This window comes from Argentina anserina, chromosome 7 (genome assembly GCF_933775445.1).
Source record: "Argentina anserina chromosome 7, drPotAnse1.1, whole genome shotgun sequence".
In the NCBI taxonomy this organism is placed as follows: domain Eukaryota; kingdom Viridiplantae; phylum Streptophyta; class Magnoliopsida; order Rosales; family Rosaceae; genus Argentina; species Argentina anserina.
The window spans coordinates 20,777,232-20,832,680 of record NC_065878.1 but is presented as its reverse complement, the minus strand read 5'-3'; the positions used below and the strand labels follow the sequence as shown (position 1 = coordinate 20,832,680).

The window sequence follows — 55,449 nt, the reverse complement described above, 5'->3', positions numbered from 1 at the left end:
ATTCATGAGGAAAATTGGCTACAAACAGAGTAATTCAGACCACACATTATTTCTCAGACATCAACAAGGGAATGTAACAACCCTAATTATATATGTTGATAATATGGTAGTTACTGAGAATGATATTGTTGAGGTGGATAGATTACAAAAACAGCTAGCCACATAGTTTGAGATGAAGGACCTAGGTACACTCAAGTACTTCTTGGGCATTGAGGTAGCCCAGGAAAATGATGGTATCTATCTGTGTCAGAGAAAGTACATCATTGATCTACTAACAGAGACATGTATGTTGGATTGCAGTCCCATTGATACTCCTATTGAGCAGAACCATCGGTTAGTAGAGTATCCAGATCAAGTGCCGACTGAAAAAACTCGTTATCAGAGACTAGTTGGACGTCTGATTTATTTATCACATACCAGACCAGATGTTGCATATGCAGTAAGTGTAGTGAGTCAGTTCATGCATAATCCCAATGTAGACCACATGGATGCTGTTGTAAGGATTTTGAGGTACTTGAAGTCAGCTCCAGGAAGAGGAGTAATGTTTTCTAATCACAAAAATATTTTTGAGGTTTGTGGCTTCACAGATGCAGACTGGGCTGGAAATATTACAGATCGGAGATCCACATCAGGGTATTTTACCTTTGTTGGGGGTAATCTTGTTACATGGAAGAGTAAGAAACAAAAAAGTGGTAGCTCGATTTAGTGCTGAAGCAGAGTACATAGGTATGGCTCAGGGAGTATGCGAATTGTTATGGCTTAGAAATTTGCTACAAGATTTGGGTATTAAGCATAAATGTGCTATGCAGTTGTATTGTGACAACAAGGCAGCTATTGTAATAACCTGATTTTTCGGAATGATGTTTGGTTTGTTTAATTTCTATAAGTTGTGAAATTCATTAAAATGAAATTTGGATTGCTTGCAACATTACGAAACTAGAACGGAAACGTTTGCGGAACGTTTATTTAGAAAAAACGTTACGTTACGCAACGTATATATTGACTTTGATTTCGCCGCTCTGTTGCGAAAACTTCCTTCAAGAAAGTTGTAGAACTCGTCGATACGAGTTTGTGGACATGTCACGCGTTCAAATCGGACATCGGATGTGAAAGTTATTAACGTCGGAAGTTAGTTTCCGATTTTGGAAACGAGTATATAAATGAATTTTATCAGTTTAGGGTTTCCAAAATTGAAAACCCCTCACCCTCTCTTCACCCCCCGCGCGCCTCCCTCTCTCTCTTTTCCTCTCTCCCTCCCCGATCTCACACCCTCACCTGCGATCTCCACCTCCAGCCCACCGTGTCACTCACCGCCGGCACCTAGAGCACCGCAAGGACCCCCGCAACAACCCTCCAGCTCGCCACCCTGCGCCTCGCCGCCGGGAAGTCGCAAGGACGTCGACAAGTTTCTGCAATTCCCTCTGCCGCACCCAAGCCATCTCCAGTGGTTTTCAAGCTCGATTGAGGTGAGGGTTAGCTTAGTTATGTTGTTGTGATGCTTGGTTGTTGATTTGTGGTTGTTTGGTGTCGAATTGGAGGAGATCGGAGGAAGAGGGATTTGGGGGAGATGTCGTCGCCTTAGACGGCGCGTGTGGTTGCGTGGAGGAGGTAGGAGACGGCGTGAGGCCTTGGAGAGGAAGAGGAGGAGGAGAGGAAGGTTTTTGGGGCGGCGGTGGCGTGTTACGTGTCGGCCTTAGGCTCGGCGCGTGAGCGCCACGCGCGGCCTGCCGGAGGTGGCGCGTGTACCCCACGCGCCGCCATATGCGGCAGCGCATGAACAGTAAATTCAAACAGTAAATTGTAAAATTTATTTTTATGACGCTAAATGTAAAAATGTGATTTACGTACGGTAAATGTAAATTTTATTTTACGTGCGGTAAATGTAAATGTAAATTACTTTCAGTAAATGTAAAAAGTAATTTTAGAAGGGTAATTCAGTAATTATTATTTACTGCGACATTCTTTACATTTGAATAGTATTTTTACGTACAGAAATACGTAAACAGTATGTACACTTATAGAGATACGAAATTGATGTGTATTTGTACAGAAATACGTGAATAGTAAATACGTGAACAGTAACCACCGTGAACGGTAATTTCGTAAAACCAAAAAATGCTGAACAGTAACTTATTATTACTGTTTCGGCATTTAAGGTTTACGAAACGTTTCTAAATTATTTTCTTATCTTTTCAAGGTGATCGATAAATCAAGAAAATGAATTATATTCGGAAATTGTGGAATTAGGCTCGAGTTGATAAGGTGAGTAAAATCTCACATATTTACGAATCTACCCTTGCGGAGATTCAAGATTTTGCAAGAGTTTTAAATATTGAAATACGACGTGTATATGATATAGTGGAATATATATATTTGTATAAATGGTAAATAGGTACATATATATATATAGTTTGCTATATTGTTTACTGTTATGAATTCATTGTGAATATGTCATTTTGATGACGAGAATTATATATTGAGCATGTCGAGTTAATTTGTACAATATGAGGTGATGATTATTGTATGTGGTTTTAACATGGTGTTTGTTAAAACGTTTGTCTTCGGACGTGTTTATGAAATATGATATGTATATGATATAGCGGATTATATATATATTGTATAAATGGTAAATATGTACATATAATATATTGTTATGACTTTATCGTGATTATGTCATTTTGATAACGAGAGTTATATATCGAGCTTGTGATTTGATTTGTACAATATGAGGTGATGATTATTGTACGTGGTTTTAACATGGAGTTTGTTAAAACGTGTTTATGTCTTCGGACGTGTTTGGCATGTCGGAACCTAGCCTTTGGCCGGGCGAAAGTTACGATACAGTTAGAGCTCTAGTCTGTCTGCCGGAGTACTGCATGTGAGGTAACATATGGGTTATCGGCTCATGAGTACTCATATTTTTGGATATTGGGTAGCAGGAGGTTGCCCAATATCGGTGGTGTACTACGTAAGGGGTAACAGATGTGTACCAGCGTTCATTAATACCCGTATTATAAATGTATTTGGGTAACCAGAAGGCTTGCCCAATTTCTCATGAGCACTTTCATTTCATATATTTTTGGGACAACCAGATGGGCCGTCCATTGACTCATGAGTGCATTTATATTTGTTGATTTGTGGATTTTCGTATATATTGATGTGCGAGTTATATTTTCATTTTACTCATACGAGCTGTAAAGTTTACCGGATTTGTGTTTACAATCCCGGTGCACCAATTCAATGGTGTATAGGATAATTCCGCAGGTGTTGATTAGTGGAAATCGAGGGACAACTCTGAAGACTCGAAGTTGTTTATTATCCTGCTTGTGATGAGGTTTCTATTGTGGATTTGTGTGAGAACTTGTGAGGATTTATTTGTGAGTTTTGTGAGAGATTGTGAGGATTATTACATTTCCATTTTTATGTAATATTGAATTATAAATTTGGTTTGTAATAATTGGTTCATCTGAGTTGTATTGAGAACTCAGTAATGATCTGCTGTGGCATTTAAAATGATTTCGATTCATTGTGATTGTTTTGGTGTTTCACGACTTTGAAATTTTGAGTTTTTATGCTCGAAATTTTGGGGTCGTTACATCTATTGATATTTCACAGAATCATGTGCAACATGATCGTAGAAAACATGTGGAGGTTGATCGTCACTTTATAAAAGAGAAACTAGACGCAAAGATTATTAGTTTTCCTTTTGTTCCCACAAAAGAGCAACTTGCCGATATGCTCACAAAAGGAGTATCTAAGAAAGTTTTTTATGACTCACTTGGCAAGTTGGGTATGGTTGATATGTATGCGCCAACTTGAGGGGGAGTGTGAGCGTAAATCATGGGTAGTGATTGAAGGAGGGAATTACGGAGGATCGGTGGAGAACACTTTATAGGTTTATTTATAGGATGATTGTTGTGTAATGATATCAATAAGCAAGATTAATTTCATCTCAGTGAAGATTAAATAACACCAAATTATCAATGTCACACGAATAGCATAAATGAATAGTGCCTTTTGACATCAGCATGCAACATGCATTGGATAAGCTTATCTAAATTTTAAGTAACCAAAAACAAATAATCATACAGGAACGGAAGCCTCGTGATACGAATCCACTCCCAAAAAAAGCATACTTGTGTGAATTTAGCATACTGTTGCTATGTAAATTTAGTTAGAACTTATGTGAAGAGTTGTAACAAAACATGGAGGATTTTTTCTTGTAGTTCACCCAATAAAGAAAAAAAACTACACCCAATAAAATTCTAGGTAAGGAAAAAACGAAATTGAAATCATACCAATCCATAAAGCATTGTTTTCCTTAGCCCGGTGGCGCTCCGCTTCTTCGGGACATGTTCATGGGTATTGTCAGATACAAATGTAAAATAATGCCATCACCAGAAACAAGAGCATTGTAATTTGATGATTTCAGATAGTAGCAGACGTAGAGCTTGTGTTGTAAGAAAGGCAAGAAAAGCTGGGGCTCGTCAACGGGTCCGGATCGGGTTGGGTCAGGTTTTAATAAATTTAAATAAGTAATGGATCAGGTATTTTCACAAATACGAAGATCTAAGCCTTCCCACCTAAAGCGGGTTTCTGCGGGCCGGGCTTGTATTAGAAAAAAAATATATTACTCTAATTTAAGAGTTTGAAACAATAAAAGAATTATTAGAAAATATTCTTAAAAAAGTCACAAATAAATTCTAGTTTCGAAATATTGTTGATCGACACCAATAGATGTGATCGATATAAATATTTAGGGACCCTGTAAAAATTTCATCAAATTCGTACCTCCTTTAACCGTCGGAATTTTGGGTCAACAAAAAAAATGCGTTTTCACATAATAAAACCTCATTGACCGGGGCTTTTCCAAATGCTTTTTCTCGTTGCGACCACACACGATCAGTGAGAAAAATTATGTGATTTCAAATATGTAAATAACTTTCCGCATTCGCATCTTGGTAATAGGTCCCCCCTTAGGGCATATTGGTGTTGTTTTTGGTTTACCGGAAATTTCGACGGTCAAACGAGGTCCGAATTGGATTAAATTTTAAAATGATCATTAAATATATATATACTGATCACATCGGATGGTGTCGATCGATTCCGAGAAGTTTCATTCATATAGTCACTTCATAATGTGATAGTTTTATTATAAACCTAATATAAATGTTATAATACATTAGTGGACACTTCGGCGATCGACAACTCCAATTCAAAATATGATCGATTGACACCAGTAGATGTGATTGACATACATATTTAGGGAACCCGTCAAAATTTCGTCCGTTTTGGACATGATTTGACCGTTCGTACCAATGTTCAACTAAAAAAGAGGCGTTTTGACATATTTAAACCCCATTGACCGGGGCTTTGCCAAATAGATTTCTTCAGTTCGACCGCGCATGATAGGTAACAAAATTAGGTGATTTCATATATGCAAACGGCTTTCGGCATTCGCATATTTGTAATAGGTTCTCCCTTAGGGCATATTAGTGGTGTTTTCGATTTACCGAAAATTTCCGACGGTCCAACGAAATCCGAATTGGATGAATTTTTTACAGGGTCACTAAATATATACACCAATCACATCGGTTGATGTCGATCGATTCTGATAAGTTTCCTTCATATAGTCACTTCATAATGTGATAGTTTTATTATAAACCTAATATAAAGGTTTTAATACATTAGTGGGCACTTCGGCGATCGACAACTCTAGTTCGAAATATGGTCGATCGACACAAGTAGATGTGATTGGTATATATATTTAGGGAACCCGTAAAAATTTCATTCGTTTTGGACATGGTTTGACAATTCGTACCAACGGTCAACTAAAAAAGAGGCGTTTTGACATATTAAAACCCCATTGACCAGGGGTTTGCCAAATAAATTCTTCAGTTCGACCGCGCACGATAGGTAACAAAAATTAGGTGATTTCACATATGCAAACAGATTTCGGCGTTCGCATATTTGTAATAGGTCCTCCCTTAGAGCATATTAGTGGTGTTTTCGATTTACCGAAAATTCCAACGGTCAAACGAAGTCCGAATTTGATGAAATTTTTACAGGGTCACTAAATATATATACCAATCACATCGGTTGGTGTCGATCGATACCGAAAAGTTTCTTTCATATAGTCGCTTCATAATGCAATAGTTTTAGTATAAACCTAATATAAAGGTTATGACACATTAGTGGACGTTTCGGCGATCAATAACTCCAGTTCGAAATATGGTCGATCGACACCAGTAGATGAGATCGGTATATATATTTAGGGAACCCGTAAAAATTTCGTCTGTTTTGGATATTGTTTGACCGTCCGTACCTACGGTAAAAAAAACGTTTTGACATATTAAAATCCTCATTAACCGGGGCTTTGCCAAATAAGTTTCTTTGGTGCAACTGCACACAATCGGTGATAAAATTAGGTGATTTCAAATATACAAACGACTTTCGGTGCTCGCATTTTGGTAATGAGTCTTTCCTTATGACATATTAGTGTTGTTTTCGGTTTACCGGAAATTTCGACAGTCAAACGAGTTTCGAATTGGATGAAATTTTTACATAGTCGCTAAATATATATGAAGTTTTTTTCATATAGTTGTTTCATAATGAAATAGTTTTATTCTAAACCTAATAAAATATGTATGTATAATATTTTATTATTTGGCGGGTTTTTACGGGCCGGGCCTTGCGGGCTTTTGGCGGGCGGGCCGGGTTTCACACCTCTAATTTAAGTCTGGCCCTTTACCCACGGAAGCGGGCTTTCTCGCGAGCCGGGCTGGGTAAAAGCTCATCGGGCTTGCGGGCCTCCGCGGAGTTTTCGGATATGTGGGCTAAATGATAAGGCCTCAGAAAAGACATGCAGGTATATATGTATGTAACTGCAAGTGCATTGAGAATAATGATCCTCTCAACAGAGAGTTATGATTAAAAACTAGAAAAACCAAATTCTTGTCATTATACTAGGGCATGATACAACCAATGGTCTAAATAGCGGTTATCGTCATCGTATCGGTTTTGTAAAATAAGTATATAATAGGGATATATCGAGATATATTAGATTATATTGGATTATCGTTTTTGCTAATTTTAATTAAATTTAATATATTTATAAACATATACATACAAATATACTAAATAAATTTGAGAAATTAATCTTATAGAAGTAAATGTACTAAATAAACTTCATAAAAAAATTATTTGATTCGTTTGACAATTAAAATACATAAATAACATTAATTAATAAAAATAGAGGTGATCATTCATCATAAACTCTCTCGTCATCGAATGTTATCGATGAAACTTTCATTTTTTTTAAATTATTTTTTCAAATGACGTGGTTTTAAAAAAATATATAAAAAAACACCGATATATCGTCATTCGACTTGATTTTTCGGGTTGACCGATATAATAGACTGATATAATAGACCGATAAATAACTTATCATATCGTTTTCTTAATATCATAGATATATCGGAGATTTATTGATGATATATCGGGATATTTAGAACATTTGATGCAACTACCAAAACAACCTGACTTGGGAAGGGGAAATGACGAAACAGAAGTTGGTCCTAAACTAGATTGCTCAGAAACCATAAAGAACAACTCAAAGCTTACCAACTGCTGAACTAAAATAAGGGGGGTTATCGGTGATATGTCTTCTTTGTACTTGTTGTCCTCCTGAGATGAGAACATTCAAGTCGAATTAGCCAAAGAAAAAATCGCTGATATCACAAGACATACCCTAAATTAAATAGCTCAGAAACCTTAAAAGAAAAACTTTTCAAAGCTTACCAGGTCTTAAGAACGGGACAACCTGGGGACCTGTAAGGAATTATAAGGAAGGGTAAGGAAAACGAAAAGTCGAAAACCCAAAATGAAGAGTTTTTGACAAAGCAGGCAATTGAAAATTTGAAATTGATCGATTAACACTATTTTCAAACATTCACAAACCCAATAACAGATACGATAAGCATACCAATAAGATTGTCATTGTCGCGGGGAGACATGCCTGAAACTGATATTGGGGAATTTTCTCAGTCTTTGACTACTCCCCTTAGCTTCTATATATCACCCTATAGGCCTATGGCCCTATACGTTTCTTTTTCTTTCTTTTTTTGGGTTTTCTTTTTCAAAATTTTATTACTATTAACACACCATCCTCAGCCTGCAGTTGCTGGATCATTGCCAACACATTTGCTCGGTCTAACGAAACAATTAAAAGGTAACAAGTGAAGAACCATCAAAATTCATAGAAAGTGATTTTAAGATTCTTAGTAACGAAAAATGCTCGAAAGTAATTCGTTCTGATATCAGGAGTAATTAGAGTGAAATAGATTTTTTTTATAGTGCCAAATGTACGAAATAGCCGTGTGCTTAAACCAAGAAGGCAAGTCTAAGATGTGAATTGCATGGAAGGCGAAGATTTAACTACTTTCAGATCGAGTTCTTTGAGCAGATTAAGTTAGATACAGTTCAGAACCATTGTTTGTGCTATGATCTCCTAGTTCTAACTACATAACAATTCCGGGCGTGGGAATGAGCCTCCCAGCTAGGTTGGGTTCCAAACCCCTTAAAAAAAAAAACTACAGAACAATTTGACGCATTGCTAGCTGTGGGGGGATTCCGATTTCATTGGAGGATTTATCAAATGACGCAACATGACAGGAACCAAACACGTACACCACACGCAACCAAATAAGAAGGGTCTTGATCAAAACTCCTATTTTCTTTCAATATTAGCATCCGTCAAAACAGAAGGAAATTTCAAGGTAGACAGAAGCTATTCTCCCGCAGGCCAATCCAACCTTCTTCATCACCAACACCTTCAAGGTACAGTTTCTCTCCTAAAGTTTGGATCTTTCTAGCTCATTCTTCAATTTCAAGCATTTGGGGCATCATGTTTGAATATGTGTTTATGAATTCCGGGTCTATTTTTGTTTTGCTAGGTGATTTGATTGGTTGGGGCCTTGGAGGAGGGAGGAAAATCTTATATGGGGAAGCGTTGACGATGTTGTGTTGGAGATGATGTTGATGGTGATCAATCTCCAGTTAACATAGGAGAAAGAAGTAGGCGTAATCGGAAAAGAGCATCATATTTCTGTTATTGTTCTGTAGTTTCTTCAATATTTAGAGGGATAGGAAGATGTGTGTTTGTGACTTGTTTCCCTGTCATACAATGTCTTGGATTAGATGAATGTAGGCACCACCACCACCATCAGCATAAACATTTTGCAGGGTTTACATGATTAATTAGCAAGCTCAATTTTAATTCTCTTAGTAATTAGTATTAGATTGTTTAATTAGGGATGGTGTAAAACCTTGAAACCTTTGATTTGGATCGTAAAAGGGACCTTTACACAAGTTTGGCAGTAGTTTTAGTGCAGCAGTTAGTGCATGTGGATCAGATGATCATGAATTCATGTTTTTCATTTGTTTGTAAATAGACATCTACGATTTATGAAATACATGTCATATTTCATTTTCGAATTCCCTCAGAACCGGGTTTGCAATGATAACCAACTGAAGAACGAGGCCAACTAGAACCATGCATTAGCAAACACCTGACAATTTGGTTAATCAAACACAACAACAAAGCAAGAAGACCAGAAATAAATCCATGTTTGATAATATTTACTTCTCAATATATATGGTGTATTCGGTATGGTTCTGTATAACTTAATGACCCCATGAGTGATCATTTCTATCTCAAAACCTTAAAGGGGTATGAACTATGAAGTCATGAACTGATGTTGAACTTATATATACCAGAGTACAAACAGAGGCACCTACTTCATATAGCATAAATTAACATAAAGCAAACAAGGTGCAAACAGATTGTTCTGTGGCTGACCAAGAGTAATCTTGGTTACCTTTTCAAGAGAAACTACTCGGCAGAATTTCAATTTGGCTCTTGTTTCTCCCTCATCTACCTTGCTCGTCAAACTTTAAAATTGTGTACTTACAACCACTCAAAATGACAAGATAGCAATAGTTCTTCAAATAATCAGCCTGGGCGGCGATCAAGGCCACTACCATTATGCGGCAGCTGATGTGACTGCCAAGAGGAACCTTCACTTGTGTGCCGTGTATATGATAAACGCTTGCAAGCTGTTTCTTGTGTTTTAAGAATTAAAAATTGTGTTCAACGTTAACTGAGTAACTCTCATGTACTTTCTTGTGAATCTTTCTACCGATCTTAGATGACAGTAAGCACGAGTCACAATAACAGATGATAGATATGTTCGCAGTTCTCAACTTTTCATACTTGTTAGGCCATTTTGATTCTCATTCAAAATTTGAACATTTCTAGGTCTGAGGACACAAAAAAAAAAAACTAAATGTAAATATAGTTCATATTCTCATTCATAATATGATCTCATTCCATGTGTTTCAGGCTTTCAGCTCCTGCATGTTTCATAAGATGACACCTGATTCGCCTCATATTGCAATGTTTATCAGTTTTATTTATAGTTTAAAAAAAACATCACAATTTGACCAAAAGAAATCACTTTATTTGAATAACATCACTTTTAAAAACCATTCAGTATGTCTACAAATGACACTATGGCAACCGGAGTCTTCTTCAGGCTGAATGTATTAGTTAGAGCTCAAATGTGCCAACACCATGATTTTCTTAAGGAGGCCATAGATTGTCATCCCTGGCATACAATAGTCTATTGACCAGATTTACCTTCGAGGCCTGCAAATAGGTAGAATGCCCCTAAGAACTTACAAGTGATTACTATTAGGGCTTATAGATAGAAATTCAAATCTCATTGCCCTTTTTTCTTCTGTACTGCACCTTGGTACAGATTCATACTAATCTTTTAAAGCTGTATTTTACCAGATGAAGTTTGATATATGCAGTATTCTTTCTGTATATCGCAATGACTTACCGTAACCATAGTCGACATACATTATTTCCCAAATATGTGCAGAAAAGTTCTACACTGAAACAGTAACAAAGCAACAGTATCTTGCTGATCTGCAGGCAGAGAATGATGTTTTGTTACATAGATTTCTTAGAAGATTTTGCAATTACATATAAATGTCATCAAGTTTGGTAAATGTCTAGCTTGAGTATAAAGTCTTCCTTGTCTTAGTTTGCAAGGATAATATGAAGGTTTAGGTTTCCGAATTTGATCATTCCTTGTTCCTATTTAAACTGGGAATAGTGCTTACTTAAATGGTGCAATGAATTCAAGGATAATTAGAGGAGATATCTCTTGTTCTTGACGTTGGTTGTGATCAACTGCATGACAACCTAACCTTCATCATCACCAAGAGCTTTAAAGGTAGGATTCTTCTCTCAACGATTTTGAGCCTAGAACAAGTTTGTTTTTGAGTCTTTCTAGCTCATAACTTCAAGCACTTGTTTGTATATCATTCATGAATTCAGGTTATTCTTGTTTTGTAGGGCATATATGGGAAAGCATAGAGAATGTCGTTGTGGAGGTGATGGTGATCGAGATCCTAATAACACTGGAGGTGAAAAGAGTAACTCTTCAACAAACATTGTTGGAGGAGAAGAGAGTCGATCACCTAATAACAATGGAGGTGATAAGAGTAACTCTTCAAACAACAATGGAGGAGAAGAGAGTCGATCACCTAATAACAATAGAGGAAAAAAGAGCTTACCAAGACGGAATCGGAAAAAGGTATCAATATTCAGAGGGATGGGAAGATGCATGTTTGTGAGTTGTTTCCCTGTCATACAGTGTTTAGGAGTAGATGAGTGCAGGCACCACCACCATGAAGAGCCTAAACGTTTTTCGGGATTTTGATGATTTTCATCTCAGTACTTCTGCATGGTGCTAGTATTTGCGCTCATGGGATTATTAGCCAATAAGAAGATTTTCACTTTGTTTGTCCATGGTTGCACTACTGTTAGAGTTACCTATAAAGTATTTTTGAAGGCACCACATGTTTCTTTAGCATTTTGCAAACAATACTGAAGCTATTGAAAGATATACAGGAAATTGAACTTTAACACAACTATGCCTATGACCAACTATCAAATATTGATATTTTGTGTTCTAGGCTATCATTATCAACAGTTCTGGATATATCAACTGCATTGAAAGAAATTGCATGATATGGATAGCTACATGTAAAAACATATCTGGATATCATCACAGAAGCAATGAAACAAATTCTAACACTTTCTTAAGCCAAATTGGTCCAGAAACAACTGTATGTTAATTCAAAAGATCTGCCTCATTTAAAATGTGAAGATACGTACTAGGAGCTGAACAAACAAAAGCCAAAGACAAAAATTAGCATCTGATTTCTCTAGCTTCTATCCACTTCTCTTCCAGAGCAAACTATGGGTTTCAGCTCCTGCAGTTCATCAGATGACATCTCAGTTGCTTGATATCCGACTGTTTGATCGGTTTTAGAATGAACATCTGAGCTCCTTCTTCCAAGCACCTGTTTCACAATACTAATGACATTAAGCTCAATGTAACGAAACAAAGATGAAAAGAAAGTGAGCATAATTCGACAGGTAACATTAACAATTCTTACATGTTAATCCGATGTGGTATGTTCTCAGATGACATAATCACCACTGGTACCTCCTTCATGACTGATGATTCCTATGTATTAGTCAAAACTCAACGGGGTAAGAAATTAAGAACATGACATGTAACAATGACAAAAGTTGATTACTCATCGCATTCTACAGTAGTAATACCTTGATTTTCTTAAGCAGTTCATATCCTGTCATTCCTGGCATACAATAGTCTGTAATTATCAGATTCACCTTTGAGACCTGCAAATGGGTTCAGCCCCAAGACCCTCTTAGTAAAAACATAACTTGTGAGAATGATTATGGAAAATCTAACAAAGATTACAGACTTACAATTCCACACAAATATTAGTCTTTTTTAACTCACACGTGTAATGATAATGAAAATTTTAACAATGTTTACAGTTCGATCTACACAATTGTTAGTTCACTTTAACTCACATTGCAATGATTTGGATGATCTCCCAAGCCTAGGAACTCCAATGCTCTTGGCCCATTTTCTGCAGTAGTCACTGCACCAAGAAATCAAGGCAAATAATTAAAATTAGCATCAAACTGTATTTTTCCCAAACTCAGTTTTACATTTTCCTTTTGGTTGCTACTTATTCCTTTGAGAAGGTCACAAATCTGTTCACACTCGGTAACCATGGTCCAATATAAATCATCAAGAGTATAAGATAGCTTCCCATAAAGTAAAAGTAGAGACTATACACAAGGAAAAACAGAGGTATTCACTATTTAAGGCATGAGATTAGCAGATACCACATATAATGAAACCAGCTAGTCTTCAGCTTCAATATAAAGATGAGCAATGCATGTTAATTACCTTTGCAAGAGAAATTCTTGAGCAGCTTTTCGATAAGTTTCCGATCAATATCATTGTCATCCACAGCCAAAACATGAGGTTGCTCCACAATATCCATGAAACCCTTTGAAGAAGAAGAAAACCCAGACTCCATGCTTTGCCTCCTTTCCCTCAAAAACAATAAAACCCTCTCAACCACCTCTACACAAAGGCAGTAAGTAGTAGCAGTACTAAGCTCACCACTGCTCACTCTAATAATAACAGAGGAAGCAATGAAAGCTATGGAACAGAAGAGACACTATTAATCGCAGTTGCAATGAAAGAGGATGGACATTTAATCACACAAGACCAAGAAACCAAACGACTGACTACTCAGTTCTCTCTTACAATACCAACAGTACCATACATACATGCATAAAACAAAAACAAAATAACTCAGCTGAGTTAGTATATGGGAGTAGATATTGTGGCTTCTCATATTTATAGTACATTGTAAATGCATTCACAATGGAGAAAATGAGAGGTTGTTGTTATTGTTGTTGTTTGGTGGGGCGAGGAATTTTAGAGAAAGAGAGAATCAAGTAGGATAATAAATATCCAAGGTCACAGATTTGTTGTGATCTTTTTTGGGTTTTACACCCTTGATTTGATTCATTTATTTCTCTCTCTTTCAAATCTGTTCTGTCTTTCTCTGCAGAGATAGAGTTACATCAGTTTATGCATGTATATACAGCTGCATTGTTATCCTGCGTGTTTGATTCATTATATATTCTAACAGATCCTCACTCATGCGGAAACCACCAATATCCCATTAGCTCATTAGACCGAAAAGGGTCCAAAAGATGTGTGTAATGAGGTAATGTAGGTGCACAGAAGGTGACATAGGTTTTGTTTGGTTTTGGTCGAGACTGCTTGTGACATAAGGCTCACATGCTTACACTTACACCCAAATTGGATTCATGCTCACTATTACACTCTGACGCTGGGGTACGTGGGAGGATCAAACTAACAATGCAGCTTCTGGTTTTGTGGTTTTGGCAAGAGCTTCATGTTCGTTAAGCTCAAGGCTCTTGGAGACTGTACGTCTGTGTTGGGACAAGGTGTCACTATAGTTTAACTGAGGGAGTTTTGGAGCTCATTATTGGCCTCGTTTGGTTCACGGAATTGAAAGGAATGGAAATGAAATCCTTCCTCTTTCCATTGCCATGAGAAATTTGAATTCCCATCAAATTTATTTTCTTGTGTTTGGAAAGACTAAGGAATGTAAAAAAGAAAATCCTATAAATTTTCTCATAATACCCTCATATTAATACAAAATTAAGGTTAGTTTGGTCTAATAAGTTTAAAGTTTGGATGGGAAAATGTTTTCTTGGGGTGTGTGGAGGGAATCACTTTCCCACTAATTTTCCAATGGTATGAGAATTCTTTTCCTTTGGTTTCCAAACAAGTGAAATGAATCACTTTCCTTTCCTAAGCCAATGATTCCATGAAACAAACATGGCTTGGGATATGGATTGCTTATTGGGAACATTTTCTTGTTCCCGAAGACGGTGGCGGATTCATGTATAGGCCAGCTTAGGCAAATGTTTAGGCTGAGATTTTGTTATTCACCTTTGATTGAACAAGTTGGGATATAAAAATCGCATAATAAGGGCAAAATCTAGGACACCAAACAACTTGCAGCCGTTCTTCTTATGTTGTTTCTTTAGACGACATGGTTTTGGACTCTAATAGTTAAAGAAACATAGCACAACTACATAAGGATGCATAGTTCTAATAGAACTTTGCCTCAATTTATGAAACAACCCCCCCAAGGAGGAATAGAACTTGTCATCATATTAATTAGCTTGATTCATTTACGCTTGCAACCTAGCTCTATATAATTAGTTTATGCAATTACTTTTTTTGTTTGGTTCAATTTTGTTTCCAACTTCTGATGATGTACAAATATGATCAAATTATACAATGTTTTATGTAGTCAAATTATGCGAGTGAACTATGACAAACTCAAATTTGTAACATTATTTTGCCTTGACTGGGAAAAAATCATGGATCCGCCGCTGCCGGAGACTCAACATGTTCAAGATATTCTAAAACCATAGGTCAAATTTTATGGCGAATGCTTAATATGAAGCACTTCATTTTTCATGGGATCCTTACTTTCCATGCCTTTAAGAAATTACAAAGCTAAAAAAAACTGTGATAAAGGGAAGAACAAAGTGTATATAGGGATCTATCCAAAAAAAAGTGTATATATGGATGAAAGGCTCACATTTCCTCCTCCCCAAACTAGACCATCAAAATAGCATTTGAAAAGATGAAAACACAATGAAGATTGAAGAGATGGATACGTAGATGGTCAAAGAAAAGATTGGTGATGTGCTGGTTTTACTTTTCTGCATGAAACAGATATAACTTTGGCACAGCAAACGTCTTTAAGATTCGGAATCTGACTCTTTGAAAAGATTGTAGAATCTCTACAGACGTAATGAGCAATGCCTTGAACAAAACGATGATACAAAACTAAACCTGCACACTCCTCTTTCCCCAAGCCACAATCAGAATCTTGACTTGTGTGGTTGTGTTTTCTCTAGTCTACTCAATTTGTGTTTTTTAGTCAATGACAAATGACTTGAGCACACAGTAGACTTCCAGATATAAACTCCTTTTGCCTTCTCGGGTAGATATACCAAATGCCTATGAGCATCACTCTTAAGAACATATACATATACTTAAGAACAATAGCTTTTGAAAATAAATACAATCCGAACCCCAAAGTAGACCATCATATTTTCTTGTTCTATAATTTCAAATGCTAAACAAAACTGTGTTAAAGACTTGAACGGGTTTGGAATTGGGAAGATCAAAGTGTAGTTGGGGATAAAAGGCTCACATTTACTCTTATGGTCCAAAGCCTACATTATGCGATCACAAAAGGGACAGATAGTAGCCTAGCATTCCTACACTAGATTACGTTGTATCGTAAAGATTACCACTAATGAAACGAGCAAAACACGTTTTACAAGTGGATAAGGACGATGAGTTCGAAGCTCGCTTGGTTCTGTCGGGCAAAGAAACAAAACGAAACAAAGTACAAAATTCAAGAATGACAAGAATGGTATGTTTAGGACAGTCCCATTTGGGCAAAGGCCATCACAACACTGAGGCAAAGCAGGTTCATTACTCCGAACACGTTATAACAAGTTACTGTTAGGTTAACAGAACGACCTAAGCATTGGTGGCTAAGATTTATGGAGAAATGTGAATGAAAGCTCAGTGAGCTTCACCCTCTTTTTGGCTCAAGTTAATGTGATAAATGAGTAACATTAACACCACTTAATATGACAGTGAGTAGGACAAAATGCCAAACGAACACATTAAAAACATAAACTTACTGCATTTGAGATTTTTAGTAATATATCTGGTCATCAAATAACGAGTTCAAAATGCTTATCAGTGAGCTACATTGTTTGTATTGGGATAAAGATCATCACTTGACAGCTCCTTTGGAAATTGATGTGCAAGGCCCAGCAGATGTCATGAAAGGAATACCCTTGAATGTAGCAACACCTTTGTCATCAGTGAAGAGATGCTGCAGAATTGAAACACACATGATCACTTTTATGCAAGTACTGATTCATATTCTATAGATGTGCAGACCTATCAATTAGGAAGGGGTTAGTGGTTCCTAGTGGTTTTCACTGTATTGATAAATTTGGCCACCCTTAAGCAATTAACATGAACCCCAGGTGAATTGGGAAAGATGGTCAGAACCCTTAGGCTCTAACCAACGAATTGGGGAATGATATTCACTCCCTTTTCTCTTCAAAATACCAAATTTTACTCCCTTCTCTTCATCGCTCAAGGCAATGGTTGGGGTGAGTGACTTCATGGTTAGCCAAAGTTTAATCTTTTGGACTATGAACCTCCTTATAAGTTTAAATGGCGTGATAAGTTAAATAGGATAGATATGTTTATTTTCTACTGAACATCATATAGCAGAACACCAAAATCATACCGGTGTAATCTTATCCAACTGCTTCTTTTTGGGGTTGAGGACATCTTCTGGCTTTCCATCAATCCTGGATAGAAATAAGTGCACGTGAGAGACACTTCACGATATGTTCCAAAATTCCAACCCCAGCTGTATAACTGCCCATAAATGCAATATGCGCTACCAGCAAGATTGCAACAAAAATTTCCAAGTTAAAGAACCCCTCATTGATAGACTAAATAAGATAATAAAGGGAAAGAAAAGTATATTTCTTTTTCTCAAATAAAATACTCATACGCAAACAAATATTCTCATTCATCGGTAACTAGTCCTATCTTAGTTACCACATTTGGCAAAGTGTACTTATATTATTTATCTTTACAACTTCCAAATGTGTCAATTAAGATATTCTTTGTGCAAGCTTTAAGAAATATTAGAAACTTTACCCAGAAAATAAGATACGCTCCCCGATTTTGGACCCTTCTGGGGGGAGTAAAGGCTCTACAATAGTGTGATCTGCACTAGAAGCACACAGTACCTGAACACATGCAGAGGCATATCAGTTACAAAAATATGAGGAAATAAATAAAAAGAAAATACATCCCATCTATGAATCAAGATTTGGAACAAACAATACAGATATCAACATGATGAGTACCAGTTAACCAGTGGAGAAGTATCAGGAATATATTCTTAACACCCACAACCACCTCAGCGTTAACATAAGTATCATGAGTTGACAAGAAACACATACCAGTCCTTCTGACATCACATCACGTAATTTCCCAGGCTTCACATTTGTAATCAGCACAACACGACGGTTCTGCACGGTGAATGAAAAACACCAAGAGGGTACATCAGAAACTGTGAACATGCATCTGTTCGACAAATATGAAAATAAATCAAAGCTCAGGCAAAAGAGCAAGTAACAAACTATCTAATTTGTAAAGAATAACACCGTCAATTCTTCTGGACTGCAAAACTTTGCCAGGCCGCTTACTACTTGCCGCAACTTAGCCTCTCCCACATCTATCTCCTCAACTAGTAAGCTGCAGCATATTCAAAACAGAAGGTTACAACTGAATTGCATTGTCAAAGTTTAACAATGCCCAGCATCCACAGTTGATGTAAGCAAGTGTATTTCATCTTTTTCTAATGAAGCTTTAAGAGGAAAATAAACAGACCTGTCAGCAGATGGATGCTTCCAAGCTTTTTGAATGAGGCCAACCTGTATGTTCAATAAACTGACACTAAGTTCTTTATCTTTCTCAACTGCATCTACCTCTGGTGCTTTTTTCTTCTCTTGAGTTGCTTTTTTATCTCCTGTAGTCTTTGTCTAACATTGTTTCAAATAAAAAAGCACAATGTCAATGGGCGGGACAAAAAGTTGACTACATAAAGAACAATTTGGTTATTTCTCATTGTAATCAACTTGGACAAACAATAATGCAAAATGATTTATATTTTAAAAACTTTTCAACTTAAAACATCATGCATATAGCTGATCTGATGCCTATGAAACTTTTCAAAAATTTGGACGGGCCATGGCCACATCTGGTTGTTTGTAGTAGTACAAGAAGAAGTGAGGCTTAAGTCACTCTCTGTACTCAAACTTGAAACAAGCATATCATAGTTTACTCTTCATATTCACAAGTCTACTACATTGTTGGTAATACAAATTCATATCAGAATTATGTGTTTCCCCAGAATAAAATCTACAAGAATTCTGAATAGGAGGAAATCCAAATTACTCACATACTCCAACAAAATAGAAGCATTATGTTATATAGATATTAATAATGCAAAGACTTCTAATGAGAAATTTCCATCATTGAAGGTCTTAAATCATGATGCAATGGCTGTAATTCCACTTGCATGTAGATAGACAGCCCCTGGATATCAAAACATGGTACTTATTTAAGAAACAAGCCAGTTGGCAGTAAGATATTTGATTATACACAATCGAAAGAATAGAGATCTTAAACAAAGCATACCCCTGTGTCACTTTTCTTCGTGCTTGGGCCTGCTTCTGGATTGACAGCACTTTTTGTGCTATGCACGGTCTTCTTTGCAATTGAATCTACTTCCTCCTTAGCTGCACATTTTGGTTTCAGCAAAGCTTCTAACTTCTGCATCATGACAATTAAAATATACAACACAATTGTAAGTCAAGATTGATAGAGGTCTAAGAAATGGAACTGAAATTGCAGAATAACATGGTAAACTTTACTCACCTGGAAATCAAATTCAACTTCCTCTTCCACTATCTTCTCGAGAATGTTTCCAAAATCCACTTTGTGCTGGGCAAAAAGAAATTGTGAGCTAGTCTGACAACAATACTCATGAAAGAAGTTTCAACATTCAACGAGATAACAATAACTCATATGTTTGTATCTAACGAGCACTTTTAATAAGCATGGCTAACAAATAGTAATGAGCTGAAGTTTAAATATGCCTTGGAGACCTTACACATGATTAAGACAAACTTTTGGATGCATGATCTCAATCTGACATTATGTAATTTACAGCATATGGTGTACCTGGATATAAGTCGCCCATCTGAATACATTCTGAAACTTTTTCTTATCTGAATCTGAAAAGCCAATCTGCATATGAGCCAATCTAAAATTCAGCCAATTTTCAAGCCTGCCGGTATTACATATAGATACAAAGCTACCCCAGAGAGAATTTCTATATGAACTAAACACAACTGAAACATTGCACTCTCAGATTTAACCCTTTTCCAACTTCACATAATTTAACACACCCAAATTACAGAAACTGCAAATTATCATAACTTATCACTATACGGTTACACTTACAAAATGATGATTATACATAAATGGGTACTTTAGCAACTAAAAAGTGAAGAATAATGCTTACCACAGAAGCATGCACAGCAACAAACACACAAAATGATGATTATACATAAATGGGTACTTTAGCAACTAAAAAGTGAAGAATAATGCTTACCACAGAAGCATGCACAGCAACAAACACACAAAATGATGATTATACATAAATGGGTACTTTAGCAACTAAAAAGTGAAGAATAATGCTTACCACAGAAGCATGCACAGCAACAAACACACAAGCATCGGCCTCCGAAGGTGTGAACCCGTTACCCAGAAGCACACTCCTGTCAAGCAAGGCTTCATTTAACTCTTTCAGAGCTCCAATGCATGCCTGGGGATCAGTAGGAAACCCCTCTGCATATTTGATCCATTTAAGCACCTATAATTCAAAAGAAAGATTCAATCCATTACTCATTACTGACATAAACTTACTACAAATCCAATGTAACTGAATGCTAATATAGTAAAACTCTTACTAACCCAAAAAAGATCTAAGCACCTAAACTTTTACAAAATCCAAATAAACATCAACAAACCCCAAAAAGATTCAACCTTTACTTATTACTGATATAAAACATATCACAAACCCAAAGTAACTTAATGTTAGAATAGTAAAATTCAACCTCATTATTCACTTTCTCTGGGTCCTTTTTGGCTGACTTCAAGATGGTCAAGTATGCGCTCACAGTTTCAACTTCTGCAATGTTTTCTGGGAATGTTTTCTACAGAAACCAACTTCAAAGATTAAGCAATTGAATAGGGAAGAAACATGGTGATAAAGCTTGAAACTTTGAGTTGCTAATTTAAAAAAGGTATGAGCTTTACTTACAGGATCGATGGCAAAGTGTTTGCATAGTGCTAAAGCTATCAATTGCTTCCTGCTTAGGCCGGTAGTTCCACTAGCTGCCATTTTTGGTTTCCTTCAGTCAGAGCTCACAGTTTTGAAAGTACAATCGACATGGGGTTTTTGGTCTTTACATCTTTTGTGATTATTTGGGCTCGGGTTGGTAGAGGAGTCCGACCCATGTCCCATAAAAACTAAAAAGTGTGAAAACAGCCCAAAATGGAAAATAATTATGACATCATGTGATCTGGTTACTACTGTAATTTCTAGTAGTTTGGAAAAACTTGATTCTTGATGTAAAAATAAAAAGTGAAAAAACCTTGTTTGAGCTCAACTGCTCTTGAACCATCATTCTTTAATTAATTTCTTTGTGCTATAAACGTGGTTCATATCATTTTGGATTGTTGATCTTAAGAAGAAGAAGATATATGTCGTTTTACTTCTCGCCAAATTCCTCTCCGCTTAGATTGTTTCTCTCCATTCCATTATTTCTTACAACATTTACGCTTCACCATAATAAAACTGTTATTTTGTTTTGTTTGGTGTTTGGATTTTGACATACAAGCTTGTTTTTTCGGAATAATTGGTTGGGTTACTTGAACAAACAAGACAAATACATGGGGTAGGAGTCAAGGCCATCTGTCCTCACTTTCATTTTTTGACAACCATTGAAGTGTTCTAATGCAGCGGAACTAATCCGTTAAAATCCACTAACGACAGCCTTGAACCTATAAAACTAGGGTTTCTCGAATCCACGAGAAGTTCTGAAATCCACATGGAATATTAGAGAACTCAAAAGTTTATAATATGAAAGATGTCTCATACAACTAAAAGAGGTAGCTTAAATACTAAAACGAAACCCTAAGGCGCTAACAAAAGTTTAATCAAGTACATGGGTTAAAATAAAATAAAATCCAAAACAAATAAATTCCAAAATAAAATCGCAAAACACTAAAAGCTGTTTTGAGGGTCTAAACGACGTTGGATGTCCGAAAATACATTTCTAGTGCCGTTCCCTTTCCGAAAAGTTATCATTCGCCCTATTATGAGTTCATAGCTCAAACATGAACAATATCGGCCTTCCCTGTCTTGCGTAAGTCCATTTGCTCTTCGATTATTCGTGTCATATGTTCTACATCATGTTCATTTCTTCCTTGTGTTGCACATACTTGCATATGCTTGAAGGAGATGCTAACTTGGTCAGCATGCTCACAATAGTTTACATTGCTAAAAAGTTGGGTGAAATGCATGAAGAGACCTAACACAGACTATATTCTGATTAACTTGTATTTCATTTCTAATAATATCGAACTCTGACTATTCATATTCACACTTCTTTTGTTCTTCTTTCTTTCGTTTATCTTCATTGTTATTTGTATTATCTCAAAAAAGAATGCAGTTGATCATGCCTTCGTTTCTTTATTTCATTGCACATTAGTTATTGTTCATCTTTAAAGTACAGAAAATTTAAAAGTGCAGCAAGAATCCAATGTGGACTATGGAGTTCCTCCACTGAAATATTCAAAATAACTGGTCCTACTCACTTATTGGGTTATTGTCATCTTCTCCTTATATTTTTCCTCCTCTCCTCCCTAGACTGCTTCTATTTCAATATCACCCAGAAACTCCTGTCCTGCCATTTGCACTGTCTGGATTCACCAACACACACAAAACCACACCAGTTACTACCACGGAAAAGCTGAAGCAGGTTAAAACATCAAGGTTATATGGCAAAAGCTGCATCCCTGCTTCAACTCCATGTCGTTTTACTGTCCCTTGTCTATAGTATTAGTCCATACTCCATTTTACTTGGGATATGAGCACCTGAGTAAAAAAGTCAGAAAGTGAATTACCCCAGCTAATTCTTCTTCCCGTTTCTTCCCTTTTGATATTCCCAAGCTCTTAGAAAACTACATCAAACATTACCTAATCTTGGCTATAGGTGCTTGCATTTTAGTCACTATCATTGAAATAATAGGGGCAGTATATACATGTATTCATGGATGGAGGGCACTGGGATTACTTAGAAGAGCAATTTACACTACTGAAGAACATGGCTGATGCTTGACAGTGAAGAATTTGTAGTGCAGAATGGACTGTTGTTCATGGTAGTATAGTAAGTTCCAAAACGGCACCACAAAAACTTAGCTATATATATATATGCCTAAATGCAAAAAGACAACAAAAAATGCTGCTCCTGAAAACTTCACGGGCTTATTATCCCCTTGATGAAAACTCTGCTTGCGGATAAGGAACAACTGAACAAGTCCTAGCAGTTGGTTCAATATCAAATTATCAATGTCCCAATAATAAACCTTTAAAATCCCAATCATCATCAGATTTAGCCTTCCCATCTTCTGTTTTGTCATTAATCCAAATCCAATCCCAAACCTAAAATTGCTTTAGAAGCACATAATCCACCAGCCAGGCGATGGCAAATATGAAGACAAAACTTCTTTCTACTATTTTCCCACATTAATCGTATTGCTCTTGTTTGGGAAATTGAATTGAAGGACATAAACTATTTGATATATATTTTGATGAAGTTATAGGTCCTAATGATAACAATTGTCTACTGCTATACTCTTGAAGCATTCGTTGCTATATACTAAAGTGCATTGCTAGTAGGCGATAGCCGATAGGCTCACAAAACCCTTTTATGAAAATGGTGTGTATGAAATAGTATAGAAAACTTTGAAGTCCCAACCATATATAAATTTAAATTATGTGAAGACAAATTATTTGTGATTTTGTGTTTCTCAGCATGTAATAGGTTCGTTTTCCTTAGTTTGGAAAGTCCCCTTCATAGATTTGCTTGGCATTGAAGCATATTAATAAAAATGCCAACCTAACTGGACAAAAATCATAGAAAAGAGCCATACAGAAGGTAAGGGAGTTCTGAAGTGCATATGATACTTGAAGGGGAAGCTTTAAGGCCTCAGCCCTCAACTCTCAAGTAGCTCAAGTTATGAACAGCCCTGCAAAACTGTACAAGCCTGAAATTGCCAAGGATAACAAGAACAGAAATTGCAGGGGTGCATTTATAAAGGATCTGAGGGGCAAGAGAGTAGGGTAGGTTGCCCATAAAGGCAAGAGCATTAAAGGTTTTGGAGGAAGATGGAAAGCAAGAGAAGGATGAGTCTTTGTCACAGCCCTGCAATGTGCAGTTGTGCACCACTCCCACAACACCAAAGCTCTCACTCTCTCCCTCACCTTTTTTCTTCATTGCAATCCACCCACCATTGCTACCACCTACTTCATTGGCCTTTATTGCCTTTTTGCTGCCTTCTCTTTCTTTCTTCTTCTGTACACGCTGTTTATCCACTCTCCACCCAATAACTCACTCACTCAGATTGGCCCTCCTCTTCCCTTCCCCTCTATTCTATTCTCTTTTGCTTGCAATCCTGCAAATTACAAGTATAACCCATACAAGCAGTCCAGTTAGTTATGAGGGTCACTAACCTTGTTAGTAAAGGAACTAATCAGTTAGTACTGACATAGATCATAGATGTAGACGGAAGCAATTTTATGGTTTGCCACCAGGCTTAGAAAGAAAGAAAACCATGCAATACGTTGTTGATTTGATCATTTCAACCAACACATTATCTACGATTTTGTAAATTACAGCACACATTATGGTTTGTCACATTAGGACTAATACACGACAACGTAATACCTCAAACATTACGAACGAGACATTAGTAGTTTGGTAAATCATGATGAGTACTCCTCTATTCCTCCTAAGTTATCCGAAATCATAATTAATATTAAAACTTGCTGCGCAGAAAGCACCTAGATTCGCTCCATTCATGACTTCTGGTTGGTCCTCCTCCTTAATAACCTTAAACACCGTTATTCCCGTTAACCAAAGCAATGGCATAAGCCGTAATTCCCTCCAACTCCAGTGGCCTTCCCACAGTCGCGGTCGCCGAGCTCCGCCACTAGTGCCCTCCAAGTCAGCCACCCCCACCGTAGCGATCCCGCCACGTGTCCAGCACGTAATAAATAGCCTCCATCCACCACCACCACCACCCCCCGTCGCCGTTAATAAGAAAACGCAACCCTTCTTTTTCAGAACTTCAGAGAGAGAGAGAGAGAGAGAGTTTCATTCCCTCATTTCCAAGCTCCAAGTTTTTGCCACTTAACCTTTCAAAAACCCTACCTTTCTTTCTTCCAAGGCTCACCAAACTCCGGCGGATTTTTTCCGGCCAGGTACAATTCCCCGGTGAAACTTCCAATGCCGGCCACAGTCTCACACAACCAGCTCAAAGCTTCTTCCTTTACTCTTCTGAGCTCACTCTAAAGCAGCTTCTAGGGTTCTACAGCACCTCACTCCTCAACCCCCAATTTCAGTTTCCTAGGGTTCCTCATTTCCCAAACCCACCATTTCCTTAACCCAATCTAGCCGTTACAGAAAGTCCCCATCTTTCTCAAAAAAAGCTGCAATTTTTTTTCAGTTCCGGTCTGTGTTTTTTTTTAATGGCGTTGTAGCGCCGGGAAATGACGTCATATTTAGTCATGAAGCCGTTGCTGTTGTTATTGGTGGGCTTATTTTCTCTGTTTTTGGTTCCGGGGAGATCTCTGAACCCGTCGCTAAACGACGACGTATTGGGGCTGATAGTGTTCAAGGCAGACATCCAAGATCCGAAGGGCAAGTTGGGTTCTTGGAACGAAGACGACGACAGTCCATGTGGGTGGGTCGGAGTGAGATGCAACCCGAGATCCAACGCCGTCGTGGAGCTCAGCCTCGACGGGTTCTCGCTCTCCGGCCACATTGGCCGGGGGCTGCTTCAGTTGCAGTCGCTCCGGAAGCTCTCGCTCTCGAGGAACAACCTCACCGGAAACTTGAGCCCCAAGATTGCCCACATCGGCAACCTCCGGGTGCTGGATTTGAGCGGGAATGGGTTCTCCGGGGCCGTGCCGGAGGAGTTTTTCCGGCAATGTGGGTCCCTCAGAGTGGTGTCCTTGGCGGGTAACAAGTTTTCCGGCAAGATTCCGGAGAGCTTGGGGTCCTGCGCGGGTCTTGCGGCGGTTGACATGAGTTTGAACCGGTTTTCGGGGCCGGTTCCGGACGGCGTTTGGTCCTTGAATGCGATTAGGTCGCTGGATTTGTCTGGGAATTTGTTGGAGGGGGAAATTCCGGAGGCTATTAAAGGGTTGAAGAATCTGAGAGCTCTTGATTTGGGGAGGAATCGATTTTCGGGGATTGTTCCTGATGGAATTGGGAGCTGTTTGTTGTTGAGGTCTATTGATCTTAGTGAGAATGGATTCACAGGCAACCTGCCGCAGACAATGCGGGCACTTGGTCTGTGTGGGGCTCTGAATGTGCAGAGGAACTCGTTTTCGGGTGAGGTTCCTGAGTGGATTGGGGAAATGGAGAGCCTGGAGACTCTGGACCTGTCCGGCAACCGGTTTTCGGGTCAGGCTCCGAGTTCTTTGGGGAATCTTGGAGCTTTGAAGGTGTTGAATTTGTCTGGAAATGAGTTCAGTGGGAGCTTGCCTCAGTCTTTGGTTAATTGCACGAGCCTTTTGGCTTTGGATTTCAGTAAGAATTCTTTGGAGGGTGAGCTTCCTGGGTGGTTATTCAAGGCAGGGTTAGTTTCGGAGATGAAGCTGAGTGGAAGTAGCCCTTTGTCGACTGGAAGTGGGCTTCGAAAGCTGGAGGTGTTAGATTTATCCGGAAATGGTTTTACTGGTGAGGTTCCATCTGCCATTGGGGCCTTAAGCAGTAGCTTACAGGTATTGAACCTTTCGGACAACTCTTTTGTTGGTCCTGTTCCTGCTACTATTGGAGAGTTGAAGGCCCTGGATAGTCTTGATATGAGTGGGAATCAGCTCAGCGGCAGCATTCCTCTGGAAATTGGAGGGGCGATTTCTTTGAAGGAGTTGAGATTGGAAAACAACTTCCTCTCCGGAAAAATTCCGACTTCAATTGAGAACTGTTCTTCTCTTACCACTTTGTGAGTTTTCTTAAGCTTTTATTTGTTCATAATTTTAATTTATTCGTAATATTCTGCTTCTGTTATTTTAAGTGCTATGTTGGTTTGCAACTTTAGTTTAGGTCCCATTTGAATGTTTTGTAAGTAGCCTTGTTGAAATTAGCTGCATTTACCTTATTCTGGCATTGAGAAATACTGCACACAGAAAACTGGTCTGTTGGTAAAAACATCTTTCATGTTGTAGACTTTTAGAAGTATAGGGATTGAAAAAGAGATGAAATTCCTATTTGCTTTCATCTGTGTTTTATGATGCATATTTATGTGGATTTTTGTTGCTTCAATGTAAACTATTTCCTGGGTGTAAAATCCTTTACACTTATCTTTTGGTCTAGGATTCCTTGACGTATTCTGGGAAAAACCAAAATAACTTCCCTACTTTATCATTAACGTTGGACATGTCTGTCTTGTTTTTGATATATTCTTTTGGTCTAAATTTGCAGCATTGTATCACATAATAGACTCTCGGGTCCCATACCTGCTGCTGTAGGCAAACTTAGCAACTTACAGTATGTGGACTTGTCTTTCAATAACCTCTCGGGAGCCCTTCCCAAGCAGTTGGCGAATCTTCCCAACATCATTTCCTTCAATATTTCCCACAACAACCTCCAGGGGGAACTACCTTCGGGTGGCTTTTTCAACACCATCTCCCCTTCTAGTGTCTCGGCCAATCCATCGCTTTGCGGCTCTGCAGTTAATAAGTCTTGCCCTGCAGTCCTTCCCAAACCCATCGTTCTCAATCCCAATTCCTCATCTGACTCCAGCACAGGTGCATTGCCTTCCAAGTTTGGTCATAAAAGAATCATCCTCAGCATTTCTGCGCTCATTGCAATTGGTGCAGCTGCTTTCATTGTCATTGGTGTTATTGCCATCACCGTGCTTAATCTCCGTGTACGAACTTCCACATCTCGTCCTCCAGCTGCCATCACATTTTCAGGCGGGGATGACTTCAGCAATTCCCCCACTACAGATGCCAACTCTGGTAAACTTGTCATGTTTTCGGGTGACCCTGACTTCAGCACTGGCGCACATGCTTTACTCAACAAGGACTGTGAACTTGGACGTGGTGGGTTTGGAGCAGTCTACCGGACGGTTCTCCGTGATGGACGGTCTGTTGCAATCAAGAAGCTCACTGTTTCAAGCCTTGTCAAGTCTCAGGAAGAATTTGAAAGGGAAGTTAAGAAATTAGGAAAAGTGAGGCACGATAATCTAGTGGAGATTGAAGGCTATTACTGGACTCCATCATTGCAGCTCATCATATACGAATATGTATCTGGTGGTACTTTGTATAAGCATCTTCATGATGGAGCAGGTGGAAACTTCCTTTCATGGAATGATAGGTTCAACATAATTCTTGGAACTGCAAAGAGTTTGGCTCACTTGCACCAGATGAACATAATCCACTACAATATAAAATCTAGCAATGTCCTGATCAGCGGCTCAGGTGAACCTAAAGTGGGAGACTTTGGCCTAGCGAGGTTATTGCCAATGCTTGACCGATATGTTCTGAGCAGCAAGATCCAGAGTGCCCTTGGCTACATGGCACCAGAGTTTGCTTGCAAAACAGTTAAGATAACTGAGAAATGTGATGTCTACGGGTTTGGTGTTTTGGTTCTAGAGGTGGTGACAGGGAAAAGACCTGTCGAATACATGGAAGATGATGTTGTGGTGCTCTGTGACATGGTCAGAGGAGCATTAGAAGAAGGCAGGGTAGAGGAATGTATTGATGCTAGGCTCCAGGGAAGTTTCCCTGCCGAAGAAGTTATTCCGGTAATGAAATTGGGGTTGATATGCACATCACAAGTGCCGTCAAACAGACCCGACATGGGGGAAGTTGTCAACATATTGGAGCTGATCAGATGTCCATCGGAAGGCCAAGATGAATCAGGATGAATTTAACTTAACAGATGTTCAATGAAGGGATTTGCAATGAGTTATCCGGCAAAGAAGAATCACAGTTTCGTCTCAAGAATGAAGAAGAAACATAATTATTGATGGAAGGTTTTTTTTTTTTTTTTTTTTGCTTATTATTGTCTTAGCTTAGTTAATTTTCTTCAATTTGTGTATTTCCTGTTTATTTCTGTAGGTTCTCTTCCAGTGTGTTACAAGCAGAGCTAGGTCACTAGATTCTGCTTTGCCGGATTCGATTTTGGGTCCCTTTCAGATATTATCACTGCTAATCTCTTGTACTCTACCAGTGTCTGTCTCGCTCTTGTTCCTTTCAGATGGTTGATTCATTAATATTGACGTTCATACCAGATTCTGGTGAACATTAGCAGAATTGACTGATGATTCACATTATTGAACACTGATGATACACTTCCAAAAAGACAATGAAGGGCAGATTTGACTTTAAAAGATCCATGTGTGTTCCAATGATGCACAATGCAATAGAATACAATTTCTTCAAGTCAAAAGTGAGTTGAAAGCGTTTGGGAGATTGGAGAATCTTAGTGATCACTTGAAGGCAAGAAATCCGAACTCCAGAGTAGAATAATGCAAGAGGAGGAAGAAACCAAAATATGAGATAGTAGTATATGGACTGAGCTAGTACATTATACATAACAGACGATGCCTTGTCTAGGAATAGAAGCACCCATTTTATATTTAGCCACCCATGTCTTTAGGTTCTAATTTCATCTTTGTTTAACCCAATGTTTCTTTTACATCTTTGATATCTCTCTGACCAAAGTAGAAGAAAACTATGGCACTCTTAACTACTACACCACACAGAAAAGACCACCCCATTTTCTTTATAGGTTTTAGTCAAAGAAAATGAATTTTCATAGCCATGTGCATAGATTGAGAACCAATGCCATTGAGTTGTCCCTAACTAATAAAAATAAACCTGGTGCACTAAGCCAGGAGGAGATAAAATATGGTATTGGGTTCTAGAGATTTCAACAAGCACATGGCTTCTTCATAAACTAGATTTTCTGGGGAATAAGAGCATTAATGCAGGTTCAGAGACTAGATAGACCTTTTGCTTTGTAATGTTTATGAGCACTTATGCTTGGGTGCTTGGATTTGTATAATCTGTTGCTATGTTCCAAAATGAGAACTTCTATGGCACCTCATTAAAGATTTTGTCTTCAAAACAACATGAAATTTTCAGAATCAATCAATATACAAATGGGGAGGACAGCACTAAATCGAAAAGGGCTGTGAAAGGTGTTTGCTTGGGAGAAATATGAACTGAAATAGTATAGCAGAGAGAAAGCTTTACTGAGCAGCGTTTGTGCATAGGCGTTTGTGCATAGAGAAATCTTCTTTTAATATTTGATTTCATGCTTTGCTTGATTGAGGGACAAAAGGATCCATGCCATCTCACTACATGCACATGATGCACCTGCCCACACATGACACATGCCCACTAGGATTTGCTATGATTTGGTCTTGCACATTGCACCTCAGAAAATTGCTGAATATATTACTTTGAGAAGCTCAAACTCAAAACCTTTAACTATATATATGCAGGAAAATTGTCTGCTTTAGCCTTTTATGATGACCTTATTTGTATAAATAACTGAAACAAGGATTGGGTTCCACAGCTCAGCAGGAGTATGGACATTAGTGATGATTTTGAACAATAGTTGACCGTGAAACTTATAGGTTAATTTGATGGAGACAATTGTCTCATTCTTTAATTAATAATTAACGTTAAAAAACTTGATACGTATTGTTCACTCATTCTCACGATTAACAATTAACAAATGGTCAAGTAATAAAGAAATCATGTAGTACTTCATTATCCGACCTCTGACATACCACATGTACTTCCTTCACCCGAAGATGGATTGAATGTATCGAACAAACAAAATAATTAATAGTTACCCATCAAGGGCGAAGATGGAAATTTCACGAGCCAAGAACGCGACAAGGCCTTGTTGAGCGTACCAAATCCATGTCAAGACCGTTTTATATTCAATTTTGCCCCGTGCCATGATTTCACCATAAATTAATAAGTCTCGATAACACATTTTCTAAATGACAAAATATATATCCCGTTAAATGGATTGGATATTATATGAATTACATAATAGATAGATTATGCAACCACAGATTGCATGTACAGTTCAATATTTTACTACTATTAAGATAATTTTAACTTTTTATCTATATAAATAAATATTATGAATCACCAATTATTAGATCAAAGTTTTCCATCAGTAGTTGCTTAAACATTCTAACGTTTGTTGACGTTTTTTTTGTATAAGACAAAAAACTCATCTCTACGTTTTCACCTTCTCTCTAAGTGAAATACCTTTTTCTTCTCAAACCGAGGTGTCTCTTTCTCTCTTTTGGTGTTCGACGAACCCATAAATTAGAAATTGATGGAGATCAATGAACCCATAAAAATTAGGGTTGTAGAAATGGGGGAAATTCGAAAAGGGGGAGCCAAACTGATTGGGTTTACTGAGGGAGAGGGAGATGTCCTGGACATGGCAGAGGTTTGTGAAGAGACGAGGGGTGGTCGGGTGACTTGGGTCCTCTGTAAATCGGTGAATTAGAGTTGATTGGGGTTGTGGTATTACCATTTCCCATTGGTATTGCTCATATGATCATGATGTTGATGGGTGGAGGTGTTGTGTTGAGTTGTTGAAACAGATTGATGGAGAACCTAACAAATTGATGACTTCCGATTTGTTGCCGAGATTGGGATCTTATTTTAGATCAAACTTTAAACAAACAATTGCTGACGATTCAAATGCAGGCATACATCAATTGACACGACCCATCCCAAATATTAACTTAATATTTAGGATAAGTCGTGCGGGGACTACTGACAAATGGGGCCTATCCAAAAATCAGCATAGCCTCCTTTGAAAGTAGTCAATCCAACCTGCAAAAACAATGCACTTCTAACAACATCCAACCATATCCAACTTCCACAACAAATAATTCAAACTTAGTTACACAACTTAAATCCAACCTCTTAAACATCAGAAAATCATCCAAATATATTCAAAGTATCAGAGCAACTAAATGACATAAAGGAAATCAAAACGACTTGTAGGCTAAACATGTAACCTACAGTCTGGCAGTCGGCGGAAGAGAACGCTGCCTCACGGTAGCTATAGGATGTCTGTAAACCTGCGAACTGGGCATTTAAAACGAAGGGCCCAGGGGAAAGCATTTAAAATGTTAGAGTGAGTGGACAAAACCAAGTATCAATACATAACCATATATTTTATACTTCCCCATTTTCCTTTTATACCAAGAAAATTCAATGCATGTACATTTTAATTAAAAAAACTTTCATAAATAGAAATATTCTCATAAAAATTGAACTATACCCCGCTAGTCAAATAATTCATTGAGAATACTGATAGAAAGTCGACTAGCCCCGCTAGTCAAGTAATATCACCAAAATAGGAAAGATGGACTAGCTCCGCTAGTCAAAATAGAGGATGCCAAAACAAATAAAGGAATAGACTAGTCCCGTTAGTCAACATGAAATAAGGAATGCCATACCATATGACCCTCGGGCCAGAATATATATATATATATATATATATATATATATATATATATATATATCAAATCTCGAATTCTCAATACTGTCACGTCACGTTCACAGATATGATATTGAGTCGTCATATCAGTGTCGGCTAAATAACCTTGCCTCCCCTGGCGGCATTGCCTCTCAAGCGGAAGAGTGAATTTGTATGCTAGCATAATCATCTCAAAAGTATGGCCTTATAAAATAACTAAGCCCGCTAGTCACCAGATAATAAATGAGTGAAACCACATAAAATGGACAATATTCTTATCTGTTGATCATACCTCCTTTATAAGCTTAAAAGAGAGAATACCGGAAATAATAGAATATGATTCCATTGATCGTGCCCCTTTTATAAGATTAAAGGAGATGATACCGGAATAAAACAGAAAATCATTCTTATCCGTTGATTGTACCCCCTTTAAATAATAAAAAGAGATGATACCTGATTAATAATAGATAGAACGAGTACAGTTCCCCACCGTACGTATAAATCTCAAATATAATCAACAATTTCTGAGAATCCCGTTCCCAGATAAAAATCCACAACTTCCAAATAAATCAAGTAAGGCGTTATATATATTTCTCACACTTATTTCCAAAACAACTAAAGGAAATATCATATAGATAATCAAGAAAATCAATTAAATTCATATAACACCAAAATCACTTAAATATAAATATTCATGCATGCATTTAATTCAAAATAAAAATTCACTCACAGTAACCGAGCTACGCCGAGGATCGGTATGAAGTTCCCTCAACTCGAGTCTCTCCACCTCCTGTTGCAGAGACATAAAGAATTAATTACACAATCCGGTAATATTTAATAAACGAAAAACAACAACTCTCACTCGCCCAAAACCATTATCTCTTCCACCAAAAATTCCTCAACTCCACTAACAACCCCCGTACACTTCCCACAATATTCTAACATCCTAATACTGCGAGTTCCCCAATTTATGGGTCAAACCACAACCTTTTACAGATAAAATACGGACAATACTCGCACCAGTACCCCCAAAAGTCCACCAAAAATTCCACAATTAATCCTATAACATCCTCAACCATCACATAGCTTAAAAAATGCCATTAAAAACCCTCCGACATGGCAGCAGTCGCCCCCGGAGCCACCGGAAGTGGCGGCGGCCGGCCATATTCCGACCACCACCAATGACCACCAAATTTTACCACCACAATTCAAAAGACATTCCTAACAACTTTCTAGTTCACAACATCAACCAATTTCAACTCTAAACTATCCAATTTCACCATTTTCCGAAAAATCCAAATTTCCAAGCCCTAGAATTTGAAATCGTCGATTCGATCAGTTACACTTCGAATTGGTTCAATTCATTCGGTGAGATTGTAGCATGGAACAAGACCTTCAAAACGCACTAAGTATCCCGACTTATGGTGGCCGGAGGAGGGAGTTCCGACGAGAAGATGCGATCGGCAGGCAGACCTTCTAGGCGTCACTCCTCCAAGCTTTTGAACAGGTTCCGTGCGGCGGCCTGGAGTGGTCGGACGGCGGAGGTCAGACGGATTGAAGGCGACGAGTCGGGCTCGGCTCGGGGAAACGCTGCTCTCCTTTTTTATTTTATTTTTTCTGCTTCCTTTCCAAAAATGGAAACTTACCCCTATATACAAAATCTCCACCGTGAATAGTAACTTTTCTAAAGGGGCGTTTCTCCGACGACACACTTTTACGAGAATATCTGAACCCCAAAATACTAAAATCAGATTTCAGTTACGAACGTACCTAAATTTGAACGATAATACTATTTAATGAAAATAAAAGATTGAGGTCGTACTATCAATGCTCACCCATCACAAATCCGAGGGAACTGGGAGTCCCACGTGTCCGTCGAATGGTGATGGTAAGATTTCATTTATTGATTTCACCTCCTTGTTTTTGGACAGAATGGAACAGATGAAATAGTAACGATGATTTTCTTAAAAGTCACGTGATAGGCACGTGTTGGTGGTATCTGCACGTGTTGGTGGAACTCTTTACGATTCATTATTAATTCTTTAACATAAGTATATAGTAGGGACAGTGGTAATAAAGATTAGGTTAAATCACAGCAACTAGAGGCTTGCTGATTCATGTACTAAATTCTGTCTAAATCGAGCTCAACCTTCATTACAAGTTTACAACTAGCTAGTTAATATTAAACACTTCATTTATCATCATCTTCGATCCTTAGATTGAGTGGCGTGAAGTCAACGTCTCCGTCAACACGATTCGTACTTGTACGATCTGCTTGATCACTTTGAGCTCATTCCGACACATCCTAAGATGGCGTGTCCAAAATCCAAGGCATAAGCTTGATCAAATACTATTCAACATATCCATATATAATTATAATATGCACATTTCCAATTCTACAAGGTCCTTATTTCAATTATAAAACTTAACACTTTTTCCCCTTAAATATTTCCTATTTTCATTTGAGCCCTCCAAATTGTAAAGCTTCAAACTTTGTCCACTTTCCCAAATCAAAACCCCCTTTCTCAAATGAGCTCACTTGTCCTTTTCTCTACTCAATCACTCTGCTAAAACCCTAATTTCCCAAACCCTAAATTTATCCCCAAATCATGCCCAACTCCACAAATTAGGGTTTTCCAGCTCAACCATGTCCTCCGAAGAACTGGGACTCAACTCGCAGCAGCTAGTTTTCCACCAAGACGACACCTTGAGGTTCGGAGCACCGCCCCAGCGCCGGGTCGGGGACTCGGGTCCGAAGACCCGAGAGCTCAGCGGCTTCATCGACGATCGGTTCTTCCCGCCGCAAGGCGCCGACTTCCGGCGGAGCTTGTACGGCGAGAACCTGGAGCGGCGGGACCCGCCGGAGCCCAGGAACTGGAATCCGAATGTGGCCGCCGTGAGGACGCCGAGCGGGGAAGGATCGGACGACGATGAGGATGACGAGGAGGATGACGTGGAGGAGGACGACGATGACGGCGACGTCGGAGGGTTGTTCGGAGAGGAGAATCGGAGCAAGGGCAGTGGTGGAAATAATGGGAGTAATGGGGAGGACAAAATGGGAAATGGGAATGCTAAGCACCAGCAGTTCCATTCTTCTTTTGGTAAGTTTTTTTGGCGGAAAGTTTCAAACTTGAAGAGGTTATAGAGTTGAATTGTTCCTTTGCAAAAAAAAAAGAGTTGAATTGTTAAAAGTTTCTAAATTTGGAAAGGTGTGTTGATTTTGGAATGTTTTGATGGTTTTAAGGTGGGGCTCTGTTATTAGGATCAAGTAGAGAGGTATTGGAGAAGAACCATAGTGTTAGCGTAGGGCAGCAGACACTGAATAATAACTCCAGGGATAGTCCTGGCAATAATCATCAGTTGCCTGGAAGGCTTGGGAGTTATCAGAATGCAGTTACAGTGGCTGAATCATCGGACGGGGACATGTACTATTCGCAGTATTTGCAGGGCTCTGAGGGCTCTGCTGCTACTCAGAAGGATTCGGTTGTGGAAAATGGTTGTGGGTTTAGTGGAAGAAAGGATGCTTTGTGTTCGAGCGAGTCTGGAGACTCATTGAGGGCGATTCTCTCTGATCCTGTGACGTAAGTCTCATCCGTTCATGTATTGATTTAGTACGACAGATTCATACTTTGTGTTGATCGTCTTGATTTTGAGCTTTACACTGAGATGGAATTGGGGAATTATAATTTGTGGTATGTGGCTTTCAGGGGAGCTCTGATGGATGACGCGATGATATTGCCTTGTGGGCATTCATTTGGAGGTGGTGGAGTACAGCAAGTTATTAGAATGGTGAGCTCCTAGAAAACACATTTGTATCTCTATATGCATGTGAAGAGAGCTTAGGGATTTGTTGATCTTATATCTACCTCGTCCTTTGCTTTTAGTTTCCATGGGTTGGCATTTGGGAAAGAGAGTACTATTTTTTTATGGTTTTGCAAACATAATAATCCTGTGTATCAGGTCTATATCCGTTTGTGTTGGTATATGTCAAGTTGATTCTTTGTTCTGTATTTCTTAATTTGTTTTCAGAAAGCTTGCTTCAGCTGTTCTCAGTCAATTTCGGAAGACTCAATTGCTCCAAATCTCTGTAAGTCAAACTATTTCACTGATAATATACTTCTACTTCCTTACAGTTTCTAAGTTCGTATATGTCCTACTCTTAGTACTCAGCATAGCTTACCTTGTACTGTTGAACACATATAAAGGGGACAGTAATACATCACTTTCCAGCATCTTAGTTCTATTTGTTCCATGCCGGATCCTCTTAGCCAACACTGGCATATTAGCATCCCCGTCTCATTTACAACACATAGGTCTGTTATGGCATGTCTAAATTTTCTGTTAAAGCTCCGCAAGGGGAGAAAAGTTGGTGATTTTAAAGAGAATTCTTATAAAAAATTTATTGTGTAAAACTGAATAATACCTAGAAATTAATACTGAAAGAGAGTGGAATAGAGCATCCTGATTTGTGGAATGGAATGCAGAGGGATCAGCATTAACTGTCCTTGTAGGTAGACCATGATTTCACTATGACATTGACATTTAAAGGGAAAGAATTTGGGGTCTTTCTTAGCTGAATAAGAAGGAAACACTGAAGTAACTTCAGATGTACTGTGTAGAAGGTTCATATGTCTTTGTTTGAAAGGAAGAAGGTTCATATGTTAAAATGCCATTTTGTTTAAATTTGCAGCTCTTCGAAGTGCTGTGCAGGCATTCCGTCGTGAAGAAGAGTTGCACTTTTATCGCTCATCCAAAAGGAAAAGAGAAAGGTCTGACCAGGTTTGTGTTTTAATGCTTCGAATCATGACACAAGTAAGTTTCCTAGAAGGTATCACAGTTTTGAAATGGACAACTGTTTTCCTTCTGTTATAGGACAAGGGTGGTTATGGTGATTTAGCACTCACGGATCCTCCTAGGGGTAGAGGTGTTCAGTTTCCATTTGCTGTGACAGACCGAGTTATTATAAAGGTTAGCAGAATTATAAGCTTGGCTTTAATTATTGTTCCTTGTTTTTCTGTCTAATTATAGAGTGAAAATGTCACAGGGTAATAAGAGGACACCACAACGGTTTGTTGGGCGTGAGGCAGTTGTAACAACACAATGCTTAAATGGATGGTTAGTCATTTTTTTACCTCTATTCCAATTTTATATTTATAATTTCAGTCCTTTTCCAAAAAGCTTCATCTCGATTTTGGACGTTTCCTTTCTCTCGAATGCAAGCAAATGTGATGGCATGACTTGTTGTGTGATTTTTGAATTAGTTCTGCTGCAATTTATTATTTATTGCTAATGATGGAGCTGAATAATTATAAAGGATTCATGTAATCAGCATAATGATTAGTGGCCCTGGTCTGTTGAGGCATAGAACAACTTTATGGGTAGAGACATAGAGGGTAAAGTTTCATTATCCTTTGTGCTTTGCTTGTGAAGTGAACTTCTTCTAGATGACGTTTTATTCTTGCTTTGGATGACTTAGGATACAAGATGTATGTTGAACTTAAAATTAGTGTGGCTACTCAATATTACTTAATAGAAGACTTTTCTGTCTCAGAATTAGTGTATCATCTTGCTGGACAAAGTTAAACAAGAGATAGTGCACATAATCTAGCGTATAATTTATGTAGCCGAATCTAGTAACTATCTTATTTGATTGGTATATTTCTATCCCTTGGATTGTTTTTCTCAAGCAAGATGCCAGCTTAGAATTGTTGCCTTTAAACCTAGAAGTGCTGTCACTAAACCCATTAGCATCAACAGGTATGTGGTAAAGACATTGGATAATGCAGAGAGTGTTAAATTGCAGTATCGCTCACTTGCCAAAGTATCAGATGATTCACCATCCAAGGCACTACCAAGCAAGATGGCACCTAACTGGCTTTAGGCCTATATACAGAATATAACGGTACTAGTTTGTTGCTGATATGCCGCCCTATAACTAACGTTGTTTGTATAATAAGTTACAGTCTCTAGTTAGAGTTGTATGTCTTAAGCAAACTGGTGATTTTTCCGGCCTTGTAAATTGTATTGTCACAGATGCTTCAAGGAGAAGTTAGAAAATGTAGATTTAGATTGTACAAAGAATATGTATCTCACGTTTTCAGCATTTCGAAGCCCATTAGAGTATATAAATTCAAACAAATGTGTAAAAATTGATTTGTTGCGGCATTGAATTTTAAAATGGGAAGGCGCTGCTTGCCTGCTTTAAGCCTCTGAATTACATTTTTGAAGTGCAGCATTCACATATTTAAAGGTGGCTGTATCTTACTGCTGGAGAAAGTTATAATTTGAAACCGTGTTCTACCTAAGGCAACGGACCATCGCATATAGTTGCGGAGGTTATTTTATACATGCACCACACTTACGAGTAGAGTTTAATGTAGCTTCATTCTTTAACATGAGAACACGCCCAGTAAAGTGGAAACTATTGCTGCACTTGCTTACTTTCTGCACAAATAGGTCGAAATAACTAGAACTTATTTGCTTACATTTTAAAGGGTCCTTTAATGTTGGCTGGCCTCTTGGAATCCCCACTGACTATCTCTCATCGTTCTTTCCCCGTCCAGCAAGACTAGTTTTCCATTCTGCAAAAGTATATCGGTGACCTGAACAGATTGTCTTACAGCTACTTCTGGATGCTATAGGAACATTCTACTTGGTGGCAAAACACAACAGTGCTATAGATCGAAGAATTTGACAAAAAGCTATGCTACTTGCACCACTATAGTTAGAAAATCAAAATCCTCAACACTACCTTGGAGATGCAATCCCTGATAATGTCTTTAGAGTGAAACAAAGTTTAGAACCTGGAATATGGACACCTAACACAGCCTTCCAGCACTGAAAGCTATTCCGTCAAAATGAACTCTCACAGCTCACAAGAGACCTGGTTGCAGACTTGCAGGAGTATAGAGGCGCAATCTACGATCCTCATCCTCTTAACACTTAACTTTTACCGGAGCTTTTTCTCCTTCAATAAGTTTCATTATAGAAAGGATAGCTAAGGCGTAGAACAACATTATGGGTAAAGTTTCATTATCCTTTGTGCTTTGCTTGTGGAATGAGCTTCTTGTATGTGGCGTTTTGTTCTTGTTTAGGGCTTATGACTTGGGAAACCAAGTATCGGAAGACTTCCTGACACTAACTGAGAATCCTGCACCATGCCGGACAAAGTTAAACCAGAGATGGGGGCACAAAATTTAGCTTATAATTCTGGTACAGTAACTAGCTTATTTCATTGGTATATTTCATCCCCTTGGTTACTTTTCTCAAGTGACATCTCGCTTAGAATTGTTGCGACTAAAGCTAGAATTGTTGCGACTAAAGCTAGAATTGTTGTCACTACTCACTAAACCTTTAGCGCGGATCAACAGACAACAGTATGTGGTAACGACGTTGGATAAGGCGTAGTGTAATTATATGAGATTGAGCAATGTAATGCAATCTCTTTTCCAATTGAGCAGGTTGAAATTGAGTCCTTTAGAGAATAATTGCTTGTGAAAAAGGAGAACACGGATAACTGTAAATAACCTAAGGATTGAAATGGCAAACACAACCTGTTTAATATGATCAGTTTATCATTCCTATGAAGATAGAGACGAAGATCTTCGATGCTTTGCCAAAGCAGTGACTCAAGACTCGAGACATGTACCACAGAGAGCAACACTAGGATGAAAACAACTGGTCTCTACTCTAGTAGAATCCAAATGGTGGACCGTGGACTACGTAAATCGCCAAGTTAACTTCTAAATTAAGGTCACCGTTGCCAATACTTAATTTCTCCTGTTGTTGCTTACGAACATGAATCACCTTCACCATCATCTTGCCTTCCCAAAAGCAGCTTCATACTTGCACGGAGTTCTTCCTTCAACTCATGGGGGGGGGGGGAAGGCCAGCTGAAATTGGACAAGCAGTTTAAGGGCCTCTTTATATGGTTATTGAAAACAAAAGGCAATAATTGAACGTCGCCATCTTACATTCTCCTTCCTGAGCCTTTTGAAATCATCATTTCTTACCATGCACTATGCAATAGAAAGGAGTTCAAACCAATAATCATATCCAGTAGCGTTGGAAGCTGTAGCTGCAAGAACATGAACAAAACTGAAAACTTAGAGGATTGTTATTAATAAGCGAATGCAACCTCAGAACGTTCCAGCAGTACTTTAAACCTGTTTAGTCCTTTGGGAGAGGCATGGATGGGGTAGTCTGGCCTCTGGTAATCTCAAGTACCTCGCTCTCATCGTTCTCTAGGGACACAATCAGGTGGCAGTGGTAAATTCTTGAAATGTTTACTTTCAACATCAAAGGCACGTATGAAACGAGAACGACGAGAATCACGTTGACATTCGCAAATCCAATGAAGAAATCCATTATGAAACACCCCATATTCATTACCAACATCACCATATATATTTCCAGTGCTTCTCCAAATCCCAGAGCCCACTTTCAAAACCATTACATTCAACTTGTAACACAAGGATTTCTCTCTTTAAACAGCACAACCTTGTAGTCATGACTAGCTTATAGGACTAAACTCAAACACAAAGTGACGTGGATCATTATCCCTGACCTGAAAAATTGGAAGAGATATAGACTCTCAAGTAATAGGATTGGATATATTAAAATGGAGATAATTAGTTTTACAATTACGATGGTCGACGGAATAAGCAAATTAAGGGTTGGAACCCAGAACGCCTGAAGAATAACGTGTTTTGATGAAGAGAGGGTCGAGAGGCATCATCTACAACTAAAGACCGTTTTAAAAAGCAGTTGAGCAGTTCCATCGAGATGATGGACTATTTGGGTTTTGTCTAACTTTTCAAGTAACCTGGTGTCTTATTGCTTCATGATATTATAGCTTCATAAGCGACCACCCAGTTGAAGCTTTGAGGAACCACTTGTAATGGAGTATTTCAACTTGAAACATTTCAGAATAACTGTAAGCCCTACAATGGAGTACAAAGATCATACCAAGCAAGAGGGAAAGACGGCCAAATGAGACCATCACTTCTGATAATAATTAATAAGACTTGGTGACTTACAACCGGCTGTTAAACAAAGCCGCCACATGTTACAAATGATTAAGAGATAAGAGTAAAACAAACTAATCACTAGTAACAAGAAACTGAATTTTTTTTACAACTAATAGTTCTACTCAGACCAATAACAAAGCAACAAACCTAAACACCTGTTAATTCAACAACGCCGGGAGTGTCGTAGAAGTTGGACTCTGCCAGTCTTGTGACCAGCCTTCATGTCTATTGTTACAGAGTCCGTAACAATACAGACTCAAACACTGAGCGAATCCTTTACAGGTAGTCAGAAGTTTCCTGGATGCTCAGAAAGATTTAAACAAGTTTAAGTTAACAACAAGGAGACTGATTTGCCGACAAAATAAAGTTGCACGTTGCATAAATCGACGCTGCAGCAGCCCTAACAGCTACTTCCCTCTGTGAGCTATCCATCTGTGGTCTGCAGGACAATATTAAAAGGTAAGTGATGATTTATTTTAAACCAACTCTGAGATGGTCTATTTTGAGTTTTGAATTACACAGGAGTGTATCTCACAGATTGTAATCAAACTGAAAGAAAGAGTTCAGCTATTAACAATTTAACATTTGGTTTTTTCTTATATAACAAGACACCGGACGCTGGAGGTGATAACCATGACTCTGAAATTAAAATTATGAAAGAATAGGATATACAAGGACAATGGTTCCCATTAAAAGCTTTACCTAGTACTGTTTTCAGATTTACCCAAAGCTTGAATGCCAGAATCCCAACTGATAAGTTGCAGGCCCCTGTTACAGTGAACTTGCATTTCTCTTACTTGGTTCAACCAGCTTTCCTGAAATTTAATAGTACATTTTAGATCGAGTTCAGACAAACAGACCAATATCTAATAATTGCACATGCGGCAAAGAGACTTCATCCAATTAAAACACCCGGATGTATCTTCACATTGAAATCAATTTCAAGTCTCTATAGCACTCACAAGTTGTTCTTCTTCTTCAGAAAGTGCTTTATCCATTTGATCAAACCGTGGACCCCACCTTGCTCGATGCATTTCTGCACAAGCACGACTGGAAAGTCCATCCACAGAACTTTTTCTGGTAGAAGATTCATTCTCCTTATCACATGGAAACTCCTTTTTTAGCAATAACGGCAGATCTGTACTCACTACATTTTGAACTCTCTTCCTACTGCGTTGCAGTGCTGCATTTACAAAATAGGATAGATATAAAAAATCTGTTCTGCCTCAAAAAGATCTGCAAATAATCTAACAAACAAAAGATTACCTGTAAGGCGTCCTTGAATATCTTGTTGAATAAGTTCCAACCACTGAGAAGCAACAGTAGCAGCTGGAGAAGAAAAGGAAAATATTCATATTAGCCAAGTCGAGGCTTTGCATACTTTCACACAGTGCGCCCCCCCCCAAAGTTGATGCATGCATTATAAGATATCAAAATCCAAGTACACACCTTTAAAAGAAAGATAGGATGTTGTTTCCTCTTTAGATGACAATGGAATATCTTCCTCAGGTGCTACACTTGATGAAGACAATTTCAGTGCAAGCGCCTCTTCCTCACTTACATGAGTGGGGTGTGATGCGAAACTCTTTCCACCACCAATGCTATCATTTACGATTGAGTAATCCTCCATACAGTTGTCCACTTGTACCAATGAAGGCTTTTTCATCAGTATAGTGTACCCTTGTGCCTGCATGTCCTCGAAAAAAGTATTTGGACACCAACTCTTGCTCATATTATCCAGGTCCTGCCTGTTATCTACAGTTCCACTCTGCTGATGGACTGTCTGTCTGTTCTCCGCACGGCTAATTTCAAGTCTTTCGGATCTTACAAGAGCCTCTATTATAGAATGGACCTGTTTTCTGTTTCTCACATGGTTGATGATCCCAGGGTTCAGTTCATTCAGCAGTCCACTTGGAGCGGCAATCTTTGCAAACCTATCCACTTGTTCCTTCTTCGCACGTTCCATCTTTTTCTTCTGCTCTTCATTTTTAATTTTTTTGGGGCGTTGCTTTGGCATTGGTATGCCCCCGTGTTGCTTTGAAATTGGTACGCCTCCAAGTTGCTGCTTTGGCGTTGGAATTGCCACAGGTTGCTTTGGTGTTGGAATTGCCACAGGTTGCTTTGGCTTTGATAGGCCTCCATTAGTAGGTGACAGGAAACCGTTTTCCTTCATTTCCTTCCACACTGTCATTGGATCTTTCTCTTCCACTGGGCCAGTGCAGCTCCCACATTCAGAAACATCTCTTGATTTCAAATGATTGAGATTTTTATATGGATAAAATGGATCTTGGTTTTCCGAACTTGACACCCCTTTTGCAGTTAAATCCAAAACATTGCCTTTTGCATTCCCAGGATTACCATGATCCCTAAACACTGTGGACTTTTCTTGATCCTGAGAGCTTTTCTGACTGCCATTTTGAACCATATTGCTGGCAGCGCATAAGCCAGCATTAAGATCTCGCAACCTGGGAATAAGGTTGACCACAAGTGGAATTCTGCCACTCATAGATGTTCCCTCGTGAGAAGTATCCAAATCAGAGGTTTTGGGCACCTCAGTAACATGATCAATAGGCAATCTGGTCTTTACTGAAATCTGAGAACATTGCTGACTGTCATTTTGAACGGTACTGCTGCCACCAACACACACATCAGTATTGAGATCTAGTGGCTTGGCAATAGAGTTCACTACAACTGGATTTGTGCTTCTTACAGATGTTCCAACTTGAGAAGCATCCAAAGCAGAGGTTTTAGGCACTTCAGTAACTTGATCCCTAGGTGATGTGGCCTCTTCTGAACTCATAGAGAGTAGTTGACTGCCCTTCTGAACCTTATTCTTGGCACTGCACGCATCATTGCTGAGATCCAATGACTCAGGAATAGGGTCAACCGCAACTGGGAATGTGCTTCTCACACCTTTCCCAGCTCGAGAAGCATCCAAATCAGAGGTGACAGGCACTTCAGTAACATCAGACATCTTTTCATCGTCGCATTGAAATTGACCACCACACTGTCTCTTATTACTTCCTGTGGCATAAATAGGACCAAGTGAATTAATCAAACCCAAAAACGCATTCCCAACAGAAAAGTAGAACACCACTAAACTTAAAACTTGAAACTAATCCATCTACATGAACCAAATAAAGGTACTTAGAGCCTAACCCATCTTCACTATAATACTACACAATATCAAACTGCATAGCTCAATCTCTTGTAAACCAATGACCAGTTAACGATTTCAAAGGCCAATTAGACCTAAAATGATAAAAGAGACTACATTTAAGCTATCTAAAAACACATACAATCTTCAACACTAAACTGAATATTCAAGTTCACTGTATCTATACACATGTTGCACAATCAAAACCCATCAAAGCCCCAAACAACAACAAAAAGCCAAGAAATTTAAAAAAAAAATTCAAACAAAAGTACCTTCAGCCCGGCACACTGATTCAAGATCTCGAATCTTAATCCGCTTCCTAGGCTCAACTTCATCTTCATCTCCCAATTCAACACCAACTCGCTTCGCCCCCGCAACCTGAAACAAAACCCAACAACCAATCAAATTCCAAAACACTCAAAAAGTCACGAAATTCAAACTCAAAATCAGAAAGAAAAAAAAAACCAAGAACCCACCTTGGAATCGGATCCAGGCACCAACCCTTTACCGGAATCAACCCGATTAGCCATACCCACCAAATGAAACCCCCAATTCAAAATCAACCCCTTGAATCCAAACCCCGCCAAATCTGGGCCATGGGGTGAAAAAGACTCCAACTTTGGGTACAGCGGGGAAAAGGTTAGCCGGAATCGGTGAAGATTGGGTCGGAATTGGAGTAGAGGTGAGAGATTTAGGGAGGGAGATAGTGAGAGAGAGAGAGAGGGCGGGTGGTGAGTTTGGTGGGTTAGGGTTTTGAAGGGCGCGTACGAGATCCGTGGGGGAGGATTTTATTAAATTTGGGATAAAGTTTAATATTTTTTATGATTTAAAATTTGAATTTTGCGGGGAGAGAAATGAGGAAAGAAGCGCGCTTTATTACCACACAAAAGCCAAAACAACGTTGTTTTGTTTTGTTCGGAGAGAAACTTGTTTTGGTTTTTTCAGTTCGGTCGAAAATGGTAGAATGGTAAATCTGAAGACAGTGATAACTGAGACCAGGAGAGGAGTGTGTGTTTTTGAATTTGAATCTGTTGGAGGCGGGTGGGGCCCTCTGGAATACTGATTTGGGCCGAATACCCAGACTGGATCCAGGGATTGGGCCACGGCCGAAAACTTTCTTCTTTTTTTGATCGAAATTTTCATGTATTTGTGTGTCATTTTTATTGGGAGAATTCTATTTGCACCTCCACATTAGCTAAAAACACATCCTTTAATTTTTGAACAATTGTATTTCCTAATATAACCCTCTACAGCGGCATTGTTCTTCTCCTCCATATATTTGAGACTTCATTCGTAATTGTGCTCAACAAATTTATACCTCTTTAATTAATTTACTTCATTGCATGCATATCCCAATATTCATCATAGCAATTGAATAAAATCACTTCATAATATGTTTTGAATTTCCATCACCAGTACCAATCTTATTATTTGTTCTAGTATTATAAAATAAACCAGTTCTTGAATTGGAATTGGGGAGACTTTCAGGTTAGTGTATCGGAACCAATTTGGGTACCCATCTGGGAGGAGTGAGACTGAGGAGAATTGGAGAGCTTTGGAGGTGGGTTGGGGTTGGATTGGGGAAGGAGAGAAGGAAAGGTGTGGTACGGTTTTTGAGTGAGACTCAAGAGTTAATTCATATATAGTCAAGAATTTGGGAGGTGGATGGGGTTGGATTGAGCAGATGAATATTCTTGACGTGCTATATTTCAAACACTCCCACTGCTGCCTCATGATCGGCAAAGTGTAAACAAGCACGAGCATTAAGGTGGGAGAAACAGAGAGAGTGGAAGCTCTCATCCTCAAGAAAGGGGGGCATAACATGAAACATATATTTTACAAAATTTTAGGGTGGTGTATAAAGTAAAAACAGAGGTGCAACTAGAATTTCCATTTTTATTGACGAAAAAAAACATAGTATCTTTTGTGCACGGGCGTTTGCCTTCACGTATGTCGTGAATAGTTTAAATTAGAAGAAATTATATAAATACACGATAGACTCTAATTATGAATTATTTTCTTATTTTCAACAATTAAGGTGTATCCTCTGTTCGAAATATCGGCGATATCGCCGATATATCGCTGATATTTCAAATCCGATACGATAAGAGCATATCGGTCAAAATTTATCGGTCAACGCAAAAATGATGGTCAACGGTCAAATATCGGTCAAACTTTGATATATATTTTTTCAATTTTTGTTTAATTTTTTAATATTTATTTCCTCTTTTTTTTTTGAAAAAGTTATATATATTTTTCATTTTTTCATATATATTTTTAATTTATATAAATTTTAAATATATATGATGAATTTCAAGTCTAAATAATCATTCTTAAATACCTATTTTTATTATTAGATGTCGTTCGTGTACTTTAATTGTCATTAAATTAAGTATTTATTTTTTTTAGTTTACTTAGTACCATTTTTTTAGTTTATTTGGTACATATTGAAGTATAATTTTATAAATTTTATTGAAAATAAGCAAATCCGATAAAACCGATATATCCCCCGATATATCGTTTTACCTCTCGACCGATACGATGCCGAAAACGATATTTAGAACATTGGGTGTATCATACACTGAGCATGCAACATTTGTTAAAAAAATGAGCAGACCTATTCAAAGTAGACCATGTCATAATTTAAGGTGGATAAATGGCTACGTAAATCTACTTTTTATATGAGATTTTTGTGTATTTATTATAGAATCGTGTTGGAAAAATGTTACATTTGTTTGAGGATGAAATACTTGTATATTATTGAATGATATGGGGGCCTATATATAGGCATTTACAACACCACAATCCCGTAGGATTCGGAGTCCTAATATACTACGGAGATGCTAATCTATCTCCTAACAGGAAACCTATTAGGCTAAGACACACACAAGGGTAGAATAGTAATTCTCCCGGAACACTCCCCCTTGTGTCGCATGCCTAGGTTGCATGGTGCACACATCGTTGCCTCGGTAAAAACCTTGTCAAGCAAAACAAAAACCTCTTGGGTAAAACAAAAGCTTGATCGAAGGGAAAAAGAGCACAACGCACCAACTACTTAAGGATCTTAACATGTGATGTAGACTCCCCCTGAAGTCTACCAAACTCTAGTGTTCCGATAAACGACGCATGCCAATGCTCTTCACATGTTTCATAAAAGTAGATTTAGGCAAAGACTTAGTGAACAAATCCGCAACATTGGATTCTGAACTCACTTGATTGATCTGAACATTCAAGAACTTCTGTTGTTGAACGTTGTAGAAGAACTTAGGCGAAATATGCTTGGTGTTGTCTCCCTTGATGAAACCTAACTTCGTCTGCTCTATGCAAGCAGCATTATCTTCATAAATGCACGTAGGTTAATCAGTTGTAGAGACTAATCCACAAGAATCACGAATATGGCGAACAAGTGATCGTAGCCAAACACATTCTTTCACTGCTTCATGGAGAGCGATGATCTCCGCGTGACTCGAAGAAGTAGCAACAAGAGATTGCTTTGTGGATCTCCAAGATATCGCCGTATTCCCAATGGTAAACACATAACCGGTTTGAGAACGAGCCTTGTGAGGGTTAGAGAGGTACCCTGCATCGGCATAACCAACTAACAAGTTGTTTGGAGTCTTTGCATCGGGGGAAAGAGCTGCACGGGACCGGTGACTGCTCTCGGCACCGCGCACGGTCTCCACGCCATGGCGGCCGGCGGCATCGCTGCGGCGTACGGCGGCAAGGCCGGGGTCGGCGACGGCGGTGGTGTGGGGAGATACCGTGGCGGTGTTCTCTCTGCAATAGGGGTAGAACAATCCCATGTCAATGGAACCTTTCAAGTATCGAAACAAATGCTTGATTCCATTCCAATGACGTAGCGTAGGTGCGGAGCTAAATCTAGCCAATAAGTTCACTGCGAAAGATATGTCCGGTCTAGTGCATTGAGCAAGATACAATAGTGCCCCAATCGCACTAAGGTATGGAACTTCAAGACCAAGAACGTCTTCATCATCCTCTTTAGGACGGAAGGGATCCTTCTTGATATCTAGACTTCAGACGACCATGGGAGTAGACAATGGACTACATAGATCCATATTGAAACGTCGAAGCATCTTCTGCGTGTAATTTGACTGATGCACTAAGATGCCGTCGGCCCTATGCACAAGCTCAAGGCCGAGACAGAATTTCGTCCTCCCTAGGTCTTTCATCTCAAATTCCGACTTCAGATAAGACACGGTCTCTTCAATCTCATCAAGAGTACCGATTATGTTCATGTCATCAACGTAGACCGCAACGATGACGAATCCGGAATTTGTCTTTCGTATGAACACGCATGGGCATAGTTCATCATTCTTGTAACCCCTTCTCACCAAGTATTGATGCAACCGATTGTACCACATTCTTCCGGATTGCTTTAACCCGTACAATGAATGACGTAATCTGACTGCATGAGCACTCCGTGGTCTGGAGGCACTTGATGGAGGTAAAGGTAGTCCCTCAGGAGCTTTCATGTATATCTCTGCGTTAAGATCCCCATAGAGATAAGCTGTGACCACATCCATAAGCTGCATGTTTAGTCTTTCGGACACTACCAGACTAATAAGGTAGCGGAAGGTAATGATGTCCATAACAGGAGAATAAGTCTCTTCATAGTCAATACCAGGTCGTTGTGAGAATCCTTGCGCCACGAGTCTTGCCTTATAGCGCACGATCTCGTTCATCTCATTACGCTTACGAACGAAGACCCATTTATGTCCAACAGGTTTGACATCTCTTGGAGTCAATTCAACCTTTCCGAAGACTTCTCGCTTCGCTAATGAGTCAAGTTCTGCCTAGATTGCTTCCTTCCACTTCGGCCAATATGCTCTGCGTTCGCATTCAGCTACAGAGCGAGGTTCAACGTCGTCTTCAGATATGATCTCAAGTGCGACGGAATAAGCGAAAACGTCATCAATGCATGTAGTGGCTCGGTTTCGGACCGACTGCTCACTTGTGTAGTTCACTGAGATTTCGTTGTTCTCTGGCATCAAACAAGGTTCCATAGCGTCCCACGGAAACACTTGAGTTGATTCATGGACATAGCTGTAATCAGAGACAACTTCATACGATGGTGATTCATCGTTGATGACGCGCTGTGCCTTAGTCATTCGCTTCTTTCTAGGTTTTGAATCCCTAAAGTTTATCGGTCTCCCCCTTTTTCTTTGACGAGCCGAGGCCGAAGCTGCTCCATGCCGGGCCATCTTAGCATCGTCGCCACAAGGGGCGCCGGCAACACCACGGCGTACGGTGGTGCCACCGTCGGCCTCCGACCCACTGTCACGGGCGGTGCCAACGTTGCTAGGTCCAGGAGCTTGTCTTCCACGCCCGTATTTCGGGACATCCAACCGTGCCGGTACGTTCGCAGCGGGTATGTTTGATCTCGTCACTTTAGCAATATCTACAAAGCCGTCGGGCATCGAATCCGCGACTTTCTGGAGGTCGATAATGCGTTGCACTTCTAACTCACTTTGAGCAGTGCGGGGATTATAATGAGACATAGTGGGGACACACCACGTCAATTCCTGACGTTCATTTGGAATGATAACATTCCCATCTCCCCCTAACGACGGGAAGCATGTCTCATCAAAGTGAAAATCTGCAAATCTTGCAGTAAAGAGATCTCCGGTGGTTGGTTCTAAGTAGCGGACAATCGTTGGGGAATTATAGCCAACATAAATACCTAGTCGTCTCTGAGGACCCATCTTAGTACGCAGCGGAGGCGTAATAGGCACATAAACGGCGCAACCAAAGATGCGTAAGTGTGAAATATTGGGTTCGTAACCAGTGACCATCTGGTACGCACTAAACGCTTGGTTAACCGCGGGTCGGAAACGAATAAGTGTCGCTGCATGCAACACTGCATATCCCCACGCAGAGACCGGCAGGTTAGTACCCATAACCATTGCCCGAGCAACAAGCTGAATACGCTTGATGGTAGCCTCTGCTAGACCGTTCTGTGAATGAACATGAGGAACGGGATGTTCAACTTCGATCCCAATAGACATGCAGTAATCATCAAAAGTTTTGGAGGTGAATTCTCCAGCATTATCCAAACGAATGGATTTGATAGTATAATCGGGGTGGTGAGCCCGAAGTTTGATGATCTCAGCTAATAACTTAGCAAATGCAGCATTCCTTGTGGATAGCAATGCGACGTGTGACCAACGCGTCGATGCATCAACCAATACCATAAAATATCGAAAAGGTCCGCATTCTGGTTGAATAGGTCCACAAATGTCACCTTGGATACGTTGTAAGAATGGAATGTTCTCGGTTGAAGCCTTAGCAAAAGAAGGACTTCCTTGAAATTTAGCAAGAGAACAAGCTTTGCAAAACGAGCGATGGGCATCAGAAATTGCCATGGAGTCATGTGAAAGCACGGGAGGTATCACAAGCTCCTATGAAGGAGGGGATGCCGCCACCGACGGCATGAAAGCCGAGGAGCTGCCGAGTGGGGCATGCTCGGCCGCACCATGCGGTGCATGGGTAGGCACGGCCTCACCGTGCGGAGCACGGGTGAGGTGATCCTCCAATCGCTTCCGGGACTTGAAAAATGGATGACCATGTGAATTCTTAAGAATTCTAATCATCATATCACGTCCAGGGTGCCCGACACGGGCATGCCAAAGCATATAAGAGTCCGAATCACAAAAGTTGCGTTCAACCGCATATGATTCAAAGATCCGAATGGAAGTAAGATACAAACCATTCCCAAGACTCTTCATCTTCTCTAAGATGCGGCGATGATCTGCTTTCTCAGAGGTAACGCAAAGATATTCCTCTCCATTCTCAACATAAGTATCGAGGTGAAAACCATTGGCACGCATGTCCTTAAAACTTAGCAAGGTGCGGGGAGACTTCGGCGCATAAAGAGCGTCTACGACGTTAAGAGTCGTACCATTAGGCAACATGAAAGAAGCAGTGCCTCTTCCTTGAATGATGGATTTCGAGCCAATCATTGTAGTCATCGAAGAAGTCGAAAATACTAGATCCGTGAACAACTGCCTGTGCCGTAGGACAGTGTGGGTGGTTCCGCAATCAGCTAGACATTCGATTTCACCGCGGGACATCTACAAAATGACAATTAAGAGAGTCAGCGACACGGGAACAATTCTATACAATACGCCGTAGGATATTGTAAGAATGGGAATCAGAACGAAGGTCGATCCCATCGAATGTATCACATGGCAATAGTACTACATTCTTCAACTAAAGAGTTGGAAATCATGGTATTGAAGCAGTGAAATACCAAACAGTAAACTAGGGTGGTATAAACCATCCAAAAATAGTGTGGAAACACACACAAAGAGTACCGGTGAGTGCATATAACGGACTTGGAGAAAACCGGAAAAACAAACCGGAAAACCATGTCAAAAGAACTCTAAACCGGGTGAATGTTGGACGAGGAAAACGTGGCAGCAGGGGCTGCTGCAATATGCCAGAAGAATCACGAGAAAACGACGAAAAAATCGTCGAAAAACTCGGTGGAAAACCGGCGGCACCGATTGCTGGAAAAACCGGCCGGCGGCTGTCGAAACTGGCCGGTATGGAGGCCGGGACTTCAGGTCCGACAGGGGACGCCGGCAGGAACCGAGTGGCGGTGCCGGAAACACCGGAAAATGGCCGGAAGACGGCGAATACGCCGGCAAAACGTGCCGGAAACGCCGGCAAAACGTGCCGGAAATGCCGGAATAGTAACCGGGGCCGACCGAGGCAAAACGACGTCGTTTTTCGACGTTCCGAGGTTCGTTTTCCGAATTTTAAGTTCCAAATTCACAATGTAGTGCTATTAGGGTCCCATGTAACCCAAAAAGCGTCCAATTTAAAAACCACGTGAGTTGCACACATTGATCATCATGCTAAGTGTCGGATAAATAAAATTCTCAAAGAGATCGTCTTGTAAGCAAGAATTGAGAAATTTTATTGAATGACAATCTTTAATACATCACACATAAACTTCTAATTCTAAAATCAAAAGACTATTACAAAGTCAATGAAAATAACAATGGCGGTCGGCCATAACAATACTTGAATCATAAAGCTAAAGAAGCTAAAACGACTAATCAAAGTCGGGAGTATCCATGGTAGCAACCGGAGGCCTAGCTTTAGAAGCAAGGGGCTCGGGTTTCATGGAGATATGGTGAGTCTCGATCTCATGGTCCTCATCCACATGATTCGATTCGAGTTGTAGAAACTTCTTGTAGGCGGAGTAAGCCTTGATCATCTCTTTGCTAGCGCGATAATCGCGATTAAAGTGCTTGAAGGAGCCACATTTGAAGCATGGAGACTTGCCATTACCGGAAGTGGAGGCATTAGGAGGCGCATGGCCTCCTTGGAGTGTGGGACGGGTACGGCCTCCCCCTGAGGGTGCGGCGCCGCCACCATCACGGGTCTATGTATTGGACCGAGGCCGAGATCGGCCTTGTTGCCTCCCACCACGAGAGTTGTTATTTTGGTGCTGATATGGAGCGTTCCTTGATTGATTCTTTTGCTTAGGAGCTTTCCCATAGTTAGCCTGTGGCGTAGAAATTCTTTTAGTGCCAACAGGTCTAGTGTTGTTGTTGAGGAGAATCTCAGAATGTCTCTCCTTCTTAGCTAGGAGTGCCATTAAGTCGGCAAAAGACCGGATCTTCCCTTTCTCTACATGAGTGCGGTACGTATGAGCTTGAACCTCATAGTTGATTGGAAACGTGTCCAATGTCTTATTGAGAAGATCTAGGTCGGTCTTGATGACACCAACGGTGCCAAGATCGGATTGCAAGCATAGCATATCCTGATTGAAATCATCCACTCTCTTATAGTCCAATAGACGGATGTTATCCCATCTAACGGTCAATTCAGGAAGAAGCTTATCATGAACGTTGTTGTACCGCAAGCGTAGTTTGTCCCATAATTCTTTAGGATCTTTTACGTTCAAGTATTGCCTCTTGAGAGTTGCATGGATGTGACGTCTCATAAAGATGAGAGTCTGAGTCTTAGCCATAGGTGGGAAATCAGCAAGAGGGTCGGCAAACATGCCTTCAATCCCTCGACTCTCGAACGCAAGTTCCATGTCGGAAACCCAGCGGTGGTATTCCTTTCCTTCTAGATCAAGAAGGCCAAATTCCGGTCGAGATGGCGATGACATTTACAAACACGAATACAGAATCGATTAGATTCAAGTATAATAGGAATTAGAAGGGGTGACGTATATGGTCACAAGAAAAATCGATGCAAGCGGCGATACTCATGATCGCACCCAAAACAGCGGTGCACTCAGGCGACCACACGAAAATCGATTAAGTTCCCTTTCAAAACAATCGTGACTCCCCCAGGACCGTCACACAGAAAACATCGACCAAGAGGGGAAACCCATCCCTCTATAGTCTCATCGGCGTTATAAGAAAGGCCGGAATTAAGACAAGAAGAAGGCTAATAGCGCCCGATATAATATATCTATACGTTCAAAAGCGGGAACGTTTATAAAAATTTACCTTGGGAGGTTTGTAGTATACGGGAGTAGCTTCTCTTGAGCGAAGTCCTTGCTTGTGACTTTCACGTCTCTTGCGTGAATATGCGGGAGGAGCAATTTTGAGTGATTTGATGCGGGAACTTGCGGGGCAAAAAGATTTCTTTGCGGAGCGAATGCGGAGGAAGCGCTGCGGGGCTGCGAGGCTGCGTGCAGGAGCTGCGGGGCTGCAGGGCTGCGGGGCTGCAGGGCTGCGAGGGCAGGCAGGGGCTGCGGCGGCGGCAGGAGGTTGCGGCGGCAGCAGGAGGTTGCGGCGGCAGCAGGAGGTTGCGGCGGCAGCAGGGGGTTGCGGCGACGGCAGGAGGCAGCGGTGCGGCGGAGGTAAGGGAAAAAAATTTCGGAAGGCTCTAAAAGATTCAGGGTTTTAGGGCTTCGTGCTGATAACGTGTTTGAGGATGAAATACTTGTATATTATTGAATGATATGGGGGTCTATATATAGGCATTTACAACACCACAATCCCGTAGGATTCGGAGTCCTAATCTACTACGAAGATGCTAATCTATCTCCTAACAGGAAACCTATTAGGCTAAGACACACACAATGGTAGAATAGTAATTCTCCCGGAACAACATTTTATATTTTGGATGACAGTGATACTTAATTTCTTTGAAGTTGCAGCTTACTCAAATGATGTTATGTTATGTTGGGATTGTTTATTGCTGGCGCTCTTGTTGTCATATTGACCACAAAATTCATATTGTTTTTGCTTTTGAGAAGATTGAACAAGCAGTTCTATTCCGATTAATTAAACTTCGCGTTTCAAAGAAGTCTTAAACATGGAATGCTGTAGCTAGGGTCGCACGGATGAGATCAGTCATGCATTATTCTAGCTAGCCTGTTCCTTCCTTGAAATACCACAGAAAAGGTCCATTTGTATAATTAATGTATCATACTTCAGCCCCATGTCCGTTTCCAATTATTATAAAATAAGAAAGAAAAAACAAAGTCTTAGAAGAAGCAACATAAAAAATAAATACAAAGAGAATATGAACCAACACAGAACCAACACGACTCTATATATGCTACGGATTACGGATACAACGAATATAACAGGAGTTTTGAACGTACAAAGAATAATGGTTTCCTCGCGTCTGTTCTTTTCTACCATTTGGTTACTGATTATCGTCATTATATATTAATCAAGTCGACTGAGTCGCACTATGAACTCAGTTTCGATACACTGTTACTATAAGATTATTTCAAT

General features: G+C 39.4%; 5 protein-coding genes and 1 pseudogene across 6 annotated transcripts; 2 read left to right on the top strand and 4 right to left on the bottom strand.

The window, feature by feature from the left end:
* Positions 1 to 12,341: 12,341 nt before the first annotated feature.
* Positions 12,342 to 13,497, bottom strand: LOC126801708 (two-component response regulator ARR17). Its single transcript, XM_050529149.1, is given in 5 exon segments — positions 12,342 to 12,438; positions 12,535 to 12,605; positions 12,704 to 12,781; positions 12,956 to 13,050; positions 13,365 to 13,497. Coding segments are annotated over 5 exon segments (474 nt in total).
* A 3,198-nt stretch (positions 13,498 to 16,695) lies between these two features.
* LOC126801699 (uncharacterized) lies at positions 16,696 to 21,162 on the bottom strand. Its single transcript, XM_050529134.1, has 12 exons — positions 21,022 to 21,162; positions 20,816 to 20,914; positions 20,401 to 20,571; positions 19,878 to 19,943; positions 19,572 to 19,637; positions 19,332 to 19,466; positions 18,522 to 18,673; positions 18,296 to 18,386; positions 18,092 to 18,160; positions 17,784 to 17,875; positions 17,362 to 17,425; positions 16,696 to 16,935 (listed from the first exon to the last, which is right to left on the bottom strand). The coding sequence occupies exons 1-12, from the start codon at positions 21,100 to 21,102 to the stop codon at positions 16,834 to 16,836; spliced, it is 1,188 nt and encodes a 395-aa protein (XP_050385091.1). The 5' UTR covers positions 21,103 to 21,162; the 3' UTR covers positions 16,696 to 16,833.
* A 4,051-nt stretch (positions 21,163 to 25,213) lies between these two features.
* LOC126801690 (probable LRR receptor-like serine/threonine-protein kinase IRK) lies at positions 25,214 to 29,237 on the top strand. The gene is made up of 2 exons (XM_050529120.1): positions 25,214 to 26,996; positions 27,476 to 29,237. Exons 1-2 carry the CDS (start codon positions 25,537 to 25,539, stop codon positions 28,923 to 28,925), a joined length of 2,910 nt encoding a protein of 969 aa, XP_050385077.1. The 5' UTR covers positions 25,214 to 25,536; the 3' UTR covers positions 28,926 to 29,237.
* Positions 29,238 to 35,067: 5,830 nt separating this feature from the next.
* Positions 35,068 to 38,633, top strand: LOC126801697 (U-box domain-containing protein 62-like). 2 transcript variants are annotated; one of them, XM_050529131.1, is made up of 8 exons: positions 35,068 to 35,628; positions 35,772 to 36,108; positions 36,235 to 36,316; positions 36,557 to 36,614; positions 37,218 to 37,306; positions 37,406 to 37,495; positions 37,572 to 37,642; positions 38,285 to 38,633. In XM_050529131.1, exons 1-8 carry the CDS (start codon positions 35,175 to 35,177, stop codon positions 38,406 to 38,408), a joined length of 1,305 nt encoding a protein of 434 aa, XP_050385088.1. In that variant the 5' UTR covers positions 35,068 to 35,174; the 3' UTR covers positions 38,409 to 38,633. The 2 variants fall into 2 exon arrangements, with proteins under 2 accessions (XP_050385088.1, XP_050385087.1); XM_050529130.1 differs by having other exon boundaries at positions 37,400 to 37,495; positions 38,285 to 38,630.
* A 230-nt stretch (positions 38,634 to 38,863) lies between these two features.
* Positions 38,864 to 41,261, bottom strand: LOC126803780 (uncharacterized; annotated as a pseudogene).
* Positions 41,262 to 41,499: 238 nt separating this feature from the next.
* LOC126802031 (uncharacterized) lies at positions 41,500 to 45,505 on the bottom strand. The gene is made up of 7 exons (XM_050529557.1): positions 45,190 to 45,505; positions 44,986 to 45,091; positions 43,006 to 44,580; positions 42,823 to 42,885; positions 42,519 to 42,739; positions 42,259 to 42,371; positions 41,500 to 41,995 (listed from the first exon to the last, which is right to left on the bottom strand). Exons 1-7 carry the CDS (start codon positions 45,241 to 45,243, stop codon positions 41,887 to 41,889), a joined length of 2,241 nt encoding a protein of 746 aa, XP_050385514.1. The 5' UTR covers positions 45,244 to 45,505; the 3' UTR covers positions 41,500 to 41,886.
* Positions 45,506 to 55,449: the final 9,944 nt, after the last annotated feature.

What these genes read in the sequence shown, in the direction of transcription:
- LOC126801697 (XM_050529130.1), top strand. Translation starts at nt 35,175, where the DNA reads ATGTCCTCCGAAGAACTGGGACTCAACTCGCAGCAGCTAGTTTTCCAC. An exon ending in GCAGTTCCATTCTTCTTTTG is followed by an intron (nt 35,629 to 35,771) that starts GTAAGTTTTTTT and finishes GATGGTTTTAAG; the next exon opens with GTGGGGCTCTGTTATTAGGA. An exon ending in ATTCTCTCTGATCCTGTGAC is followed by an intron (nt 36,109 to 36,234) that starts GTAAGTCTCATC and finishes TGTGGCTTTCAG; the next exon opens with GGGAGCTCTGATGGATGACG.
- LOC126802031 (XM_050529557.1), bottom strand. Translation starts at nt 45,243, where the DNA reads ATGGCTAATCGGGTTGATTCCGGTAAAGGGTTGGTGCCTGGATCCGAT. An exon ending in TGCCTGGATCCGATTCCAAG is followed by an intron (nt 45,092 to 45,189) that starts GTGGGTTCTTGG and finishes GTTTTGTTTCAG; the next exon opens with GTTGCGGGGGCGAAGCGAGT. An exon ending in AAATCTGAAAACAGTACTAG is followed by an intron (nt 41,996 to 42,258) that starts GTAAAGCTTTTA and finishes ATTGTCCTGCAG; the next exon opens with ACCACAGATGGATAGCTCAC.
- LOC126801699 (XM_050529134.1), bottom strand. Translation starts at nt 21,102, where the DNA reads ATGGCAGCTAGTGGAACTACCGGCCTAAGCAGGAAGCAATTGATAGCT. An exon ending in AAGCATCCATCTGCTGACAG is followed by an intron (nt 18,387 to 18,521) that starts GTCTGTTTATTT and finishes AATATGCTGCAG; the next exon opens with CTTACTAGTTGAGGAGATAG. An exon ending in GAGCGTATCTTATTTTCTGG is followed by an intron (nt 17,426 to 17,783) that starts GTAAAGTTTCTA and finishes ATTTCTATCCAG; the next exon opens with GATTGATGGAAAGCCAGAAG.
- LOC126801690 (XM_050529120.1), top strand. Translation starts at nt 25,537, where the DNA reads ATGACGTCATATTTAGTCATGAAGCCGTTGCTGTTGTTATTGGTGGGC. An exon ending in TGTTCTTCTCTTACCACTTT is followed by an intron (nt 26,997 to 27,475) that starts GTGAGTTTTCTT and finishes CTAAATTTGCAG; the next exon opens with CATTGTATCACATAATAGAC.